This window comes from Procambarus clarkii, chromosome 36 (genome assembly GCF_040958095.1).
Source record: "Procambarus clarkii isolate CNS0578487 chromosome 36, FALCON_Pclarkii_2.0, whole genome shotgun sequence".
NCBI classification, from domain to species: Eukaryota; Metazoa; Arthropoda; class Malacostraca; order Decapoda; family Cambaridae; genus Procambarus; species Procambarus clarkii.
In genome coordinates this window covers 43,000,330-43,072,418 of record NC_091185.1, presented here as the reverse complement: position 1 = coordinate 43,072,418, position 72,089 = coordinate 43,000,330, and the positions used below count along the sequence as shown (strand labels likewise).

At 41.1% G+C, this 72,089-nt stretch overlaps 1 protein-coding gene across 1 annotated transcript; it reads right to left on the bottom strand.

Moving 5' to 3' along the window:
• Nucleotides 1–31,389: 31,389 nt before the first annotated feature.
• Nucleotides 31,390–32,460, bottom strand: LOC138371798 (uncharacterized). Its single transcript, XM_069336823.1, has 2 exons — nucleotides 32,080–32,460; nucleotides 31,390–31,806 (listed from the first exon to the last, which is right to left on the bottom strand). The coding sequence occupies exons 1-2, from the start codon at nucleotides 32,458–32,460 to the stop codon at nucleotides 31,390–31,392; spliced, it is 798 nt and encodes a 265-aa protein (XP_069192924.1).
• Nucleotides 32,461–72,089: the final 39,629 nt, after the last annotated feature.

The window sequence follows — 72,089 nt, the reverse complement described above, 5'->3', positions numbered from 1 at the left end:
TAGTTTCCTCAGAATACTTTCTGGCATGTCAAGAGGAGTACAGGCTGGATCACGATACACTCTGTCGGCTATCATTCCGATTGTCTCGTCCACAGGTACGTTGGTAAACAGCGATTCTACGTCCAACGAGGCTCTTATCCCTGTGGCCCGTGCGCCCCGCAGTAAGTCCACAAATTCCTTTGGAGACTTCAGGCTGAAGGCGCAAGGAACATAAGGAGTCAGCAGGCCGTTGAGTCGCTTCGCCAATCTGTACGTGGGTGTGGGTATCTGGCTAATGATTGGCCGAAGTGGTTTCCAGGCTTGTGCGTCTTGACATTTCCATACGCATATCCAGGTTTATATTCCCCAATGATCTTTGGCAGGTGGAGTCCGGATTTCTTGGCGTTCACAGTTTCGATCAGTTTGTTGACCTTTGCTTTTAATTCGGCTGTAGTGTCCTTCGTTACCCTTTGGAACTTAGTTTGGTCAGAGAGTATGATGTTCATTTTCGCCAGATATTCGTCTTTTTAAGAATGACATATATTGGCGACTTGTCACCTCTCCTGACAACTATCTCCTTGTTCTCACGAAGGCTTTTAGCTGCCGCTCTAAGCTCGGGGGACAGTATGGTGCTTCTGTAGTTGCCTCGATTCTTTCCTCCTTCTGCAATAAGTTCTGCTTGTAAGGTATCTTTGGTAGTGACCTTCTTTTGTGTCTCGAGGTCGAATATGTCGTCCAACAGAATTTCCAACTCCACTTTCCGGGCCATTTCACTCGGTCTGGACATAACATGACAGTTTATGCCCAGATTTAGGAGAGTGACTTGGTCCTCAGTGAGGTTAATTCCTGCAAGGTTCAGGAAGCCATCTCTTGGTCGTGGAATTGCCATAGGTCCTCCATATAATGTTGTTAGTTTCTTGATAATCCTTGTTTCAGTGCTGAGGTGATGTTGGTCTGTGAGGATGTCGAGGTGTTGTTCAATGCGGGTACGGATACTATGGTCGATGTTGCTATTTCTCCACTCGTTTGTAGCATGAAGTAGTTGCGTTTTGTTGTCTTTGATTTCATTCTCTGCCTTGTATATCTGATCACGAATCAGATCCTGGCGATATTTTATCGTGAAGGCTTGATTCCTTGCTGCTGGGTCGTGCACTTTAACATTAGTATATTTTGGTAGCAGTCTTTCCTGTAGACATATATTATTAAATATGACCGAAAAAGTAAGATTAATAATTCTAACACGAATTTTCTCAATCTTTCGTACATTATGCTTCACTGTTGGAGGTAAATCAAAAATCACTTCTCCAAAATTCATTTTTATTTCTAGTCTGACGCGACACGGGCGCGTTTCGTAAAACTTATTACATTTTCAAAGACTTCACAAATACACAACTGATTAGAACTTGCGTTTCCCTGATTTTATATCTACATTTGAGTGAGGTGGGAAGGGTGATGTGGCATTACATTTGAGTGAGGTGGGAAGGATGATGTGGCATTAACACAAGACAGAACACTAGAGGATATTAATAGGGTATTAAAAGTGTCAACACAAGACAGAACAGAAACAATGGGTATTGAATAGAAGTGTTTGTAGAAAGCCTATTGGTCCATATTTCTTGATGCTTCTATATTGGAGCGGAGTCTTGAGGTGGGTAGAATATAGTTGTGCAATAATTGGCTGTTGATTGCTGGTGTTGACTTCTTGATGTGTAGTGCCTCGCAAACGTCAAGCCGCCTGCTATCGCTGTATCTATCGATGATTTCTGTGTTGTTTACTAGGATTTCTCTGGCGATGGTTTGGTTATGGGAAGAGATTATATGTTCCTTAATGGAGCCCTGTTGTTTATGCATCGTTAAACGCCTAGAAAGAGATGTTGTTGTCTTGCCTATATACTGGGTTTTTTGGAGCTTACAGTCCCCAAGTGGGCATTTGAAGGCATAGACGACGTTAGTCTCTTTTAAAGCGTTCTGTTTCGTGTCTGGAGAGTTTCTCATGAGTAGGCTGGCCGTTTTTCTGGTTTTATAGTAAATCGTCAGTTGTATCCTCTGATTTTTGTCTGTAGGGATAACGTTTCTATTAACAATATCTTTCAGGACCCTTTCCTCTGTTTTATGAGCTGTGGAAAAGAAGTTCCTGTAAAATAGTCTAATAGGGGGTATAGGTGTTGTGTTAGTTGTCTCTTCGGAGGTTGCATGGCTTTTCACTTTCCTTCTTATGATGTCTTCGATGAAACCATTGGAGAAGCCGTTATTGACTAGAACCTGCCTTACCCTACAGAGTTCTTCGTCGACTTGCTTCCATTCTGAGCTGTGGCTGAGAGCACGGTCGACGTATGCGTTAACAACACTCCTCTTGTACCTGTCAGGGCAGTCGCTGTTGGCATTTAGGCACATTCCTATGTTTGTTTCCTTTGTGTAGACTGCAGTGTGGAAACCTCCGCCCTTTTCCATGACTGTTACATCTAGAAAAGGCAGCTTCCCATCCTTTTCCGTCTCGTAAGTGAAACGCAGCACGGAACTCTGCTCAAATGCCTCCTTCAGCTCCTGCAGATGTCTGACATCAGGTACCTGTGTAAAAATGTCGTCAACATACCTGCAGTATATGGCCGGTTTCAAGTTCATGTCGACTAAGACTTTTTGCTCGATGGTACCCATGTAGAAGTTTGCAAACAGGACACCTAGGGGAGAACCCATGGCGACCCCATCTACTTGCTTATACATGTGCCCATCCGGGCTCAAGAAGGGTGCCTCTTTAGTACAAGCTTGGAGTAGTTTCCTCAGAATACTTTCTGGCATGTCAAGAGGAGTACAGGCTGGATCACGATACACTCTGTCGGCTATCATTCCGATTGTCTCGTCCACAGGTACGATGGTAAACAGCGATTCTACGTCCAACGAGGCTCTTATCCCTGTGGCCCGTGCGCCCCGCAGTAAGTCCACAAATTCCTTTGGAGACTTCAGGCTGAAGGCGCAAGGAACATAAGGAGTCAGCAGGCCGTTGAGTCGCTTCGCCAATCTGTACGTGGGTGTGGGTATCTGGCTAATGATTGGCCGAAGTGGGTTTCCAGGCTTGTGCGTCTTGACATTTCCATACGCATATCCAGGTTTATATTCCCCAATGATCTTTGGCAGGTGGAGTCCGGATTTCTTGGCGTTCACAGTTTCGATCAGTTTGTTGACCTTTGCTTTTAATTCGGCTGTAGTGTCCTTCGTTACCCTTTGGAACTTAGTTTGGTCAGAGAGTATGATGTTCATTTTCGCCAGATATTCGTCTTTTTTAAGAATGACATATATTGGCGACTTGTCACCTCTCCTGACAACTGTCTCCTTGTTCTCACGAAGGCTTTTAGCTGCCGCTCTAAGCTCGGGGGACAGTATGGTGCTTCTGTAGTTGCCTCGATTCTTTCCTCCTTCTGCAATAAGTTCTGCTTGTAAGGTATCTTTGGTAGTGACCTTCTTTTGTGTCTCGAGATCGAATATGTCGTCCAACAGAATTTCCAACTCCACTTTCCGGGCCATTTCACTCGGTCTGGACATAACATGACAGTTTATGCCCAGATTTAGGAGAGTGACTTGGTCCTCAGTGAGGTTAATTCCTGCAAGGTTCAGGAAGCCATCTCTTGGTCGTGGAATTGCCATAGGTCCTCCATATAATGTTGTTAGTTTCTTGATAATCCTTGTTTCAGTGCTGAGGTGATGTTGGTCTGTGAGGATGTCGAGGTGTTGTTCAATGCGGGTACGGATACTATGGTCGATGTTGCTATTTCTCCACTCGTTTGTAGCATGAAGTAGTTGCGTTTTGTTGTCTTTGATTTCATTCTCTGCCTTGTATATCTGATCACGAATCAGATCCTGGCGATATTTTATCGTGAAGGCTTGATTCCTTGCTGCTGGGTCGTGCACTTTAACATTAGTATATTTTGGTAGCAGTCTTTCCTGTAGACATATATTATTAAATATGACCGAAAAAGTAAGATTAATAATTCTAACACGAATTTTCTCAATCTTTCGTACATTATGCTTCACTGTTGGAGGTAAATCAAAATCACTTCTCCAAAATTCATTTTTATTTCTAGTCTGACGCGACACGGGCGCGTTTCGTAAAACTTATTACATTTTCAAAGACTTCACAAATACACAACTGATTAGAACTTGCGTTTCCCTGATTTTATATCTACATTTGAGTGAGGTGGGAAGGGTGATGTGGCATTACATTTGAGTGAGGTGGGAAGGATGATGTGGCATTAACACAAGACAGAACACTAGAGGATATTAATAGGGTATTAAAAGTATCAACACAAGACAGAACAGAAACAATGGGTATTGAATAGAAGTGTTTGTAGAAAGCCTATTGGTCCATATTTCTTGATGCTTCTATATTGGAGCGGAGTCTTGAGGTGGGTAGAATATAGTTGTGCAATAATTGGCTGTTGATTGCTGGTGTTGACTTCTTGATGTGTAGTGCCTCGCAAACGTCAAGCCGCCTGCTATCGCTGTATCTATCGATGATTTCTGTGTTGTTTACTAGGATTTCTCTGGCGATGGTTTGGTTATGGGAAGAGATTATATGTTCCTTAATGGAGCCCTGTTGTTTATGCATCGTTAAACGCCTAGAAAGAGATGTTGTTGTCTTGCCTATATACTGGGTTTTTTGGAGCTTACAGTCCCCAAGTGGGCATTTGAAGGCATAGACGACGTTAGTCTCTTTTAAAGCGTTCTGTTTCGTGTCTGGAGAGTTTCTCATGAGTAGGCTGGCCGTTTTTCTGGTTTTATAGTAAATCGTCAGTTGTATCCTCTGATTTTTGTCTGTAGGGATAACGTTTCTATTAACAATATCTTTCAGGACCCTTTCCTCTGTTTTATGAGCTGTGGAAAAGAAGTTCCTGTAAAATAGTCTAATAGGGGGTATAGGTGTTGTGTTAGTTGTCTCTTCGGAGGTTGCATAGCTTTTCACTTTCCTTCTTATGATGTCTTCGATGAAACCATTGGAGAAGCCGTTATTGACTAGAACCTGCCTTACCCTACAGAGTTCTTCGTCGACTTGCTTCCATTCTGAGCTGTGGCTGAGAGCACGGTCGACGTATGCGTTAACAACACTCCTCTTGTACCTGTCAGGGCAGTCGCTGTTGGCATTTAGGCACATTCCTATGTTTGTTTCCTTTGTGTAGACTGCAGTGTGGAAACCTCCGCCCTTTTCCATGACTGTTACATCTAGAAAAGGCAGCTTCCCATCCTTTTCCGCCACACACACAGGGATAAGAGGGATAAGGGGCCACAGGGATAAGAGCCTCGTTGGACGTAGAATCGCTGTTTACCAACGTACCTGTGGACGAGACAATCGGAATGATAGCCGACAGAGTGTATCGTGATCCAGCCTGTACTCCTCTTGACATGCCAGAAAGTATTCTGAGGAAACTACTCCAAGCTTGTACTAAAGAGGCACCCTTCTTGAGCCCGGATGGGCACAGGTATAAGCAAGTAGATGGGGTCGCCATGGGTTCTCCCCTAGGTGTCCTGTTTGCAAACTTCTACATGGGTACCATCGAGCAAAAAGTCTTAGTCGACATGAACTTGAAACCGGCCATATACTGCAGGTATGTTGACGACATTTTTACACAGGTACCTGATGTCAGACATCTGCAGGAGCTGAAGGAGGCATTTGAGCAGAGTTCCGTGCTGCGTTTCACTTACGAGACGGAAAAGGATGGGAAGCTGCCTTTTCTAGATGTAACAGTCATGGAAAAGGGCGGAGGTTTCCACACTGCAGTCTACACAAAGGAAACAAACATAGGAATGTGCCTAAATGCCAACAGCGACTGCCCTGACAGGTACAAGAGGAGTGTTGTTAACGCATACGTCGACCGTGCTCTCAGCCACAGCTCAGAATGGAAGCAAGTCGACGAAGAACTCTGTAGGGTAAGGCAGGTTCTAGTCAATAACGGCTTCTCCAATGGTTTCATCGAAGACATCATAAGAAGGAAAGTGAAAAGCCATGCAACCTCCGAAGAGACAACTAACACAACACCTATACCCCCTATTAGACTATTTTACAGGAACTTCTTTTCCACAGCTCATAAAACAGAGGAAAGGGTCCTGAAAGATATTGTTAATAGAAACGTTATCCCTACAGACAAAAATCAGAGGATACAACTGACGATTTACTATAAAACCAGAAAAACGGCCAGCCTACTCATGAGAAACTCTCCAGACACGAAACAGAACGCTTTAAAAGAGACTAACGTCGTCTATGCCTTCAAATGCCCACTTGGGGACTGTAAGCTCCAAAAAACCCAGTATATAGGCAAGACAACAACATCTCTTTCTAGGCGTTTAACGATGCATAAACAACAGGGCTCCATTAAGGAACATATAATCTCTTCCCATAACCAAACCATCGCCAGAGAAATCCTAGTAAACAACACAGAAATCATCGATAGATACAGCGATAGCAGGCGGCTTGACGTTTGCGAGGCACTACACATCAAGAAGTCAACACCAGCAATCAACAGCCAATTATTGCACAACTATATTCTACCCACCTCAAGACTCCGCTCCAATATAGAAGCATCAAGAAATATGGACCAATAGGCTTTCTACAAACATTTCTATTCAATACCCATTGTTTCTGTTCTGTCTTGTGTTGATACTTTTAATACCCTATTAATATCCTCTAGTGTTCTGTCTTGTGTTAATGCCACATCATCCTTCCCACCTCACTCAAATGTAATGCCACATCACCCTTCCCACCTCACTCAAATGTAGATATAAAATCAGGGAAACGCAAGTTCTAATCAGTTGTGTATTTGTGAAGTCTTTGAAAATGTAATAAGTTTTACGAAACGCGCCCGTGTCGCGTCAGACTAGAAATAAAAATGAATTTTGGAGAAGTGATTTTTGATTTACCTCCAACAGTGAAGCATAATGTACGAAAGATTGAGAAAATTCGTGTTAGAATTATTAATCTTACTTTTTCGGTCATATTTAATAATATATGTCTACAGGAAAGACTGCTACCAAAATATACTAATATATATATATATATATATATATATATATATATATATATATATATATATATATGTCGTACCTAGTAGCCAGAACGCACTTCTTAGCCTACTATGCAAGGCCCGATTTGCCTAATTGGCCAAGTTTTCCTGAATTAATATATTTTTTCTAATTTTTTTCTTATGAAATGATAAAGCTACCCATTTCATTATGCATGAGGTCAATTTTTATTTATTGGAGTTAAAATTAACGTAGATATATGACCTCACCTGACCAACCCTAACCTAACCTATCTTAATACGTTAGGTTTGGTTAGGTAGCCGAAAAAGTTAGGTTAGGTTAGGTTAGGTAGGTTAGGAAGTCGAAAAATAATTAATTCATGAAAACTTTGCTTATTAGGCAAATCGGGCCTTGCATAGTAGGCTGAGAAGTGCGTTCTGGCTACTAGGTACGACATATATATATATATATATATATATATATATATATATATATATATATATATATATATATATATATATATATATGTCGTACCTAGTAGCCAGAACGCACTTCTTAGCCTACTATGCAAGGCCCGATTTGCGTAATAAGCCAAATTTTCCTGAATTAATATATTTTCTCTAATTTTTTTCTTATGAAATGATAAAGCTACCTATTTCATTATGTATGAGGTCAATTTTTTTATTTTAGTTAAAATTATCGTAGATATATGACCGAACCTAACCAACCCTACCTAACCTAGCTAACCTATCTTTATAGGTTAGGTTAGGTTAGGTAACAGAAAAAGTTAGGTTAGGTTAGGTTAGGTAGGTTAGGTAGTCGAAAAACAATTAATTCATGAAAACTTGGCTTATTAGGCAAATCGGGCCTTGCATAGTATGCTGAGAAGTGCGTTCTGGCTACTAGGTATGACATATATATATATATATATATATATATATATATATATATATATATATATATATATATATATATATATATATATATATATATGTCGTACCTAGTAGCCAGAACTCACTTCTCAGCCTACTATTCAAGGCCCGATTTGCCTAATAAGCCAAGTTTTCCTGAATTAATATATTTACTATAATTTTTTTCTTATGAAATGATAAAGCAACCCTTTTCTCTATGTATGAGGTCAATTTTTTTTTACTGGAGTTAAAATTAACGTAGATATATGACCGAACCTAACCAACCCTACCTAACCTAACCTAACCTATCTTTATAGGTTAGGTTAGGTTAGGTAGCCGAAAAAGTTAGGTTTGGTTAGGTTAGGTAGGTTAGGTAGTCAAAAGACAATTAATTCATGAAAACTTAGCTTACTAGGCAAATTTGGCCTTGCATAGTAGGCTGAGAAGTGAGTTCTGGCTACTAGGTACGACATATATATATATATATATGTCGTACCTAGTAGCCAAAACTCACTTTTTGGCCTACTATTCAAGGCCCGATTTGCCTAATAAGCCAAGTTTTCCTGAATTAATATATTTTCTCTAATTTTTTCTTATGAAATGATAAAGCTACCCATTTCATTATGCATGAGGTCAATTTTTATTTATTGGAGTTAAAATTAACGTAGATATATGACCTCACCTGACCAACCCTAACCTAACCTATCTTAATAGGTTAGGTTTGGTTAGGTAGCCGAAAAAGTTAGGTTAGGTTAGGTTAGGTAGGTTAGGAAGTCGAAAAATAATTAATTCATGAAAACTTTGCTTATTAGGCAAATCGGGCCTTGCATAGTAGGCTGAGAAGTGCGTTCTGGCTACTAGGTACGACATATATATATATATATATATATATATATATATATATATATATATATATATATATATATATATATATATATATATATATATATGTCGTACCTAGTAGCCAGAACGCACTTCTTAGCCTACTATGCAAGGCCCGATTTGCGTAATAAGCCAAATTTTCCTGAATTAATATATTTTCTCTAATTTTTTTCTTATGAAATGATAAAGCTACCTATTTCATTATGTATGAGGTCAATTTTTTTATTTTAGTTAAAATTATCGTAGATATATGACCGAACCTAACCAACCCTACCTAACCTAGCTAACCTATCTTTATAGGTTAGGTTAGGTTAGGTAACAGAAAAAGTTAGGTTAGGTTAGGTTAGGTAGGTTAGGTAGTCGAAAAACAATTAATTCATGAAAACTTGGCTTATTAGGCAAATCGGGCCTTGCATAGTATGCTGAGAAGTGCGTTCTGGCTACTAGGTATGACATATATATATATATATATATATATATATATATATATATATATATATATATATATATATATATATATATATATATATATATATATATATATATATATATATATATATATATATATGTCGTACCTAGTAGCCAGAACTCACTTCTATTCAAGGCCCGATTTGCCTAATAAGCCAAGTTTTCCTGAATTAATATATTTACTATAATTTTTTTCTTATGAAATGATAAAGCAACCCTTTTCTCTATGTATGAGGTCAATTTTTTTTTACTGGAGTTAAAATTAACGTAGATATATGACCGAACCTAACCAACCCTACCGAACCTAACCTAACCTATATTTATAGGTAAGGTTAGCTTAGGTAGCCAAAAAAAGCTAGGTTAGGTTAGGTTAGGTAGGTTAGGTAGACGAAAAAACATTATTTCATGAAAACTTGGCTTATTAGGCAAATCGGGCCTTGAATAGTAGGCTGAGAAGTGCGTTCTGGCTATTAGGTACGACATATATATATATATATATATATATATATATATATATATATATATATATATATATATGTATATGTCGTACCTAATAGCCAGAACGCACTTCTCAGCCTACTATTCAGGGCCCGATTTGCCTAATAAGCCAAGTTTTCATGAATTAATGTTTTTTCGTCTACCTAACCTACCTAACCTAACCTAACCTAGCTTTTTTTGGCTACCTAACCTAACCTTACCTATAAATATAGGTTAGGTTAGGTTAGGTAGGGTTGGTTAGGTTCGGTCATATATCTACATTAATTTTAACTCTAATAAAAAAAAATTGACCTCATACATAGAGAAAAGGGTTGCTTTATCATTTCATAAGAAAAAAATTATAGTAAATATATTAATTCAGGAAAACTTGGCTTATTAGGCAAATCGGGCCTTGAATAGTAGGCTGAGAAGTGAGTTCTGGCTACTAGGTACGACATATATATATATATATATATATATATATATATATATATATATATATATATATATATATGGCGTACCTAGAAGACAGAACGCGCTTCTAGGCCTAATATGCAAGGCCCGATTTGCCTAATAAGCCAAGTTTTCATGAATTAATTGTTTTTCGACTACCTAACCTACCTAACCAAACCTAACCTAACTTGTTATGCTACCTAACCTAACCTAACCTACAAAGATAGGTTAGGTTAGGTTATGGAGGGTTGGTTACGTTGGGTCATATATCTACGTTAATTTTAACTCCAATAAAAAAAATTGATCTCATATATAATGAAATGGGTAGCTTTATCATTTCATAAGAAAAAAATTAGATAAAATATATTAATTCAGGAAAACTTGGCATATTAGGCAAATCGGGCCTTGCATAGTAGGCTGAGAAGTGCGTTCTGGCTACTAGGTACGACATATATATATATATATTATATATATATATATATATATATATATATATATATATATATATATATATATATATATATATATATATTTATATATATTAAATATAAATATATATATATTTAATATATATATATATATATATATATATATATATATATATATATATATATATATATATATATATATATATATATATATATATATATATATATATGTCGTACCTAGTAGCCAGAACGCACTTCTCAGCCTACTATGCAAGGCCAAATTTGCCTAATAAGCCAAGTTTTCATGAATTAATTGTTTTTCGACTACCTAACCTACCTAACCTAACCTAACCTAACTTTTTCGGCTACCTAACCTAACCTAACCTATAAAGATAGGTTAGGTTAGGTTAGGTAGGGTTGGTTAGGTTCGGTCATATATCTATGTTAATTTTAACTCCAATAAAAAAGAATTGACCTCATACATAATGAAATGGGAAGCTTTATCATTTCATAAGAAAAAAATTAGAGAAAATATATTAATTCAGGAAAACTTGGCTTATTAGGCAAATTTGGTCTTGCATAGTAGGCTGAGAAGTGCGTTCTGGCTACTAGGTACGACATATATATATATATATATATATATATATATATATATATATATATATATATATATATATATATATATATATATATATATATATATATATATATATATACATATATATATATATATATATATATATATATATATATATATATATATATATATAACTGTAGAACACTTTCCCACCAGGAGACTCGAACCCTAGCCAGCACAAAAGCCTTCCAGCAACTGGCATAACAGGTACGCCTTAACCCTCTCCACCACCTGCTCAGACCCTTAAAAGAGATGGTAATTTCGGAGTATTTAAATACACCAAAGATCACCACCTACCATGAGCACTAGAGCAAGTGAGGGGTCATTTAGACGTTAATTTCATCAAGTCCCTGTTAATATGGGAAGACACAGTGTCTATGCTTAAGGCACAACTCTCCTAAACACGAGAGTGAAGTATACAACTTTAGAACACTTTCCCACCAGGAGACTCGAACCCTAGCCAGCACAGAAGCCTTCCAGCAACTGGCATAACAGGTACGCCTTAACCCTCTCCACCACCTGCTCAGACCCTTAAAAGAGATGGTAATTTCGGAGTATTTAAATACACCAAAGATCACCACCTCCCAAGAGCACTAGAGCAAGTGAGGGGTCATTTAGACGTTAATTTCATCAAGTCCCTGTTAATATGGGAAGACACAGTGTCTATGCTTAAGGCACAACTCTCCTAAACACGAGAGTGAAGTATACAACTTTAGAACACTTTCCCACCAGGAGACTCGAACCCTAGCCAGCACAGAAGCCTTCCAGCAACTGGCATAACAGGTACGCCTTAACCCTCTCCACCACCTGCTCAGACCCTTAAAAGAGATGGTAATTTCGGAGTATTTAAATACACCAAAGATCACCACCTCCCAAGAGCACTAGAGCAAGTGAGGGGTCATTTAGACGTTAATTTCATCAAGTCCCTGTTAATATGGGAAGACACAGTGTCTATGCTTAAGGCACAACTCTCCTAAACACGAGAGTGAAGTATACAACTTTAGAACACTTTCCCACCAGGAGACTCGAACCCTAGCCAGCACAGAAGCCTTCCAGCAACTGGCATAACAGGTACGCCTTAACCCTCTCCACCACCTGCTCAGACCCTTAAAAGAGATGGTAATTTCGGAGTATTTAAATACACCAAAGATCACCACCTCCCAAGAGCACTAAAGCAAGTGAGGGGTCATTTAGACGTTAATTTCATCAAGTCCCTGTTAATATGGGAAGACACAGTGTCTATGCTTAAGGCAGAACTCTCCTAAACACGAGAGTGAAGTATACAACTTTAGAACACTTTCCCACCAGGAGACTCGAACCCTAGCCAGCACAGAAGCCTTCCAGCAACTGGCATAACAGGTACGCCTTAACCCTCTCCACCACCTGCTCAGACCCTTAAAAGAGATGGCAATTTCGGAGTATTTAAATACACCAAAGATCACCACCTCCCAAGAGCACTAGAGCAAGTGAGGGGTCATTTAGACGTTAATTTCATCAAGTCCCTGTTAATATGGGAAGACACAGTGTCAATGCTTAAGGCACAACTCTCCTAAACACGAGAGTGAAGTATACAACTTTAGAACACTTTCCCACCAGGAGACTCGAACCCTAGCCAGCACAGAAGCCTTCCAGCAACTTGCATAACAGGTACACCTTAACCCTCTCCACCACCTGCTCAGACCCTTAAAAGAGATGGTAATTTCGGAGTATTTAAATACACCAAAGATCACCACCTCCCAAGAGCACTAGAGCAAGTGAGGGGTCATTTAGACATTAATTTCATCAAGTCCCTGTTAATATGGGAAGACACAGTGTCTATGCTTAAGGCACAACTCTCCTCAACACGAGAGTGAAGTATACAACTTTAGAACACTTTCCCACCAGGAGACTCGAACCCTAGCCAGCACAGAAGCCTTCCAGCAACTGGCATAACAGGTACGCCTTAACCCTCTCCACCACCTGCTCAGACCCTTAAAAAAGATGGTAATTTCGGAGTATTTAAATACACCAAAGATCACCACCTCCCAAGAGCACTAGAGCAAGTGAGGGGTCATTTAGACGTTAATTTCATCAAGTCCCTGTTAATATGGGAAGACACAGTGTCTATGCTTAAGGCACAACTCTCCTAAACACGAGAGTGAAGTATACAACTTTAGAACACTTTCCCACCAGGAGACTCGAACCCTAGCCAGCACAGAAGCCTTCCAGCAACTGGCATAACAGGTACGCCTTAACCCTCTCCACCATCTGCTCAGACCCTTAAAAGAGATGGTAATTTCGGAGTATTTAAATACACCAAAGATCACCACCTCCCAAGAGCACTAGAGCAAGTGAGGGGTCATTTAGACGTTAATTTCATCAAGTCCCTGTTAATATGGGAAGACACAGTGTCTATGCTTAAGGCACAACTCTCCTAAACACGAGAGTGAAGTATACAACTTTAGAACACTTTCCCACCAGGAGACTCGAACCCAAAAAAAATTGACCTCAAACATAACGAAATGGGAAGCTTTATTATTTCATAAGAAAAAAATTAGAGAAAATATATTAATTCAGTAAAACTTGGCTTATTAGGCAAAATGGGCCTTGCATAGTAGGCTGAGAAGTGAGTTCTGGCTACTAGGTACGACATATATATATATATATATATATATATATATATATATATATATATATATATATATATATATATATATATATATATATATATATATATATATATATATATATATATATATATGTGTGTGTGTGTATATCACGAAAATAAACACGTGATTAAAAATGTGACAATGTCAGACCACGGAGGAAAAATTAAACAGGAATTTCCTTAAGTACTTTCGTATATTAATACATCTTCAGAAGGACTCCTTCTGAAGATGTATTAATATACGAAAGTACTTAAGGAAATTCCTGTTTCATTTTTCCTCCGTGGTCTGACATTGTCATATATATATATATATATATATATATATATATATATATATATATATGTCGTACCTAGTAGCCAGAACTCACTTCTCAGTCTACTATGCATGGCCCGATTTGCCTAATAAGCCAAGTTTTCCTGAATTAATTGTTTTTCGACTACCTAACCTACCTAACCTAACCTAACCTAACTTTTTCGGCTACCTAGCCTAACCTAACCTATAAAGATCGGTTAGGTTAGGTTAGGTAGGGTTGGTTAGGTTCGGTCATATATCTACGTTAATTTTAACTCCAATAAAAAAAAATTGACCTCATACATAATGAAATGGGTAGCTTTATCATTTCATAAGAAAAAAAATAGAGAAAATATATTAATTCATGAAAACTTGGCTTATTATGAAAATCGGGCCTTGCATAGTTGGCAGAGAAGTGCATTCTGGCTACTAGGTACGACATATATATATATATATATATATATATATATATATATATATATATATGTCGTACCTAGTAGCCAGAACGCACTTTTCAGCCTACTATGCAAAGCCCAATTTGCCTAATAAGCCAAGTTTTCCTGAAATAATATATTTTCTCTAATTTTTTCTCATGAAATGATAAACCTACCCATTTCATTATGTATGAGGTCAATTTTTTTTATTGGAGTTAAAATTAACGTAGATATATGACCGAACCTAACCAACCCTACCTAACCTAACCTAACCTATCTTTATAGGCTAGGTTCGGTTAGGTAGCCGAAAAAGTTAGGTTAGGTTAGGTTAGGTAGGTTAGGTAGTCGAAAAAACATTAATTCATGAAAACTTGGCTTATTAGGCAAATCGGGCCTTGCATATTAGGCTGAGAAGTGAGTTCTGGCTACTAGGTACGACATATATATATATATATATATATATATGTCGTACCTAGTAGCCAGAACGCACTTCTCAGCCTACTATGCAAGGCCCGATTTGCCTAATAAGCCAAGTTTTCATGAATTAATTGTTTTTCGACTACCTAACCTACCTAACCTAACCTAACCTAACTTTTTCGGCTACCTAACCTAACCTAACCTATAAAGATAGGTTAGGTTAGGTTAGGTAGGGTTGGGTAGGTTCGGTCATATATCTACGTTAATTTTAACTCCAATAAAAAAAAAAGACCTCATACATAATGAAATGGGTAGCTTTATCATTTCATAAGAAAAAAACTTGAAAAACTATATAAATTCAGGAAAACTTGGCTTATTAGGCAAATCGCGCCTTGCATAGTAGGCCGAGAAGTGCGTTCTGGCTACTAGGTACGACATATATATATATATATATATATATATATATATATATATATATTATATATATTAGTATATTTTGGTAGCAGTCTTTCCTGTAGACATATATTATTAAATATGAACGAAAAAGTAAGATTAATAATTCTAACACGAATTTTCTCAATCTTTCGTACATTTCTTTTCACTGTTGAAGGTAAATCAAAAATCAATTCTCCAAAATTCATTTTTATTTCTAGTCTGAAGCGACACGAGCGCGTTTTGTAAAACTTATTACATTTTCAAAGACTTTTAGTTCACAAATACACAACTGAATAGAACTTACACATCTCCTGGTTTCGTTTATATCTACATTTGAGTGAGGTGGATGGGGTGAGGTGGCATAAATAGGGTATTAATTTCATCAACACAAGACAGAACAAGAGGTGGCATTAATAGGGTATTAATTTCATCAACACAAGACAGAACACGAAACAATGGGTATTGAAATGGAAGTGATTGTAGAAAGCCTATTGGTCCATATTTCTTGATGCTTGTATATTGGAGCGGAGTCTTGAGGTGGGTAGAATGTAGTTGTGCATTAATTGGCTGTTGATTGCTGGTGTTGACTTCTTAATGTGTAGTGCCTCGCAAACGTGAAGCCGCCTGCTATCGCTGTATCTATCGATGATTTCTGTGTTGTTTACTAGGATTTCTCTGGCGATGGTTTGGTTGTGGGAAGAGATTATATGTTCCTTAATGGAGCCCTGTTGTTTATGCATCGCTAAACGCCTAGAAAGAGATGTTGTTGTCTTGCCTATATACTGGGTTTTTTGGAGCTTACAGTCCCCAAGTGGGCATTTGAAAGCATAGACGACGTTGGTCTCTTTTAAAGCGTTCTGCTTTGTGTCTGGAGAGTTTCTCATGAGTAGGCTGGCCGTTTTTCTGGTTTTATAGTAAATCGTCAGTTGTATCCTCTGATTTTTGTCTGTAGGGATAACGTTTCTATTAACAATATCTTTCAGGACCCTTTCCTCTATTTTATGAGCTGTGGAAAAGAAGTTCTTGTAAAATAGTCTAATAGGGGGTATAGGTGTTGTGTTAGTTGTCTCTTCAGAGGTTGCATGGCGTTTCACTTTCCTTCTTATGATGTCTTCGATGAAACCATTGGAGAAGCCGTTGTTGACTAGGACCTGCCTTACACTACAGAGTTCTTCGTCGACTTCCTTCCATTCTGAGCTGTGTCTTAGAGCACGGTCGACATATGCGTTAACAACACTCCTCTTGTACCTGTCTGGGCAGTCGCTGTTGGCATTTAGGCACATTCCTATGTTCGTTTCCTTAGTGTAGACTGCAGTGTGGAAACCTCCGCTCTTTTCCATGACTGTTACATCTAGAAAGGGCAGCTTCCCATTCTTTTCCATCTCGTAAGTGAAACGCAGCACGGAACTCTGCTCAAATGCCTCATTCAGCTCCTGCAAATGTTTGACATCATGTACCTGTGTAAAAATGTCGTCAACATACCTGCAGTATATGGCCGGTTTCAAATTCATGTCGACTAAGACTTTTTGCTCGATGGTACCCATGTAGAAGTTTGCAAACAGGACACCTAGGGGAGAACCCATGGCGACCCCATCTACTTGCTTATACATGTGCCCATCCGGGCTCAAGAAGGGTGCCTCTTTAGTACAAGCTTGGAGTAGTTTCCTTAGGATATTTTCGGGTATGTCAAGAGGAGTACAGGCTGGATCACGATACATTGAAAGCAAAGGTCAACAAACTGATCGAAACTGTGAACGCCAAGAAATCCGGACCCCACCTGCCAAAGATCATTGGGGAATATAAACCTGGATATGTGTATGGAAATGTCAAGACACACAAGCCTGGAAACCCACTTCGGCCAATCCATTAGCCAGATACCCACAGAGATGCCGCAACAGCTCAAGCCCTAAGGGAGAAACACCAACCCAGGACTCCGCGTGAGGACGATATTGTACAAGTGGGGTCTACCAGAACAGAACCTCTCTGGGTGGCTGAATCTGTGTGTCCATAAAGCAGCCTTGTCCTTCCCAACAGGATCAGCTGGTGGGTTCACAGGACTAAAACCCAACCACCTCAATCAAATGCTCAACCCTGCACTGGGTGACATTGCAAAGAACCTCTTGGTGGAACTAACCAGATTCACCAACACATGTCTAGCTGGTAACATACCAGAGACCATGAGACCTATCATTTTTGGAGCATCTCTCTGTGCTCTAAAGAAAAAGGATGGAGGGATCAGGCCAATAGCTGTGGGCAATTCTCTCCGGAGTCTCGTCGCAAAGGCAGCTGCAAGAACAGTTAGTGATGCAGCGGCCAACATGCTGAAGCCAAAATAGCTAGGGTTCGGCATTCCACAAGGGTGTGAGGCGGCAGCCCATGCAGCTCGAGCCTTCATCGCCAACATCACAGACGAAAAGGCCCTTATCAAGCTAGATTTCAAAAATGCCTTCAATTTGGTGCGGAGGGATGCTGTACTCCGTGCGGTTCATAGTCATTTCCCTTCCCTCTACCCTTTTGTACATTCATGCTACAGTATGGATCTAAAGGTACTTTTTGGCGAACATGAAATTGACTCGCGAGCAGGCGTCCAACAGGGTGACCCCCTTGCTCCTCTTCTTTTCTGCTTAGTCATCAAACAAGTCACAGAGGTCCTGTCCAACGAGCTTAACATCTGGTTCTTGGATGATGGTACCCTAGCTGGTTCCCAGGACTCCCTCCTGGAGGACATCAGAAAAATCCCGGAGCAAGGTGCAGTTTTAGGCCTCACCCTGAACCCTTCTAAATGTGAAATAATATGTTCCAACCAGGGCATCGTAGAGAGAATAGAGGGTCTTCTGCCAAATATCCATAAAACTAAACCTGAAGACAGCACACTCCTAGAAGCTCCCTTGGGGTTGAAAGCCATCGATGAGGTCCTTGACAAGAAAATCGCCGACCTTAAGAGGATAGATGGGAGGATTGAGGATATTGATGCTCATGATGCACTCTACCTCATCACCAGATGTCTGTCCCTCCCCAGGTTAACCTACTTTCTGAGGTGTTCATCATCCAACAGTAGCCAAAAACTAGGTGAGTATGACCGGTTACTGAAATCACTGCTAGAAAAAGCCCTTAACCTCTCTCTTGATGACCTACAGTGAAAAAAAACCTCTCTTCCCATAAGACTTGGGGGCCTCGGAGTTCGAACAGCAACGCAAATAGCTGTTCCAGCCTTCCTGTCCTCCTCATCGGCATCCGACGACCTTGTGAAGGAAATTCTACCTGCCCACTTACATCAGCTGGCAGGTGTACATGATCCCAATTTGACATGCTGTGCCACAGAGTGGGCCTCTCGTGCAGGCCCGTCACCTCAACCACCATCCCCAAAAGCCCACAAGCAATCCAGCTGGGATGGCCTCAATGTAGACCAAGTTGCTGCAGAGTGCCTGGGTGCTACAACAACACAACACGACATTTCTCGCCTCACAGCAGTAGCAGCCTCACATGCAGGGGATTTCCTGTTAGCAACCCCAATGTTGGCAACTGGCACGCGTCTCACACCACACGCCCTCTGAATTGCTGTGGCCCTCCACCTTGCTGCCCCATTCCACACCAGATATAGGTGTATTTGCGGCGAGGTGGTGGCTGACAGGTACGGCCACCATGGCCTACTCTGCCAAAGCACAGGGGGATGGCACTCGAGGCACAGTGAAGTTAACGACATCATCAAGGGGAGCCTCACCACAGCTGGATACCCAGCTGAAAGAGAGCCCCGTTACCTAACACCCCGTAACACTGATACTCTTATTGGTCGCCCGGATGGTATCCCAGTGTACCCCTGGAAGAATGGCAAGCAGTTGGAATGGGACTATACGTGCGTATCAACACTGGCTAACACCTACATTAACCTCAGTGTTGCACAACCAGGTGGCGCTGCCACCCACAGGGAAGCAGCCAAATCCCGTAAGTACAGAGAACTGGATCACCACTACAATTTTGTCCCCATTGCTTCTGAGACACACGGCGCCTGGGGTAAAAGTGCTACCAGTTTTTTGAAGGAACTGGGTTCTAGGCTCATTGAAACATTAAGGGACCCTAGAGATGCCAGCTTTCTTTTCCAGTGCCTCAGCGTGGCGATACAGAGGGGAAATGCGCACTGCATTCAGGGTTCCTGCCCGTCATCTGAGGAGCTGGAGGAACTCGACAACCTATGATAACCATCTTTGTAACCTATATGTAACTCCTTTTTTCTAACAAAGTTCAAATAAAACAAATATATATGTGCACATACAAAAGAATGGGGGGTGTTAGGAGAAGATAATACTAGTGTTCAATGAGAAACCACAAGGTCTCCTCTGAATACTTTTTATTTTCTTCTCCGAGGCTATGGGTCCCCACATTGGCACCAGAGGTGGCACCAACATATATATATATATATATATATATATATATATATATATATATATATATATATATATATATATATATATATATATATATATATATATATATATATATATATATATATATATATATATATATATATATACATATATACCTAGTAGCCAGAACGCACTTCTCATCCTACTATGCAAGGCCCGATTTGCCTAATAAGCCAAGTTTTCCTTAATTAATATATTTTCTCTAATTTTTTTCTTATGAAATGATAAAGCTACCCATTTCATTATGTTTGAGGACAATTTTTTTTTATTGGAGTTAAAATTAACGTAGATATATGACCGAACCTATCCAACCCTACCTAACCTAACCTAATCTATCTTTATAGGTTAGGTTAGGTTAGGTAGCCGAAAAAGTTAGGTTAGGTTAGGTAGGTTAGATAGTCGAAAAACAATTAATTCATGAAAACTTGGCTTATTAGGCAAATCGGGCCTTGCATAGTAGGCCGAGAAGTGCGTTCTGGCTACTAGGTACGACATATATATATATATATATATATATATATATATATATATATATATATATATATATATATATATATATATATATATATATTATAATATATATATTATATATATTATATTACAAAGACATATTATATATATGACTTTGCTAGAAGCTGCGACAACACCACATGACACTGCCCGACTTAGAGCTGTAGCAGCTCCCCATGCAGGTGATTTCCTATTAGCAACCCCAATGTCAGCAACCGGCACCCGTCTCACACCGCAGGCCCTCCGAATTGCCGTGGGTCTCCGCCTCGCTGCCCCAATCCACACCGAATACAGGTGTATTTGCGGCGAGGCAGAGGCCGACAGATACGGACGGCATGGCCTTCTCTGCCAAAGGACAGGAGGATGGCATGCAAGACACGGCGAGGTCAATGACATTATTAAGAGAAGCCTTACCACAGCCGGTTGTCCAGCAGAGAGAGAGCCCCGTTACCTAATGTCCCGCAACTCTGATGAGCCTGTCGGTCGCCCAGACGGAATCACGGTGAACCCCTGGAAGAATGGTAGACAGTTGGTGTGGGACTACACATGCGTTTCAACTTTAGCCAATACCTATGTTGACTTCAGTGCTTCACAAGCAGGAGGACCTGCCAATCACCGGGAAGCGGCCAAGTCACGTAAATACAGAGACCTTGAGAACCACTACAATTTTGTCCCCATTGCCTCAGAGACACTTGGTGCCTGGGGTAAAAGTGCTGCTAGCTTTTTGAAGGAGTTGGGGTCTAAGCTAATCGAAACAACTAGAGACCCTAGAGCTGCCAGTTTTCTTTTTCAGCGCCTTAGTGTGGCAATCCAGAGAGGAAATGCTCACTGCATCCATGGTTCCTGCCCGCCATCTGAGGAGCTGGAAGAGCTGTACAACTTGTGACAAGCAGCCTTGTACCCTGCATGTAATCATTATTGTAACTTTTTTTTGTGTAATGACATTTTCAAATAAAGTTAGATAAATATACACACATACCAAAAGAATAGGGGTGGTAGGAGAAGAAAATATCAAAGTGTTCAGTGAGGATCCACAAGGTCTTCTCTGAGTACTGTTTATTTTCTTCTCCGAGGCTATGGGTCCCTACACTTGCACCAGAGGTGGTACCCCTTCTAGGTTTAAAAAAAATATATATATATATATTAATAATATTATTATTATTATCTTTTTATTATAATAATATTTGTGTTAAGGCTTGCATAATGTATGCAGCTATTTCGCAGCTAATTTTATATTTTAAAAATTATGTGGGAAATTAGCATCATATTAGACTAGCAGACTGCCGTCGAGTAGTCTAGGAAGATGCCCTCCAACAATCCCTACAATACCCGCGTCGGATTGTTGACACACAATCAAAACAATGGCGATTAGTTTTCCCAGACACCATTTTTCTCCCGAAATGAGTTGGCTCTCTGTTGCAAATTAGTTTGTCTGATGATAAATTACTGTTTTTTATGAATATTATCTCTAATATCTTTGAGATAATGACTGTTCGTAACACTGTTAGTTCTTGGAGACCGGGATTATATTAGAATTAATTATAATATACAATAATTTACGTGTCTCAAATATGCAGGTGAATTAGGTCAGGTGTTTGTTCAGTGTGTATGACGGTGAATATCGGCCTTGATTATCTTTCTTTAGGCATATTAGGTCTGTACTCTTATATTAAAGTAGGAATTTTCTTGATAAACTCTTTCATCACCAATATCTTATTATCGTTCAGGAAACCTCAAACCTTCTGAAGGCTGTCACCACGTACATTTATGGTGTCATTCGTCTTAATGTTTGGGAGTGAGTGTATTTACTATTTGTGCTTACAGACTCGAGCTATTGGCCCTTGGACCCCGCCTTACTAACCAATGTATTGAACTTCTTTTAAGTCTACTACATATATTTCAAATACACGCACACACACATTTCCAGGAAGAAACCCGTAGCGACCGTCTAACTCCCAGGAACCTATTTCCTGCTAAATGAACAGATGCATCATGGGGAAAGAAACTCTACCTGTTTATTTCTGCCTCGGCCGGGAATCGATCTCGGGCCTTTAGAATCCGAACCCCGTGAGCTGTCCACTCAGCTTCATTGCCCTGTAGTTGAGTGTGTGTATGTGTGTGTGTGTGTGTGTGTGTGTGTGTGTGTGTGTGTGTGTGTGTGTGTGTGTGTGTGTGTGTGTGTGTATACACCTAGTTGTGCTTGCGGGAGTTGAGCTCTGGCTCTTTGGTCTCGATTCTTAACTGTCAATCAACTGATGTTCAGGTTCCTGAGCCTACTGGGCTCTATGATATCTACATTTGAAACTGTGTATGGAGTCAGCCTCCACCACATCACTGCCTAATGCATTCTAATTGTTACCTACTCTGATACTAAAGCAAAAAAAAATCCAATGTCTCTGTGGCTCAAGTGGGCTACTCATTTGGACTCATTTGGATGTCAAAGTAGTTAATAAACTGAATGCATTAGGAAGTGATGTTTTGGAGGCAGACTCCATACACAGATTTAAGTGTAGACATGACAGAGCCCAGTAGGCTCAGGAACCCGTACACCTGTTGATTGACAGTTGAGAGGCGAGAACAATGAGCCGAAGCTCAACCCTCGCAAGCAGAACTAGCTGAGTACACACGGGTATGCCACCAGACTAGTCTCCGAACTGAGAAGAAAGAGCAATCAAGAAAGATTACTGGAACTAAACCTTTAAAAACTGGAAAATAGAAGAGTTTGGGGGAAACATACTCACCACATACAAAGTTCTCAGAGGAATGGACGGTGTAGATATAGACAGATTATTTAACACGGTTGGTAACTGCCTAATGGGACCAAGTGAAAGTTGAGTTCCGCTGATGAGCCACAGAGACATTAAAAAGAACGTTTTTAGTGTCGAATAGTTAACAGGTGGAATGCATTAGGCAGTGATGTGGTGGAGGCTGATTCCGTACACTGTTTCAAATATAGATACGATAGAGCCCAGTAGGCTCAGGAATCAGTACACCAGTTGATTGACTGTTGAGAGGCGGGACCAAAGAGCTCAAGCATAACCTCCATAATCACAATTAGGTGAGTACACACTCAAGAAATGCAGCCAAGAAATGCATGCGTGTGCACGCGCGAGTGTGTTCACCTAGTTGTGTTTTGCAGGGGGTTGAGCTTTGCTCTTTCCGCCCGCCTCTGAACTGTTTACTAACTACTTTTTTTTGTCTTCACCACACACACACTCCAGGAAACAGCCCGTGACAGCTGACTAACTCCTAGGTACCTATTTACTGCTAGGTAACAGGGGCATTCATGGTGAAAGAAACTTTTTTTCGGGCTTGGTGCGGGAATCGAAGCTGCGTCAAAGAATTACTAGTACTGCGCGCTATCCACCAGGCTATCAGGCCCCCTGTGTGTGCGTGCCCGCATGTTTGCGTGTATTGAACAAGCCGTGTATAATCCAGGCGGCCGGTGATACCCTACAGTGAGGAACACCGTCCACGTCTCCTGACGTACAGTTATTATCCGCCACCTGAGCCCCCTCTGAGGGCCGGGATACAACACAACTCTATGAGTTCCTGTTTCCTCTTTCATTCTGAACTTCCCCCTTTCCCCCCTTCCTCCCTCCAAAAATCTAACATTTGAAATTGCAAATGTTAATGATTTTTGGTCCACCATTTTAGTTCTTAATACATTAGTACAAACAGATTTTTATTAGATTCTCGTCTGTGGATGCTGGCATGTACATCATCTTCGTTCCTTGGAGACCACTTCAAATCCAATATTATTTCTACAATATAGTGTCGTTTATCTTACCCTTTCACTCACTCACTCATTCATAGATTCACTCACCCACTCATTTATTCACTCATTTATTCACTCACTCACTCATTTATTGACTCACTCACTCATTCACTAACTCACTTACTCACTCACTCACTCGTTCACTAACTCACTCACTCGCTCACTCACGCACTGACTCATTCACTCACTCATTTACTAACTCACTCACACACTAACTCTCTCACTCGATAACTCATGTATTCACTCACTCATTCACTAACTCACTCACTCATTTATTCACTCACTCATTCACTAATTCACACTCTCACTCACTCGCTCACTCACTCTCTCCCTTCCCTCGTGTCCACTCACCTCTCTTCCCTCCTTCATCCATCTTTACAATCTCTCCCCTCGTCTGACCACACTCCATCGCCACTTTATGTCTCCCCTTTGCTTTAGTCTCCCCTCTCGTATTTCCTTTTATTATTTCCGTTCTCTCTGTCTGTTTTTTCTCTCTCTCTCTCTCTCTCTCTCTCTCTCTCTCTCTCTCTCTCTCTCTCTCTCTCTCTCTCTCTCTCTCTCTCTCTCTCTCTCTCTCTTTCTCTCTCTCTCTCTCTCTCTCTCTCTCTCTCTCTCTCTCTCACTCTCTCTCTCTCTCTCTCTCTCTCTCTCTCACTCTCTCTCTCTCTCTCTCTCTCTCTCATATTCTCACCTTCTCCGTCCCTTGCAATGGGTTTAATGTCTTTCACCCAACTTCCAATAACTTTTTCCTTCCTCTCTTTCTCTCACATTTCAACTCTCCCTCCCCGCTCTACGGTCCGAATATATTCCAATATTCCCTACCATCACGTACAGGGAAAACATTGTCGCTGTTTACCAATAAACAAAATCCCGGGACCTAAGTGAAGCAGATATTCCGCTTCCCCCGCGAGACCTGTCAATGGAGAATACGTTGTACACGTGATTTCACAGAATGTTATCTATACCTCAGAAAACTTCGTTGCAGCTAGATTTTAGCGCCGGGGACCTCTCTCCTTGCCTGTGGCGTTTGAATGGTCACAGGCACTAGAGAAGCCGACTAACATTCTAAGACGACCTGTTTTCTTCATGTCTGTCACATCTTACAGCAGGAATGCCATCAATCAGCGGTTTGAAGCGTCTTACCATACAGAGTTATATATATGTATATACATATGCGGAAAATCCACAGAGAAATATGAAATGAGGTGAACGTTTCGGCTTTGTTAAAGCCTTTGTCAACACCAGACTGACTGATATAAATTTGATCTGATTTGAGTCAGTCTGGTGTTGACAAAGGCTTTAACAAAGCCGAAACGTTCACCTCATTTCATATTTCTCTGTGGATTTTCCGCATAAAATGATCAGTGTTTTGTGATCGTCAATTGCATGTATATACATATATATATATATATGCGAACAAGCCTGAATGGTCCCCAGGACAATATGCAACTGAAAACTCACACCCCAGAAGTGACTCGAACACATACTCCCAGGAGCAACACAACTGGTATGTACAAGATGCCTTAATCCACTTGACCATCACGACCGGACATAATGAGGTGATAGCCGAGGCTATTTGAACCACCCCACCGCCGGCACTCGGATAGTAATCTTGGGCATAGCATTTTACCAAATCACCTCATTCTTTAGGGCACACGTGCCTGAATGGTCCCCAGGACAATATGCAACTGAAAACACGTGTGCCCCAAAGAATGAGGTGATTTGGTAAAATGCTATGCCCAAGATTACTATCCGAGTGCCGGCGGTGGGGTGGTTCAAATAGCCTCGGCTATCACCTCATTATGTCCGGTCGTGATGGTCAAGTGGATTAAGGCGTCTTGTACATACCAGTTGCGTTGCTCCTGGGAGTATGGGTTCGAGTCACTTCTGGGGTGTGAGTTTTCAGTTATATATATATATATATATATATATATATATATATATATATATATATATATATATATATATATATATGACTTGCAAAAAATATATATATATATATATATATATATATATATATATATATATATATATATATATATATATATATATATATATATATATATATATATATATATATATATATGACTTGCAAAAAAAAATATATATATATATATATATATATATATATACATATATATATATATATATATATATATATATATATATATATATATATTATTAAATATAACCGAAAAAGTAAGATTAATGATTCTCACACGAATTTTCTCGATCTTTCGTATGTTTCTTTTCACTTTTGGTGGTAATTCAAAAATCAATTCTCCAAAATTTATTTTTCTTTCTAGTCTGACGCGACACTTGAGCGCGTTTCGTAAAACTTATTACATTTTCAAAGACTTTAGTTTACACATACACAACTGAATAGAACTTACACATCTCCGATTTGTTTATATCTACATTTGAGTGAGGTGGATGGGGTGAGGTGGTATTAATAGGGTATTAATTTCATCAACACAAGACAGAACACGAAACAATGGGTATTGAATGGAAGTGATTGTAGAAAGCCTATTGGTCCATATTTCTTGATGCTTCTATATTGGAGCGGAGTCTTGAGGTGGGTAGAATATAGTTGTGCATTAATTGGCTGTTGATTGCTGGTGTTGACTTTTTAATGTGTAGTGCCTCGCAAACGTCAAGCCGCCTGCTATCGCTGTATCTATCGATGATTTCTGTGTTGTTTACTAGGATTTCTCTGGCGATGGTTTGGTTGTGGGAAGAGATTATATGTTCCTTAATGGAGCCCTGTTGCTTATGCATCGTTAAACGCCTAGAAAGAGATGTTGTTGTTTTGCCTATATACTGGGTTTTTTGGAGCTTACAGTCCCCAAGAGGGCATTTGAAGGCATAGACGACGTTGGTCTCTTTTAAAGCGTTCTGCTTTGTGTCTGGAGAGTTTCTCATGAGTAGGCTGGCCGTTTTTCTGGTTTTAAATAAAATAAAATAAAATAAAAATCAATAATCCAGGAAAACGGCCAGCCTACTCATGAGAAACTCTCCAGACACAAAACAGAACGCTTTAAAAGAGACTAACGTCGTCTATGCCTTCAAATGCCCACTTGGGGACTGTAAGCTCCAAAAAACCCAGTATATAGGCAAGACAACAACATCTCTTTCTAGGTGTTTAACGATGCATAAGCAACAGGGCTCCATTAAGGAACATATAATCTCTTCCCACAACCAAACCATCGCCAGAGAAATCCTACTAAACAACACAGAAATCATCGATAGATACAGCGATATCAGGCGGCTTGACGTTTGCGAGGCACTACACATTAAAAAGTCAACACCAGCAATCAACAGCCAATTATTGCACAACTATATTCTACCCACCTCAAGACTCCGCTCCAATATAGAAGCATCAAGAAATATGGACCAATAGGCTTTCTACAATCACTTCCATTCAATACCCATTGTTTCGTGTTCTGTCTTGTGTTGATGAAATTAATACCCTATTAATACCACCTCACCCCATCCACCTCACTCAAATGTAGATATAAACAAATCGGAGATGTGTAAGTTCTATTCAGTTGTGTATGTGTAAACTAAAGTGTTTGAAAATGTAATAAGTTTTACGAAACGAGCTCAAGTGTCGCGTCAGACTAGAAATAAAAATGAATTTTGGAGAATTGATTTTTGAATTACCACCAACAGTGAAAAGAAATGTACGAAAGATCGAGAAAATTCGTGTTAGAATCATTAATCTTACTTTTTCGGTCATATTTAATAATATATGTCTACAGGAAAGACTGCTACCAAAATATACTAATATATATATATATATATATATATATATATATATATATATATATATATATATATATATATATATATATATATATATATATATATATATATATATATATATATATATATATATATATATATATATATATATATATATATATATATATATATATATATATATAGCCCTAGTGAATGGAGGCTCACTTAAACTCATTAGTTAGTTTAAAAGTTTACTGAAGCAAAAGCGTATATATACACTTATAAATTGTATAAAGAAATGTCAAAAGGTGGATATCGTCCACTGGTGGCAATACTTCTCAATGACACGTCTCTGGCAACACGATCAGCTGACTGGGTCCACTCCTCGAGCGCGGGCACACACCACACGCCTCTGGCAGCACGATCAGCTGACATCTCCAGCTGTCAGAAACGTCGTGACTTTCCCACGCCTCTAGCAATGCGATCAGCTGGGCGTTTCAGAGTTCGTTGCTGGCTCTTTGCACACTAGCTACCACCTCCAGGATCACTAACATCACCACCATAATGCTCACACACACTAACTCATGCCTTAATGAGCTCTTGACTCCTAGCCTAATATTCTGTCACTTAGACAATAAAATGATGAGTTGAAATGCTCACAACATATAAAATATTCTAGCTCGCCTTGATCAAAAGGGATAAAGGGAGGGACAATTATATACCTTATTTCACTCCAACCACGAAGCTGACTCGTCCTCTGTTGAGGGATGTTGAGGTTCCTGGTCCTGGTTTCTAGTCTCTTGATGAACAGTTCCCACACACTCAGGTTCCTCCGTCGTCCTCGTGATATCGCGTCCTCGCGATATCGTGTCCTCGCCGTACTGACTCTCAACAGGTACTGCCTTCCTCCGCCTCTTGTACGGGGTACTGGAGACAGGTACCTCCGTCGTCATCCTCCATTCTCACTGGCACTGCCGACATCTCGCAGTCCAGCACAGCTTCCCCTCGTCTCACTGCCAGTAGATTTGGCCCGGCTGTAGCTTTTCGCTTGATGTGAAATATGTTGTCCTCTGGGCGCCCCAGACGTCACCAGCCCAACGTTCCCTCTGCTGTAGACTCTTGATAGAGCTCTTGGCTCTCTAATGCGGCCTGTCCTTGCTTCTGGGCACTCCACGGAAGTTGGATGGCTTCTCAGACTGTCTGCAGAATCGAAGCGAAGCTTAAATCTATTGGTAAGGGCTCTCTAGATCCGGAGCTCAACCGGACGCATCTTTCCTCTATGACAGCTTGTGACGTACTCCTCCCGCCCAGGCGCCAGCCGCCTAGAGAGCCCTCCGCCTCGTGACGTCACACTGCCCGAGGGCTCTCATCATTGGTCGCTTCCGGCATGTGACCTCACCTGGCCAATCAGATGCTGGGAAGCGTCATGACATCTTGGCGGGAAACAGGATGGCTCGGCACCATCTTGTGCCCCCAAAAGGCTTAAGCCCCCTTGCATTATCAAACTTATCTAGCCATTTTACAGCCAACTTAATCACGCTCCACGCTTTCCCACACATGAAAATGTTCCCTGGACATCAGAGAATACTTAGGCTACGGAGATATGACTCTTCTAAGCTGGGAAGGAAGAAATATAGGGGTGGGACACCGTCACATACCCCTCCCCTTAAAATAATATCTAATCAGTGCACACGAGAGAGGGCATCTGCCACTACATTCTCTTTTCCCCTAATGTGCCTTATCTTATTGCAGAAGTAACACCCATCTCGTTAACCTCTGGTTTGAATTCTTCATTTTGTATAGGAAGGTCAATGGGTTGTGGTCAGTGAATATCAATACAGGTCGCGCAACTCCTCCCACGTACACATTGAAAAGATTTAAGGTAATGACCAGAGCTAGGGTCCTTTCTCAACGGTACTGTAGGCGCGCTGGTACTTTACAAACTTCTTTAAGTAGAAGGCCACTGGTCTGGAAACATCGTCTCTTTCTTGGGCCAACATGGCTCCTATTCCCACGTCCCTGGCGTCGACATATATAATGAATCTCGCCAAGAAGTCCGGAGATATCAGAATAGGGGCCTCTATCAACAGGCTCTTCGTCTTTTCAAAAGATTCCTGGCTGGCCTCCCCCCACTTCCATCTCTTATTCTTGGACAACAACTCCGTCAGACGGTGGGCTACGGCTGAGAAATTCTCACAGAACCCCCTGTAGTAGCCTATCATTCCCAGATACCGAAGAAATTCCTTCCTTCTTCGGGGCACGGGGTACTCCTTGATTGCGGTCACCTTGTGATCAACTGGGCTCACTTCTCCTTGTCCTATAATGAACCCTAAGTACTCCAAATGAGCTTTCCCAAGCCTGCTTTTCGCTAGATTCACCGTCAAGTTCGCTTCTTCAAGCCTTCAGAATAATTCCTTGAGTCGAATTAAATGTGTCTCCCAACTGTCAGCGTACACTACGATGTCATCTATGTACCCCGTACATCCTTCGGCCCCCTGAAACACCTCATTCATCATTCTTTGGAAGCAACTGCCGCTGTTTTTCAATCCGAACGGCAGCATCTTGAACTAGTATAGCCCGTCCGGCGTGACGAAAGCAGAAATCTTCCTTGCCTCCAGGACCAATGATATCTGGTAATACCCTTTCAGGAGATCGACCTTCGACACGTACCTGGCGTTGCCTACCTGGTCGATACAATCACACACTCGGGGCATAGGATGAGAATCCGACACGGTGATGGCGTTTACCTTCCGATAACCCGAACAAAAATGGTACGTCCCATCGCTCTTCTATACCAACAAACAAAGCGAACTCCACTCACTGTTATTGGGTTCCGCTAGGTCGTTCGCCAGAAGATATTCCACTTCCTTCCTCATTAGTTCCCTCTTGTTTGGGCTGACCCGATAAGCACTCTGCTTAATCGGCCAACCACCTCTCATTTCTATTTCGTGCATCACACTCCTGTGGTGTAGGGGCACGTCCGTGAAACTAGACTCATTCTCCCTCAAAATAGTCATCATTTCGGCCCTCTGCTTCCCTTTCAGATGTTGTAACTTCCCTCCGCCGCTTCCTAGACTCTCGGTGTTGGAGACATGAGTGCCATCAGCACGGGCCCATTTTCCCTCTTCCTCCAGTAATTCTTAGTTCAGTCTCATACACATAACTGTTCTCCCCTCTCCTTCTGGTCGCATCGTCCCGTTCCGAACGGTGGCCTTTCCTTCTTCCTGGAAATACGGCTTCAGACGATCTATATGACAAGACCTGCGTCTTTTGGGGTCGGTTCGGCTTGCTAATTTCATAGTTCACCTGGCCTATCCACTTTACAACCCTGTATGGTCCTTCGAAACGCGGTTCAGTCACCTTGCTCTTTCCGAGTAGCAGCACCATCACCTGGGTTCCAACCTGGAACTCCCTTGGGACGGCCTTCCGATTATACCACTCGGACATCTTCCTCTGGGCCTTCCTCAGATGCTAGGCCGCGAACTTCTTCGCACTTCCAAGTTGTTCCCTGAATTTATACACATACTCGTTGACTGATTTCATGGCCACTCCCGACGTCAGCTGTTCCTTCAGCATCAATAGGAGACTACGCACTTCATGCCCATACACGACTTGAAACAGTGAGAATCCCAGAGACTCCACCACTGCATCCCGTATCGCAAATAACGCTGGATACACGGCCTCATCCCATTCCTCTCCATGTTCGACGCAGAACACTCTTAACATGGTTTTCAAGGTCGAGTGGAACCTTTCGATCGCTCTTTGCGACTGCGGTCTGTAGGGCGAAGACCGAATCTGGGTTATCCCCCAGTTTGCAATAGTTTGTCTGAACCATCTCGACCGGAACACGCTCCCACAATCAGTCTGAATCTCTCTGGGTATCCCCACCTAAGAGAAAAACCGATGGAGCTGCCCCATAATACTCTTTGATGTTAGCCGTCGCACCGGGACCGCTTCCGGAAACCTCGTTGACGCACACATAATCGTCAGCAAGTAGTTGTTCCCTCTCTTCGTTCGGGGCAAAGGTCCGACACCGTCTATCAATAGACGCTCAAACGCCTGTCCGAAAGCAGGGACAGGAACCAGAGGGGCCCTCGGTATTGTCAGCACGTTCTTTCCCGTCCTGTGACAAGAAAGACACGTTTTACAATGATGTCTCACGTCGGCGTCCATTCCTGGCCAATAGAAGTGTTCCCTGATCCGGCTCAGCGTCTTGGTTACTCCTAGATGTCCTGCAGGGTCCACTGAATGCTCCAACTCCAGCACTGCTCCTCTGCATTGAGTCGGTAACACTACTTGGTGCTTCACTCCCAATGCCTCCATATCAGCCTCCATCCTCACTGGCCTCCACTGCCTCATCAGCATCCTCTCTTCTAAGTAGAAATGAGTAGCAGTCTCGGGTCCAGCGCGACCTCCCTCGGCCTCTCGTATCAACTCGGGAAATTCTTCCCGTTGCAGCTCGCCCAGTCGAGTGCGATCCAACTCGAAAGGACTGGTGAGAGTTGTCTGGACTCCGTCATCCTGATTCCCACTACACTCCATCTGTCCTCTGGGTTCCTCAAAGAGTCGATCGATTCCTAGGCTGTCAGGCACATCCTATATAGCCTGACCAGATCCACTTGTTTCGCCTTTGACACTCTGTCTCGGGAATACTGCACACACTGGGAACGCTCCCTCAGCGATCTTCCTTGCGTTTCCCCAGGTATCCGACGCACTGCCTCCCTTTCTATAGTGTTCCAAACACTCCTCGCCCTTAATGAGGTTTGGGAGTACGCATCCCTCACATGAGTCATTTCCCAGAATGACGTGGGCGTCCATCTTAGGCATCGAGGCACAGACCCCCACCACTAGGGTCTTGCAGCCGTAGTCAGAGTCCAAAATCACCTCGCGAAGGGGCATTCTCACTGGGCCACCCACAGTGGTCACCATGGGCACCCCCACACTGGTATCCTCATATCCCTCAGGGAATAGGGTCTCACTCACCAGGGTAAATTCTGCTCCAGTATCTCTCAACATCTTCACTGGAATGGGGTCGGCCCCTTTTATCTTCACAGTACCTTCACAAATAAAAGGATGTATCTTTTCCTCCCTTTCTAGTGGAGATCCGCTTAAAACATCCCTGGCTCCTTGGTCGTCCATTGTGACAAGTGCCACATTTCCGCGTTGCCTGGAGCGACCACACTCACGTGCGAAGTGTCCGCGCCTGCCACAATTAAAACATCTGACTCTCCTGGGAGGTGACTCTCCACCTGATTTAATGGCAATGGGCAATGCTCCCAGAAACTGCTGTGTCCTGGGTCCTCCTCGCGCCCCCGGTCGTTGTCTCCCTGGCCACATTCCTCGCTCCAGCACCAGTCCCGGTGTTTCCCCCTTGGGGGTCTCCTCACCGGTTCCCCTGAACTATTGGACCGACTCACCTCACTGTGTACACTATCCTTGGGAGGGTCTCCACCCTTCCTCGCCTCTCCTGAACTCTTGACGTTCCCCCCAAACCTTGGGTGAGGCGACTGCCTAGGCGGTCCCTCCTTCCCGAGATGTAGTGTCTCTTCCAGTAGGTCGGCTCTGTCTACAGCAGCCTTAAGTTCTCTAATACCTGCCTCCTTGATCCTGACCCTTAGTTCTGGACGGAACATTGACATGAATCTTTCCATCACCATCAACTGCTTTAGCTCCTCCATCGTCTCCACCTCTTCAGCCTTCAGCCTCCGCAGGAACCTGCATTCCATGTCCCGAGCAGTCTCAGCATACGACCTTCCGGAAGCTCGTGTGCGCTCACGGAAGCGTTTCCTGTAAACCTCCGGGATTAGTTGATACGATTGGAGCACAGCTTTCTTGATCATGTCGTAAATGGCGCATTCCACAAGGTCCAACATGGTATAAGCTTCCCTGGCCTCGCCAGTCAACCTACTCTGCACTAACGCAGCCCAATCCTCTTCCGGCCATTCCTTCGATGTGACTATACTCTAAAAATGGTCGAAGAAAGCTTCGGCCTCTAGAGGGTCGAAGGTTGGTATGTCGCGGGATGACCATGGGGTCATCTCGCCGAGCAGACACCGAGGGCAGCCCGCACTCCACCCGATGCATATCAACCTCCTTCTTCGCTTTTATTTCTTCCCCTCGCAGTTGTCTTTCTCCTTCCTCTCGTTGCAGTTGGGCTTTGTGCTCCTCACGCTTCAGCTGAACCTCGCGCTCATCCCACTTCAGCTGAGCTTCGCGCTCCTCCTGCTTTAGCTCGGCTTCGCGCTCAAGCTCCTCTCGCTCTAGTTGGGCTTCACGCTCCTCTCGCTTTAGCTGAGCTTCGCGCTCCTCCTGCTTCAGCTGAGCTTCAAGCTGTATTTTCATTATCTCTAGCTTCATGCTTCTCCTGCTACTACCACTGGATCCCCTACTGCTACCTTCATTGCTCTGGTTCCCACCAACACTGGCAGGTATTTGGGGCGGTCCTTCCCTGGAAGCCTTCTCTCGGGCTTTGAGCTGAGCCATGATCTCAATCTGACGCTCCGCCACCTTGGAGGACCTCAATCTCAACCCAAAATGGTCCGCCACTAGCTGCAGCTGAACCTTGGTGCACTCTTCCAACTCCTGCTCGTCCCTCGACTCAATAAACGTCATTACTCTGTCATCCTCCATCTCTAGGCTATTGAGTAACCGTATACAGGGAAAATACTAGCGAGCAGTGTAAACCGAGACCAATATCGACCTTAATATACTTGCCCTGCACTTGCAATCCTTTATCAACTGTTGTTCGATGTATCCTGGCGAGGTTGCCACTGTCAGGGTTCACCCTCTTCCTACCTGTGGTTTGGATCGTCCCACGGGTCTCAGCCCCTCAGTACCAGTCGCCACTGCTCGCCCTTGGGCTTCCCCAGTCGGACAAGGGCTGGCCTTATAGCGAGTGGGGAGGTTCAAGCCACCTATGACTCACTCACCTGAACCTGCCCGTCCTGACACTGGAACGCTCTCTTGGATATCTGGTCTACTCAGGTCGCCAGCTAGGTGTTTATACTCATGTCCCAGCAACACGTCAGTGGTCTTAATGGTTATCTTATTCAAGGATGCAATATCACGTGCAGGGCAAGGTGTCACTAATGGTCTCATTACTTTATATATATATATATATATATATATATATATATATATATATATATATATATATATATATATATATATATATATATATATATATATATATATATATGTATATATATATATATATATATATATATATATATATATATATATATATATATTAGTATATTTTGGTAGCAGTCTTTCCTGTAGACATATATTATTAAATATGACCGAAAAAGTAAGATTAATAATTCAAACACGAATTTTCTCAATCTTTCGTACATTACGCTTCACTGTTGGAGGTAAATCAAAAATCAATTCTCCAAAATTCATTTTTATTTCTAGTCTGACGCGACACGGGCGCGTTTCGTAAAACTTATTACATTTTCAAAGACTTTAGTTCACAAAAACACAACTGATTAGAACTTACGTATCTCTGATTTTATATCTACATTTGAGTGAGGTGGGAGGGGTGATGTGGCATTAACACAAGACAGAACAAGAAGGGATATTAATAGGGTATTAAAAGTATCAACACAAGACAGAACACAAACAATGGGTATTGAATAGAAGTGTTTGTAGAAAGCCTATTGGTCCATATTTCTTGATGCTTCTATATTGGAGCGGAGTCTTGAGGTGGGTAGAATATAGTTGTGCAATAATTGGCTGTTGATTGCTGGTGTTGACTTCTTGATGTGTAGTGCCTCGCAAACGTCAAGCCGCCTGCTATCGCTGTATCTATCGATGATTTCTGTGTTGTTTACTAGGATTTCTCTGGCGATGGTTTGGTTATGGGAAGAGATTATATGTTCCTTAATGGAGCCCTGTTGCTTATGCATCATTAAACGCCTAGAAAGAGATGTTGTTGTCTTGCCTATATACTGGGTTTTTTGGAGCTTACAGTCCCCAAGTGGGCATTTGAAGGCATAGACGACGTTAGTCTCTTTTAAAGCGTTCTGTTTTGTGTCTGGAGAGTTTCTCATGAGAAGGCTGGCCGTTTTTCTGGTTTTATAGTAAATCGTCAGTTGTATCCTCTGATTTTTGTCTGTAGGGATAACGTTTCTATTAACAATATCTTTCAGGACCCTTTCCTCCGTTTTATGAGCTGTGGAAAAGAAGTTGCTGTAAAATAGTCTAATAGGGGGTAAAGGTGTTGTGTTAGTTGTCTCTTCAGAGGTTGCATGGCTTTTCACTTTCCTTCTTATGATGTCTTCGATGAAACCATTGGAGAAGCCGTTATTGACTAGGACCTGCCTTACCCTACAGAGTTCTTCGTCGACTTGCTTCCATTCTGAGCTGTGGCTGAGAGCACGGTCGACATATGCGTTAACAACACTCCTCTTGTACCTGTCGGGGCAGTCGCTGTTGGCATTTAGGCACATTCCTATGTTTGTTTCCTTAGTGTAGACTGCAGTGTGGAAACCTCCGCCCTTTTCCATGACTGTTACATCTAGAAAGGGCAGCTTCCCATCCTTTTTCATCTCGTAAGTGAAACGCAGCACGGAACTCTGCTCAAATGCCTCCTTCAGCTCCTGCAGATGTCTGACATCAGGTACCTGTGTAAAAATGTCGTCAACATACCTGCAGTATATGGCCGGTTTCAAGTTCATGTCGACTAAGACTTTTTTCTCGATGGTACCCATGTAGAAGTTTGCAAACAGGACACCTAGGGGAGAACCTATGGCGACCCCATCTACTTGCTTATACATGTGCCCATCCGGGCTCAAAAAAGGGTGCCTCTTTAGTACAAGCTTGGAGTAGTTTCCTCAGAATATTTTCTGGCATGTCAAGAGGAGTACAGGCTGGATCACGATACACTCTGTCGGCTATCATTCCGATTGTCTCGTCCACAGGTACGTTGGTAAACAGCGATTCTACGTCCAACGAGGCTCTTATCCCTGTGGCCCGTGTGCCCCGCAGTAAGTCAACAAATTCCTTTGGAGACTTCAGGCTGAAGGCGCAAGGAACATAAGGAGTCAGCAGGCCGTTGAGTCGCTTCGCCAGTCTGTACGTGGGTGTGGGTATCTGGCTAATGATTGGCCGAAGTGGGTTTCCAGGCTTGTGCGTCTTGACATTTCCATACGCATATCCAGGTTTATATTCCCCAATGATCTTTGGCAGGTGGAGTCCGGATTTCTTGGCGTTCACAGTTTCGATCAGTTTGTTGACCTTTGCTTTTAATTCGGCTGTAGTGTCCTTCGTTACCCTTTGGAACTTAGTTTGGTCAGAGAGTATGATGTTCATTTTCGCCAGATATTCGTCTTTTTTAAGAATGACATATATTGGCGACTTGTCACCTCTCCTGACAACTATCTCCTTGTTCTCACGAAGGCTTTTAGCTGCCGCTTTAAGCTCGGGGGACAGTATGGTGCTTCTGTAGTTGCCTCGATTCTTTCCTCCTTCTGCAAAAAGTTCTGCTTGTAAGGTATCTTTGGTAGTGACCTTCTTTTGTGTCTCGAGGTCGAATATGTCGTCCAACAGAATTTCCAACTCTACTTTCCGGGCCATCTCACTCGGTCTGGACATAACATGACAGTTTATGCCCAGATTTAGGAGAGTGACTTGGTCCTCAGTGAGGTTAATTCCTGCAAGGTTCAGGAAGCCATCTCTTGGTCGTGGAATTGCCATAGGTCCTCCATATAATGTTGTTAGTTTCAACATTAATGTTGTTAGTTGTCGACCGTGCTCTCAGCCACAGCTCAGAATGGAAGCAAGTCGACGAAGAACTCTGTAGGGTAAGGCAGGTCCTAGTCAATAACGGCTTCTCCAATGGTTTCATCGAAGACATCGTAAGAAGGAAAGTGAAAAGCCATGCAACCTCTGAAGAGACAACTAACGCAACACCTATACCCCCTATTAGACTATTTTACAGGAACTTCTTTTCCACAGCTCATAAAACGGAGGAAAGGGTCCTGAAAGATATTGTTAATAGAAACGTTATCCCTACAGACAAAAATCAGAGGATACAACTGACGATTTACTATAAAACCAGAAAAACGGCCAGCCTTCTCATGAGAAACTCTCCAGGCACAAAACAGAACGCTTTAAAAGAGACTAACGTCGTCTATGCCTTCAAATGCCCTCTTGGGGACTCTAAGCTCCAAAAAACCCAGTATATAGGCAAGACAACAACATCTCTTTCTAGGCGTTTAACGATGCATAAGCAACAGGGCTCCATTAAGGAACATATAATCTCTTCCCACAACCAAACCATCGCCAGAGAAATCCTAGTAAACAACACAGAAATCATCGATAGATACAGCGATAGCAGGCGGCTTGACGTTTGCGAGGCACTACACATCAAGAAGTCAACACCAGCAATCAACAGCCAATTATTGCACAACTATATTCTACCCACCTCAAGACTCCGCTCCAATATAGAAGCATCAAGAAATATGGACCAATAGGCTTTCTACAAACACTTCTATTCAATACCCATTGTTTGTGTTCTGTCTTGTGTTGATACTTTTAATACCCTATTAATATCCCTTCTTGTTCTGTCTTGTGTTAATGCCACATCACCCCTCCCACCTCACTCAAATGTAGATATAAAATCAGAGATACGTAAGTTCTAATCAGTTGTGTTTTTGTGAACTAAAGTCTTTGAAAATGTAATAAGTTTTACGAAACGCGCCCGTGTCGCGTCAGACTAGAAATAAAAATGAATTTTGGAGAATTGATTTTTGATTTACCTCCAACAGTGAAGCGTAATGTACGAAAGATTGAGAAAATTCGTGTTAGAATTATTAATCTTAATTTTTCGGTCATATTTAATAATATATATATATATATATATATATATATATATATATATATATATATATATATATATATATATATATATATATATATATATATATAAATATATATATATATATATATATATATATATATATATATATATATATATATATACATATATATATATATATATATATATATATATATATATATATATATATATATATATATATATATATATATAATCTTTGGCAGGTGGAGTCCTGATTTCTTGGCGTTCACAGTTTCGATTAGTTTGTTGACCTTTGCTTTCAATTCGGCTGCTTTCAATACAAACTAATCGAAACTGTGAACGCCAAGAAATCAGGACTCCACCTGCCAAAGATTATTGGGGAATATAAACCTGGATATGCGTATGGAAATGTCAAGACACACAAGCCTGGAAACCCACTTCGGCAAATCATTAGCCAGATACCCACACCCACGTACAGACTAGCGAAGCGACTCAACGGCCTGCTGACTCCTTATGTCCCTTGCGCCTTCAGCCTGAAGTCGCCAAAGGAATTTGTTGACTTACTGCGGGGCACACGGGCCACAGGAATAAGAGCCTCGATGGACGTAGAATCGCTGTTCACCAACGTACCAGTGGACGAGACAATCGGGATGATAGCCGACAGAGTGTATCGTGATCCAGCCTGTACTCCTCTTGACATACCAGAAAATATCCTAAGGAAACTACTCCAAGCTTGTACTAAAGAGGCACCCTTCTTGAGCCCGGATGGGCACATGTATAAGCAAGTAGATGGGGTCGCCATGGGTTCTCCCCTAGGTGTTCTGTTTGCAAACTTCTACATGGGCACCATCGAGCAAAAAGTCTTAGTCGACATGAACTTGAAACCGGCCATATACTGCAGGTATGTTGACGACATTTTTACACAGGTACCTGATGTCAGACATCGGCAGGAGCTGAAGGAGGCATATGAGCGGAGTTCCTTGCTGCGTTTCACTTACGAGATGGAAAAGGATGGGAAGCTGCCCGTTCTAGATGTAACAGTCATGGAAAAGAGCGGAGGTTTCCACACTGCAGTCTAATCTAAGGAAACGAACATAGGAATGTGCGTAAATGCCAAAAGCGACTGCCCAGATAGGTACATGAGGAGTGTTGATAACGCATATATCGACCCTGCTCAAAACCACAGCTCAGAATGGAAGCAAGTCGACGAAGAACTCTGTAGGGTAAGGCAGGTCCTAGTCAACAACGGCTTCTCCAATGGTTTCGTCGAAGACATCATAAGAAGGAAAGTGAAACGCCATGCAACCTCTGAAGAGACAACCAACACAACACCTATACCCCCTATTAGACTATTTTACAGGAACTTCTTTTCCACAGCTCATAAAACGGAGGAAAGGGTCCTGAAAGATATTGTTAATAGAAACGTTATCCCTACAGACAAAAATCAAAGGATACAACTGACGATTTACTATAAAACCAGAAAAACGGCCAGCCTACTCATGAGAAACTCTCCAGACACAAAGCAGAACGCTTTAAAAGAGACCAACGTCGTCTATGCCTTCAAATGCCCACTTGGGGACTGTAAGCTCCAAATAACCCAGTATATAGGCAAGACAACAACATCTCTTTCTAGGCGTTTAACGATGCATAAGCAACAGGGCTCCATTAAGGAACATATAATCTCTTCCCACAACCAAACCATCGCCAGAGAAATCCTAGTAAACAACACAGAAATCATCGATAGATACAGCGATTGCAGACGGCTTGACGTTTGCGAGGCAGTGCACATTAAGAAGTCAATACCAGCAATCAACAGCCAATTAATGCACAACTATATTCTACCTACCTCAAGACTCCGCTCCAATATAGAAGCATCAAGAAATATGGACCAATAGGCTTTCTACAATCACTTCCATTTCAATACTCATTGTTTCGTGTTCTGTCTTGTGTTGATGAAATTAATACCCTATTAAATACCACCTCACCCCATCTACCTCACTCAAATGTAGATATAAACAAATCGGAGATATGTAAGTTCTATTCAGTTGTGTATGTGTAAAGTCTTTGAAAATGTAATAAGTTTTACGAAACGCGCTCAAGTGTCGCGTCAGACTAGAAATAAAAATGAATTTTGGAGAATTGATTTTTGAATTACCTCCAACAGTGAAAAGAAATGTACGAAAGATCGAGAAAATTCGTGTTAGAATTATTAATCTTACTTTTTCGGTCATATTTAATATATATATATATATATATATATATAAATATATATATATATATATATATATATATATATATATATATATATATATATATATATATATATATATATATATATATATATATGTTTCATTGAATATGACCGCATATTCTGTATTTATTATTTTCTGGTTTAGGGCTTCTATCCCTCTAACTATTTTCTTAGCATCAGGGCTTAATTGAAATAGGAGTTCTCCAAAACTCATTTTCGTACTTTTAAGGTGAAGAAAAGAAGTGATTTACTATAGAGTGTATTACACTTATTTGTATAATTTGCACGACGTTTCGAACCTCCATGGTTCATTCTCAAGTGAACAGATCTTACAATACTAGTTGATTTTATACCCGCATTAGGTCTCAGCCTACTATGCAAGGCCCGATTTGCCTAATAAGCCAAGTTTTCATGAATTAATTGTTTTTCGACTACCTAACCTACCTAACCTAACCTAACCTAACCTAACTTTTTCGGCTACCTAACCTAACCTAACCTATAAAGATAGGTTAGGTTAGGTTAGGTAGAGTTAGTTAGGTTCGGTCATATATCTACGTTAATTTTAACTCCAATAGAAAAAAAATTACCTCATACATAATGAAATGGGTAGCTTTATCATTTCATAAGAAAAAAATTATAGAAAATATAATAATTCATGAAAACTTGGCTTATTAGGCAAATCGGCCTTGCATAGTAGGCTGAGAAGTGCGTTCTGGCTACTAGGTACGACATATATATATATATATATATATATATATATATATATATATATATATATATATATATATATATATATATATATATATATATATATATATCTATATACTCGATTACCTCTACAGCACATACTCATACATATTCATCTACTACTATTGCTCACTTGTTCAACACACCACTTCCTATACTTACCCTACATGACCCACATACCACTGCCCCATTCCAACATGATTCTACCGAGTGTCAAGTGTCACGTGGTCGGACGGCATTTGCGCACACCCCGGGGAACCCGCAGAACCCTGTGTGACTACATACCTGTGCACCACCTAAGCAGGGGGGCCTAATGGGCTCACCTGCTCAGATGCTGCGCATGGTCGTAGTCAGACTTTACACTGCTTTCTCACTCCCGTAAGCTTGTTTCTATTCCAGCACACTCCTGTAGCCTTCCTGAAACGAAACTCTAGCTTGTACTATAGTGTCGGGATCCTGTAGCTTCAGAACACTGCTTGTATTCCTATATTGTTGTCGCTTATGATTATTATTTTTTTTCACTTCGCCCTGAATGTTTAGTCATTCATTAAATGACTGAATGAGTAGGTATATATAGACTTTGCCTCCCTCTAAGTAAATGTTATATCCAGTTGACCTCTTACCTCACAATAACCACCAAATTAATGTCAGAAAACATGTCTCCAACACATCAGCACTCCCAATATTGTTATCATCACAAAGGACTTTAACATTCACACAGGTTAATATTCCGTGTCTCAAAATTGGGTCCCGGACCAAACATATAAGTGTGAGATCTCTATACACATTATGTATTATTTAATTTCTGATTTGGGATTAAAATGACAAAATTTTGATTTATAAATAACTGTTTAAATAATGGTTTTACCAACGGAAATTACGGAACGAACAACTAAACAATATCCCTGACGAATGTTTATTGAATGTTTTCAAGCGCAGGTTAGACGGTGTATGAATGAGTTTGATTTCGTATAAATAGGAGTTGCCACGAATTGGTCAATTAGTCTACAGCGTTTTTAACAATTCTCGTGCTCTTCTGTTCTCTTTTCGAGGAAATGGGCTCCTGATTGCTACAGTCGCTTCCTCACGCACTGTCCAAAAAGAACATAAAACTATTTATTTAAATTGTATAAGTTTATATTAAAGAAAGACCTGGATAATTACTGGTTTAGAAACAATGTTGTTGAACCATGAAACAATTTACTAGGTAACATAATAGACTTAAGATCGATTGATTGTTTCAGTTGTAAATTAGAGTTTGGTAGATATATGAGGAAACTGCCTCGTTGGATTCAATAAGCATAATTCAGTTTCTATAATACTTAAGTTCTAAGGTCCAGTGTCTTCACAATCATACAGAAGTTACCGTTGCAGCCTCCAAAGACATCAATTACATACCACATTAACTAGACGATCAAAGACAAAATTTAGTACACCTCCTGGCGTTTCTGCGCCAAGAAGTGTAACCTAATGGTTAAGAGGAAGTATTAGGAAGTGGTTAAGTATTAAGTGTTACTTAATACTTGACCTCAGTAATTCATTTCACTGTACTCTTGAGAGAAGAGCGCCTACTTACCCACTCGCAAGCCAAGCAGCTTAAATGGAATTATATTGCGCTTCCATGACTTTCATATTTAATAGACGATTAGAGTCGAGCACAATACCGGAATCGTAGAGACTTGCAAATGTTGCGTCCATCTTTAAGACGAGAGAAAGGTCACGTGCGTAGCACTATCAACCAGTTTTGCTCTCTGAAGTGGCTAAATTCTATGAATTGATTATTCAACTCTGAGATGTTGTCCCCTCTCGAGTATGCCTCAGTCTTCTGTCCACTTCTTGCTGCCTCCTGTAAGCATTTTCCTCGTGAATATCCGATTTTACTTACTGTAATCATCTGTTTTCTTCCTTAACACCTCCAGTCTCCTCCTCTACACATCTACTCTCTTGTCCTAAATGCATCTAATCTCTTCCTGTACACCTCTACTGTACGCCTCTACTCTCCTCCTCTACGACTACGATTCAAAGATTTTCCTCAGATATGTCAAGTTATTTCAATTGTGTATCAGAGCATTTCTAATGACTTCAACCTGTATAGTATATCCATTTTCAAAACTCCCCTCCGTCCTCTTAATGTGGTTTGTATGATTCTTTGGGAGTCAAGTTGACGTATTGCCACTACTGGTGATATTTATGGGCCGAGCAGCCAACGCCACGCGGAAAAACGTGTTTACAATCTGTTGCACAAGTTGCAAACACGTCCCTGGCTAATATTGCCGGCGCTCAGGGGCCGTCCTGGAGTCTAAAGACGAAGATAAACGACTCGAAAAACACGGAAGACTTATTTATCATCTATAGAGGCAGAGACCTTTGAGAACGGTGAAAGTTCTAAGGTCAGGTATTTTTAATTCAAATAAAATTGAGTTAAATTTAATTCAAATTGAATTAAATTTAATTTAAATTTAATTAAATTTATTTAAATTAAAAATTTATCCATTTGTTTTACTTCTCGGAGAAGTATTTTCTTTGATTGTGACTTTACACTTGTTTGTTATTGCAAAGTAATTTCAGTACGTCGGTTGTCGTGTGTGTGTCGGTGGAATTGATTTAAAAAAAGAAGATGTTTATTACTGAAGAGTTGAATTCAAAGCATATTTTGTTTCAGATTGGCTTTTGTGGGATATTGACGCTTCAAAAATGCAAAAAGACTAAAATAATACACACACATACACACACACATACACACACACAAACTGGTACACACACATCTCTACACACACGCACACATAGTGGTACACGCACATAACCGCACATACACACAGACACACAGACACACACACACACACACACACACAAACAAACGAACAGAGAGACAAACAGAGAGAAAGATCTAGGAGTTGATATCACACCAGTAGTAGGGATGGCAACGCACAGAACATTTTTTTTGGGGGGGGGAAAATGTTCTGTGCGGGCCAGGGTTTTCAGGTCCAAAATGTTCTGTGCGGGCCAGGGTTTTCAGGTAAATTTAGAAAATGTTCTGTGCGGGCCAGGGTTTTCAGGTAAATTTAGAAAATCACCTGTGCGGGCCAGGGTTTTTCAGGCGAATTTGGGGAGTCACAGATTTGGAAGTAAGGAGTTCTTATGAGAAAAATAATTTCCGAGATCTTAGAAGTTTGTTAAAGCTCTTATAATGAAAATAAGTATGAAAATCTTAAAGAAAATTTTTAGAAAATATCGTGTTTGTGTCACAGCATTTCCAGGTGAACTCTACGGACATATTTTGCCTGTTTTCAACTTCTGAAAAAGTTACCTGTGTGAGCCATGGTTTTCAGGTCCAAAGGGAAAAAATCCCCTGTGAGGGCCAGGGTTTTCAGGTAAATTTAGAATATCTTTATGACCAAATTTTGTAAAAAAAAGACCATTTTCAGAGAATATAGTCTTAGATGTTTTGTTAAGGAAAACAGACAACTTAGCCATAACATTTAGTTTTATAACCATTTACAGCTATTTCACCTGTAAAGACCAAAATTGAACAGAGCCCAGTTATAGACAGAATTTCGTCAGAGACCATTTTATACCTAAAAATGAATAGAGTCCACTTTGTGAGCAAAATTAGTCAGAGACAGTTTTTAGCTCATATTTCATCAGAGTCCAATTATCAACAAAAATTCGCCAGAGTCTACTTTGAGAGCAAAATTAGTCAGAGACAGTTTTAAGCTCAAATTTCATCAGTGTCCTGTAATCTGTGAAAATTCATCAGAGTCCAGTTCTTTATCGAAATTCATCAGAGTCCAGTTCTTGATCGAAATTCATCAGAGTCCAGTTTTCTAGCAAAATTCATCAGAGTCCAGTTCGTGATCGAAATTCATCAGAGTCTAATTAAAGACCCAAATTTGACAGAGACCACATTTTCGCTACTAGCAGTCCAATCCCCCTGAAATTTTAAACAGTCATATTTCAGACGTAGTAAATAAGATCAAGTCAGTTACTGAGCTCCAGCTCTTCTCCCCCTGTATTTGCATATTTTCTCTATATTCAGCTGTGTTCTTCACATTTTTCCATGTTTTCTGTGTTCATTCCATGTTCTACAAATGTTCACAGCATGCTCAGTTCAAATTCTTTCTGCCGTTTTCCCCGTATATTCACTATGTTCTTTGTCATGTTTTTCATGTACATCATATGTTCTCTGTATAACTTTTATACTCAATATTCATGTTCTCAATGTTCTTAGCTTGTTCTTCACATGTTCAGTGTTCATTCTTTGTATTCCCTATGTTCCTTATCATGTCTTCATATTCTCTATAAGTTCTTATTCCCTGCATGATCACTCTATTCATTAACTTTTTCTTACATGTTTTCTGTGTTCACCGTATGTTCACTATGTTCTTTGTCATGTTTTTCATGTACATCATATGTTCTCTGTATAACTTTTATACTCAATATTCATGTTCTCAATGTTCTTAGCTTGTTCTTCACATGTTCAGTGTTCATTCTTTGTATTCCCTATGTTCCTTATCATGTCTTCATATTCTCTATAAGTTCATATTCTCTGCATGTTCACTCTATTCATCAACTTTTTCTTACGTGTTTTCTGTGTTCACCGTATGTTCACTGTGTTCATTCCCCTACTTAACCTCAATTTTTTTATGTTCTTTGTTTCTTTAAACCAATTTGTTTCTTCCATTCACTAACTAGTTCTTTGTCAAATAATATTATACTGCAATACAGTTCCCTCAACAATGTTAGTCACCCAGTTTTATTTGCAAAACTATGTCAAAGTAATTCTCGTAGTCAACTTAATAGTTCTACCAACCCCGTTCTTAAACAAATCTACACTTTATTCAGTTCCAAATTTACAAAGACAAACCTTTCTTGTAACTTCTTAACTAAAAATCTTTCGCCAATCAACTAAACCATAGTCACTTTCGTCATTTCTCAACTAAACTTATTATCCAATCAACCAAAAAAATAGTCAGGAATAATCTCATTCAACACCGTTCTTAACTAAAACAACCTTTCTCTTAGCTAAAAATTGTCAAAGGAATCTTTCCAGCACTGTTCATAACTAAACTTATTCCCTAGTCATCAGAAAATAACCGTGTTCTTCATGTTTCATTGTCATTTCATAACTAAAATTATCCATCAATCAACAGAAAAAGTCATATTCATCATTGTTCCTAACTAAAATTATGTTTTCGTCAAGTAAGAAAATATAGTCAAAGATATCTATCATCGTCGTTCTTAACTGACATTTATACTTTGTGGAGCACTAAAATAGTCACTGTCGTCATATTTTTTTCTTTGTCTTTCCTCAACTAAAATAGTCAAATGTAACTTTTTCAACACTTTCGTAACTAAAATTATATGCCGCTAAGTAAGAAAAATAGTCAAATGTAACTTTTTCAGCACTTTCGTAAAAATTATATGTCGTTAAGTAAGAAAAATAGTCAAAGGTGCTCTCCGTAACACCAAAGTTACTCTTCGAGATACCAAAAGACACTCTCAAACACTCAAAAATTTACTCGCATCCTCAAAGTTATTCTCAGAGTCATCAAAAAGTTAATCTCAGTCATCAAAGTGCTATTCTCTAAGTAGCCTTTTAATTCATCCGAGAAACTTTCTAAGACATCTTCGTTCATTAAAGTTAATCTCAGAGGCATAAAAGTTATTCTCAGAGTCATCAAAAAGTTAATATCAGTCATCAAAATGCTATTCTCTAAGTAACCTTTCGTTCATCAGAGAATCTTTCTAAGACATCTTCGTTCATTAAAGTTAATCTCAAAGGCATAAAAGTTTTTCTCAGAGCTATCAAACTTATTCTCGATGCCATCAAAAAGTATTTTCTCGTTCATCAAAGTTAATCTCAGAGTTAACAAAGGTAATCTCTAACTCACTTTCGTTCAACATATTAATTCTCTAAGTCCTCAAAGTTATTCTCTAAGACAACAAAGGTATTCTCTAAGACAACAAAGTCTTTCTCAGAGCTATCAAACTTGTTCTCAAAGTCATCAAAGTTATTCCAAGAGACGTCAAAGTTAATCCAAGACATCATCTTTCATCAAAGATATTCTCTCTAAGCCATCAATGTTCTTCTCTAAGACATAAAAGTTATTCTCTATGTCATCAAAAAGTTATTCTCTGAGCTAACAAAATACTACTCATGTTCTCAAAGACATTCTCAAAGTCATCAAAGTTATTCTACGAGCTATCAAACTTGTTCTCAAAGTCATCAAAGTTATTCGGTAACTCACTTTTGTTCATTAAAGTTAATTTCTATGTTATAAAAGTTATTCTCAGAGACATCTAAAGTTAATCTTGCTCATCAAAGTTGTTCTCTAAGACATAAAAGTTATTCTCAGAGTCATCAAAAGTTGTTCTCTAAGACATCAATGTTGCTATCTAAGACATCAAAGATGTTCTCTAAATCATAAAAGTTAATCGTTAAGTCACCTTCGTTCATTAGAGAAACTTTCCAATCCATATTCGTTGACCAAAGTTATTCTCAGAGTCATCAAAGTGATCTCTAATTCACCTTCGTTCTCCAAAAGTTGTTCTCTAAGACACCTTCGTTCATCAAAGAAACTCTCCTTCTTCCATCATGTTATTCTTTAAGACATCTTCAGTCATAAAATTTCTCTCCAAAATGTAACTAGTTCAGCTTTTCATACCAAACCTGCACTTCTGTTAAAACATATTTTCTTAGTTGCTTTACCCTAAAACTGTTCTCTGAACTACACTGTTCAAACCTACGTAACCTATCCTCTCCACCCAATGTTACTTAGTTAACGTAACATTCCTAAACCTAACTTTACCTATCCTAACATAACCTACCTTACCTTACCTATCTTACCTAACTTTACCTATCCTAACATAACTTAACCTTCATAACCTAACTTTACCTATCCTAACATAACCTACCTTACCTTAACTATCTTACCTAACTTTACCTATCCTAACATAACTTACCTTACCTATCATACCTAACTTACCTAACCTAACTTACCTACATTTACCTAACTTACCTACATTACCTAACTTTACCTATCCTAACTTAACTTGCCTAACTTATCCTGCTTAACCTAACTTACCTACATTTACCTAACTTAACCTGCTTAACCTAACTTTACCTATCCTAACTTAACTTAATAACTAAATAACTTAATAATAAAAGAGAATAACTTTTATGTCTTAGAGAAGAACATTGATGGCTTAGAGAGAATATCTTTGATGAAAGATGATGTCTTGGATTAACTTTGACGTCTCTTGGAATAACTTTGATGACTTTGGGAACAAGTTTGATAGCTCTGAGAAAGACTTTGTTGTCTTAGAGAATACCTTTGTTGTCTTAGAGAATAACTTTGAGGACTTAGAGAATTAATATGTTGAACGAAAGTGAGTTAGAGATTACCTTTGTTAACTCTGAGATTAACTTTGATGAACGCATACTCCAATCCTGGAGTATGCAAGCCCAGCATGGAGCTCGTACCATGTCGAGCGCAAGACGAAGCTGGAAAAAGTTCAGAGGTATGCCACTAGACTATTCCCAGAACTAAGAGGCAAGAGTTACGATGAAAGGCTGCAGGAAAGGCACCTTACGACATTGGAAGACATAAGAGTAAGAGGAGACATAATCACTACCTACAAAATCCTCAGGGGAATTGACAGGGTAGGCAAGAATAAACTATTCAACACTGGTGGTACGCGAACAAGGGGACACAGGTGGAAACTGAGTACCAAAATGAGCCACAGGGACGTTAGAAGGAACTTTTTGAGTGTCAGAGTACTAAACAGATGGAATGCACTAGGAAGTGATGTGGTGGAGGCTGACTCTATACACAATTTCAAATGTAGATATGATAGAGCCCAGTAGGCTCAGGGATCTGTACACCAGTTGATTGACAGTTGAGAGGTGGGCCCAAAGAGCCAAAGCTCAACCCCCGCAAACACAACTAGGTGAGTACAAAATACCTTAACCAACCTCACAAAACATACCTCACTCTGGTCTATCATGGACCTTCATCATGGAGGCCTTGTCGGGGACCGGGCCGCGGGGACGTTGAGCCCGAAATCATCGCAAAGTAACCGCAAGATATAATAAACCTGACCAATACCAACACACACCATAACACACTCTGTTACCAATGTTATCAATGTTACAATGATACCAATGTTACCAATGATACCAGTTACACCAACATAATCAGTATGATGAATATGTATTTACAACTTATGGAACAAGTGGACGACATTACTCCTGAATTGATTGTAATTTCAGAACAAAAGTTAAATTACAAAGGAATTCTACGGTGAAGGGTGTAAGGAAGAAGAGAGAGAGAACAGAAAGAGAAAGAGAATAACAGGTGGGTACAATAACCAAAGACAACCACCAGGAAATGGAGACATTAGCTTTGGAAAGGACTTGAGGGTTGTGAGGACCTGTTGAGGACCTCCAGTACACCAGTTGAGGACCTCCAGTACACCAGTTGAGGACCTCCAGTACACCAGTTGAGGACCACCAGTACACCAGTTGAGGACCTCCAGTACACCAGTTGAGGACCACCAGTACAACAGTCGAGGACCTCCAGTACACCATATGAGGACCTCCAGTACACTAGTTGAGGACCTCCAGCACAACAGTTGAGGACCTCCAGTACACCAGTTGAGGACCACCAGTACACCAGTTGAGAACGTCCAGTACACCAGTTGAAGACCACCAGTACACCAGTTGAGGACCTCCAGTACAACAGTTGAGGACCTCCAGTACAACAGTTGAGGACGTCCAGTACACCAGTTGAGGACCTCCAGTACACCAGTTGAGGACCTCCAGTACACCAGTTGAGGACGTCCAGTACAACAGTTGAGGACGTCCAGTACAACAGTTGAGGACCTCCAGTACACCAGTTGAGGACCTCCAGTACAACAGTTGAGGACCTCCAGTACACCAGTTGAGGACCTCCAGTACACCAGTTGAGGACGTCCAGTACACCAGTTGAGGACCACCAGTACACCAGTTGAGGACCTCCAGTACAACAGTTGAGGACCTCCAGTACAACAGTTGAGGACCTCCAGTACACCAGTTGAGGACGTCCAGTACACCAGTTGAGGACCACCAGTACACCAGTTGATGACCTCCAGTACAACAGTTGAGGACCTCCAGTACAACAGTTGAGGACCTCCAGTACAACAGTTGAGGACCTCCAGTACACCAGTTGAGGACCTCCAGTACACCAGTTGAGGACCTCCAGTACACCAGTTGAGGACCTCCAGTACACCAGTTGAGGACCTCCAGTACAACAGTTGAGGACCTCCAGTACACCAGTTGAGGACCTCCAGTACACCAGTTGAGGACCTCCAGTACACCAGTTGAGGACCTCCAGTACACCAGTTGAGGACCTCCAGTACACCAGTTGAGGACGTCCAGGACAACAGTTGAGGACCTCCAGTACAACAGTTGAGGACCTCCAGTACAACAGTTGAGGACCTCCAGTATACCAGTTGAGGACCTCCAGTACACCAGTTGAGGACCTCCAGTACAACAGTTGAGGACCTCCAGTACACCAGTTGAGGACCACCAGTACACCAGTTGAGGACCTCCAGTACAACAGTTGAGGACCTCCAGTATACCAGTTGAGGACCACCAGTACACCAGTTGAGGACCTCCAGTACAACAGTTGAGGACCTCCAGTACACCAGTTGAGGACGTCCAGGACAACAGTTGAGGACGTCCAGGACAACAGTTGAGGACCTCCAGTACAACAGTTGAGGACCTCCAGTACACCAGTTGAGGACCTCCAGTTCACCAGTTGAGGACCTCCAGTATACCAGTTGAGGACCTCCAGTACACCAGTTGAGGACCTCCAGTACAACAGTTGAGGACCTCCAGTACAACAGTTGAGGACCTTCAGTACACCAGTTGAGGACCTCCAGTACACCAGTTGAGGACCTCCAGTACAACAGTTGAGGACCTTCAGTACACCAGTTGAGGACCTCCAGTATACCAGTTGAGGACCTCCAGTACACCAGTTGAGGACCTCCAGTACAACAGTTGAGGACCTCCAGTACACCAGTTGAGGACCTCCAGTATACCAGTTGAGGACCTCCAGTACACCAGTTGAGGACCTCCAGTACAACAGTTGAGGACCTCCAGTACACCAGTTGAGGACCTCCAGTATACCAGTTGAGGACCACCAGTACACCAGTTGAGGACCTCCAGTACAACAGTTGAGGACCTCCAGTACACCAGTTGAGGACCACCAGTACAACAGTTGAGGACGTCCAGGACAACAGTTGAGGACCTCCAGTACAACAGTTGAGGACCTCCAGTACACCAGTTGAGGACCTCCAGTTCACCAGTTGAGGACCTCCAGTATACCAGTTGAGGACCTCCAGTACACCAGTTGAGGACCTCCAGTACAACAGTTGAGGACCTCCAGTACAACAGTTGAGGACCTTCAGTACACCAGTTGAGGACCTCCAGTACACCAGTTGAGGACCTCCAGTACAACAGTTGAGGACCTCCAGTACAACAGTTGAGGACGTCCAGTACAACAGATGAGGACCTCCAGTACACCAGTTGAGGACCTCCAGTACACCAGTTGAGGACCTCCAGTACACCAGTTGAGGACCTCCAATACAACAGTTGAAGACCACCATTACACCAGTTGAGGACCTCCAGTACAACAGTTGAGGACCACCAGTACACCAGTTGAGGACGTCCAGTACAACAGTTGAGGACCTCCAGTACAACAGTTGAGGACCTCCAGTACACCAGTTGAGGACGTCCAGTACACCAGTTGAGGACCTCCAGTACACCAGTTGAGGACGTCCAGTACAACAGTTGAGGACCACCAGTACACCAGTTGAGGACCTCCAGTACAACAGTTGAGGACCTCCAGTACAACAGTTGAGGACCTCCAGTACAACTGTTGAGGACGTCCAGTACAACAGTTGAGGACCACCAGTACACCAGTTGAGGACCTCCAGTACAACAGTTGAGGACCTCCAGTACACCAGTTGAGGACGTCCAGTACAACAGTTGAGGACGTCCAGTACAACAGTTGAAGACCACCAGTACACCAGTTGAGGACGTCCAGTACACCAGTTGAGGACGTCCAGTACAACAGTTGAGGACGTCCAGTACAACAGTTGAGGACCACCAGTACACCAGTTGAGGACGTCCAGTACAACAGTTGAGGACCTCCAGTACAACAGTTGAGGACCTCCAGTACAACAGTTGAGGACCTCCAGTACAACAGTTGAGGACGTCCAGTACACCAGTTGAGGACGTCCAGTACAACAGTTGAGGACCTCCAGTACAACAGTTGAGGACCTCCAGTACAACTGTTGAGGACCTCCAGTACAACAGTTGAGGACCTCCAGTACAACTGTTGAGGACGTCCAGTACAACAGTTGAGGACCTCCAGTACAACAGTTGAGGACCTCCAGTACAACAGTTGAGGACGTCCAGTACACCAGTTGAGGACGTCCAGTACAACAGTTGAGGACCTCCAGTACAACTGTTGAGGACTTCCAGTACAACAGTTGAGGACCTCCAGTACAACAGTTGAGGACGTCCAGTACACCAGTTGAGGACGTCCAGTACACCAGTTGAGGACCTCCAGTACAACAGTTGAGGACCTCCAGTACAACAGTTGAGGACCTCCAGTACAACAGTTGAGGACCTCCAGTACAACTGTTGAGGACGTCCAGTACAACAGTTGAGGACCTCCAGTACAACAGTTGAGGACCTCCAGTACAACAGTTGAGGACGTCCAGTACACCAGTTGAGGACGTCCAGTACAACAGTTGAGGACCTCCAGTACAACTGTTGAGGACTTCCAGTACAACAGTTGAGGACCTCCAGTACAACAGTTGAGGACGTCCAGTACACCAGTTGAGGACGTCCAGTACAACAGTTGAGGACCTCCAGTACAACAGTTGAGGACGTCCAGTACACCAGTTGAGGACGTCCAGTACAACAGTTGAGGACCTCCAGTACAACAGTTGAGGACCTCCAGTACAACAGTTGAGGACCTCCAGTACAACAGTTGAGGACGTCCAGTACACCAGTTGAGGACGTCCAGTACAACAGTTGAGGACCTCCAGTACAACAGTTGAGGACCTCCAGTACAACAGTTGAGGACCTCCAGTACAACAGTTGAGGACCTCCAGTACAACTGTTGAGGACGTCCAGTACAACAGTTGAGGACCTCCAGTACAACAGTTGAGGACCTCCAGTACAACAGTTGAGGACCTCCAGTACAACAGTTGAGGACCTCCAGTACAACAGTTGAGGACCTCCAGTACAACTGTTGAGGACTTCCAGTACAACAGTTGAGGACCTCCAGTACAACAGTTGAGGACGTCCAGTACACCAGTTGAGGACGTCCAGTACAACAGTTGAGGACCTCCAGTACAACAGTTGAGGACCTCCAGTACACCAACTGGTTAGTTAGTGACTAAACTAGTCACTAACCGGTATCATTCAGTGTTACCTAAATCTTCTCCAAAGTCGACAAATATTTGTCTCTATATTGAACTCTGTTAAAAAAGTAAATTGTTACCCAAAATTATTAGTCAGTCATATGAACGTTAATAAATTATGTTTTGTCAAATGTTACCGTCTGAGTACTTTATTTAATTTTTCAGATACTTCAAATGACCTAGAGTCAGTAAAATTATAGGAAAGCATTCAAGGTGAACCAATGATGCTCGACAATTGAATGTTAAGGTTACGAATATCCTTCTCATTAATCCCAACATATTGCATTTTTTTTAATTTAAGATATATATAAAAGTGCTATTTTCGGTATCATGTTAAAATAATTTAATTTTGGATTTTAACGTCTTACATTTTGTTAAATACAGCATCAAATTTACCAGTTCCCTGTAATTTGATATTCGAGTCATTAAATCTTGAGATATATCAATCTGCAAATCAACACATCTAATGATGTATGCATTAACAACCCAAAAATTCTAAATATCCAAATCTCCTCCATATACTCAACAAATCATTGAAGTACAGAGCCTCAGCTAAACCAACGAGTCTTGTTGTAGAGATGTTTATCTTGTGTACACCACATTCACAATGTACACCACATTCACAATGTACACCACATTCACAATGTACACCACATTCACAATGTACACCACATTCACAATGTACACCACATTCCATCATCTTTTATTAAAAAGTGACGCTTGCCAACACAGGATTTTTCGTATGCCATATTTGAAACGTGATCCATACCGATTTATCCTGGGTTCGTATCCTTGGCGGGGGAGGATTTTCAAGGCGCAAAAATAAAATGAGTACCTGGTTATTAAACGATTTGGCTGGTCGTGTTCCGGGGAACATTGGATTAAGGACTTGCCTGAAACAATATGCGTGCTACTGGCTGTACAAGAATGTACCAACTCTTGTATATTTCAATAAATATATAAATAAATAAATAATAAATACATTCCACACACCAACTTCGCATACCACATTGGAAACGTGTTCCATATATTCCCCACCCCAGGTGTTCGGCAACAGGGAGTGAAAGTTAACTTTATCCATTCATTCAGGCGCTGATAAGATAAGATATGATAAGGAGCAACATATTAAACAACAATTGATTCAGGATGGAAGAGTCGCATTCACTCCCACTAAAACATGTAGGGAAGTACTGGTAGCCAAGCACGCACGCACACGCACGAGCACACACACCATTGACAAAGGGATGTAAATAAGCCAGAAAGCTCTGAAATTGCAAGTACAAATGCATGCAAATACTAAAAGTGGCACTGACCATCTCTCGACACACATTCCCATTTATCTTGAGATGATTTCGGAGCTTACCGTCCCTAGCGGCACAGTCTCCTTTTTGTTACACACCCCTCAGGAAGCAGCCCGTAGCAGCTGTCTAACTCTCAGGTACCTATTTACAGCTAGGTAACAGGGACTTTAGGGTGAAAGAAAAAATTTGCTCATTTGTTTACGCCTCGGGGATCGAAAGCAGAACCTCAGGACTACGAATCCGAAGCACTGTCCTCTCAGCTGCCAGGCGCCCATATACATATGTTTAACACTTATGTTCATACTCATACAAAAATACACATATGGAATAGCATCCAATTATATATATATATATATATATATATATATATATATATATATATATATATATATATATATATATATATATATATATATATATATATATATATATATAGGAAAAGCCAAGAAAAGTATGCCGATAAAGTCCCTTTGTTGTTATTGGAAGGCAAGCATCTCTGTCTGATCAAGGACTTTGATAAATTTGTTAAGAATATTAACCACCACTCTGAAAGGATTCCTAATGCTCATAAATTCTGCAAAATTTGCCTTTTGCATGCTCCCTTAGATGAAATTCAGGCTCACGAAGAGTCATGCACTGTATCCCAAGTATTTTCGTTCTATAATCCTAATGAGAAAATAATTTTTAAAAATTACGGTAGGACCTATAGCCCGACTCACACCGCCTATTACGACTTCGAGTGCCTTTTAGACCGCCAAAATCCTCGAGGCACGGTAGAATGTAAGCATAAAGCAATTGCTTATGCCTACATGATTTTTGACAGGGAATTCAATGTCGTAGAAACGTATTCATACGTAGGTCCAGACGCGGTTAATCATTTTATTACAAAGCTAAAAGCCTCATGGAAAGCTATTCATGCTCAGCTCCCCAACTTCCCTAAGAACTTGTCTAGAGAACAGGAAAGAATGTTTCAAAGACAAAATACGTGTCAATTGTGTCATCAAACTTTCAAGAATAAGAAAGATAAACATAGACATCATAATCATGCTATTCAGGAAAATAATTACCTAGGTGCTTATTGTGCTCGTTGCAATTTACAATGTAAAAATGCTCGTAGATACTTGACCACATTTTCCCATAATGCTGCCTATGATCTTGGAATTTTACTTAAAGAACTGCCCAAAAATCCTCGCCGCGTTGTAGAAATTCTAACCAAGGAAGGATTGAAGTTTATGCAAGTCATCATAGGCGAACTTAAATTCCTAGATAGCCTAGTTCTCCTTAATGGGTCATTAGGAACCTTAGCAAACGAGCACGTTGCCGGTAAGAAACCCACCAAGTATACTGAACACATATTAAATGGCGTATCCAATGAGGCTAAAGCTCTGTTAATTAAAGGTAAACAAAGCCTATGTTATGATTATATTTCTTCCATGGACGTGTTAGACGAACCTCAGCTCCCATCGCGAGATAAGTTTTACAATGTTTTACATAACGCTCCACTGTCTGAAGAAGATTATAACAATGCTCTTAAAGTATTTAATTTAGGGAACTGTAGAAACATCAAGGATTACCTCATGTTATATTTAAAAGTTGACGTAGGAATGCTAGTTGATATATTTACACTTTGGCGAACATCACTGAAAGAAATTTATGAACTAGATATTGTTTTCTATGTATCACTTCCTAGTTACGCTTGGGACGCGTTCTTATTTAAATAAAAAGTTGTACTTGACTATGTGTATGATCAGAATGTATATGATTTGAGAAGGAATCTTAGAGGGGGGTTCACATCTTCCATAAGACAATTTACACAGGCTGTTAACGAGCACACTACATCTAACCCTAGCTCTGATGACGATACTCACATTTTGTACCTCGACTTCAACAGCCTATATGCAGCGTGCATGGCTGAGGTACTTCCCCAGGGAGGGATTAGACAATTAACTGACATTGAGCGGGATACCTTATTAGGGCAAGGGTTACAACATATCCCCTCTGATCAAGACAAAGGCTATTGGATTTTATGCGATACAAAACATGTATCTCCCGAGGTAGCTAGGTATACAGATGATCTGCCCCTTGTACAGTCTCATACTAATATAACTGAGTAGTTTTTGTCAGAGTACAGTAAGAAAACCCTTAATGATGAAAAACGTAAGCTCCCACCTAAAAATACTAAATTAATTCCATCCCACTTGCCCCAAAACAACTACTTAGTGAGCCTTGATTTCCTGCAATTGCTATTAAAACTAGGACTAGAAGTTGAACGAGTAAAAACAATCTATGAATTTAAACAGGCTCCCTAATTAAAAGATTTTATTTCAACCAACATTCGAGAACGAGCCAATACTACCTGTAAGGTTAAAGGAAAAGCCTTTAAACTCATAAGTAATAGTCTGTACAGGAAATCAATGACCAGTATTTCTAGATATGCTAATACTCACCATCTAGTAACGACAAAACATTCATTCTTAACTCATGCAAGAAACCCTTTGTATAAACGAGCTATCTCTTTAGGTCCAGATAGGGTTCTCTGTACAATAATGAAAGACATCCTTAAAGTTACCACTCCTTCTTACATGAGATATCAGATCTTGCAGATAGCCAAGAGGCGTTTATACGAGTTCTGGTATAATGTAGTTAAAGCCCATTATGGGGAGAGAGCTAGACTAATTTATACGGATACAGACTCATTCATATTTACTCTGACCTGTAAAGATGCTTTCCAAGAAATGACAAAAGCTCCTCTAGTAGATTATATAGATTTCAGTAATTTCGACAAAGATCGTCCCATGTATTCTGCTACTCGCAAAGGTGAACTAGGACTCCTCAAGTCAGAAGTAAAGCAGAAAATTATAACTGAATTAATTGCACTCAAGCCTAAAACTTACTCCCTCCTAACCCTTGATAATGAACATTTATGTAAATGTAAATGGTATTCTTTATCACCAACAAAAGAAAATAACACATGCATCTTTTCAGAACACATTAGAGACAAATACAACTTTTAATTTTGTATCCCGATCCATTCGTAATGTTAACGGACAGATGTGCACGTGTAAAACAACTAAGCGCGGTCTGTCGGTTTTTGATGACAAGAGGTACCTCATTAGTCCCACAGAGTCATTAGCTTACGGTCACCCAGACATTCCTGAGCATGAGGTACAGGAAGAGGTGCAGGTAGAGGATCCAGTAATTGTAGACAATCCCCAACCAGGACGTCAATTGTTCCCCATTTTTAATCTTTGGGAAAAGCGGGATAGAGTCGCTCAGCAATTATTCCCTAACAACAACTAAGTCTATGTTACTGTATTGTCTATGTATTATCTATAACTATATTCAAATATCTATGTTATTTTGTTACTGTATTGGCTATGATTTGTTACTGTATTGGATATGAAAATGACTATGTTCAAATGTCTATGATATTTTGATATTGTATTGTCTATGACTATGATTTTGTTACTGTATTGGATATGAAAATGTCTATGATTTAATGTCTATGGCTATGTTCAAATGTCTATGATTTATTGGCTATGTTTAAAATAAAAACTCGAATGTACATTTCGTTTAAATACTCCTTTCATTATATATTTGTAGTTAGTCTATTGATTCCTAGCAACATGGAAGGGCAGAAAAAAGTTATTACTGAAACCCAGTTGAATATATTTAGTGAACCATCAAGAATTATTATTGCTGGATTTTCAAATGGTGGGAAGAGCTATTTATGTGCTAAAATGATAGAGAAATATCAGCAGAACTTTGCAAAAATAATTATCTGTGGAAGCGGGTATAAAGAGTTGAGAACTAATCCACTCATTAAACATAAGATATCTTTTTACTCTGAAATTGTAAACCCTTTAGACGATCGTGATCCAGAGGACACATCTCATATATTAGTTGTTTATGATGACTTGTATGTTGAATCTACAAACTCTAAAATAGTAAGTGATATATTTAGTAAGGGACGGCATGAGAACATCTCTGTTATTTTTATAACCCAAAATATATTTTTCAGTGGGAAATTTTCTAGATCTATAAGTTTAAATGCATCTCATTTTATTCTGCTTAAATCAAGAGACTTGTCCCAGATAGAAACATTAGGCAGACAAATATTCGGAAAACAAGATGGCAAGAAATTTTTAGATATATATAAGAAAGTGATTTCTCGACAGTATGGGTATTTACTTGTTGACTTGGGCGTTAAAACACCTGAATCCATAATATTTAGGGGAAATATTGTAAATGAACCCCCATATGAAATAGTGTATCAATGGTGAACATTACACAAACTCTTAATAAGATATACAATGACCCCAAGTCCATAGGTGGGTTTGGTGGCGTTTTAAAATTGTATAAGGCTGCAAAGAAAACAATCCCTGAATTAACTATAAAAGATGTGAAAGACTATTTAAAAACGTCTAATGCATATACCTTACATCTATTAACAAAACGTAAATTTAAACGAAGACGTATCTTAGCACCTAGGCCTAAAGCTTTCTTTACCAGTGACTTGGCTGATATGACATTGTTAGCTAAGCACAACAATGATATTAAATATTTATTAGTTTGTGTTGATATATTTTCAAGGTTTGCACATGTAGTTCCACTATCCACTAAATCAGGTCAGAGTGTAAGTGAAGCCATGAAAGCTATTCTGGATTTACCTTCATCAAAAGGTGTAAGGAAGCTTAACACTGATAAGGGCGGTGAATTCTATAATAAATATATGAAACGATTGTTAGACAGTAAAAACATTGAACTGTACAGTGTATTTTCTCAGGAAACTAAAGCCAGCATTGCAGAGAGATTTATAAGAACATTGAAAACTAAGATATATAAATATTTAACGGCTTATAATACCTTAACCTATATAAATGTCTTCCCTGATATGGTTAAAACGTATAATAGAACACCACATAGAGGATTAAAGGGGAAAATACCTATTGATGTACATGCTTTATCTTTGCCTCAAGATGTGACTAGGCAGTTTAAGCTCATGTATAAAGGAGAGCAGCAGACTAAGCCACGCATCAGTAATCATCTGTCTGTGGGAGATACAGTACGGCTTGCCTTATCTAATCGTATTTCAAAGTTCAAAAGAGGTTTTCATCAACAGAACACTAAGGAAATATTTACTATTGCTCAAATTGATACTAAACAACCTGTGCCTTTATATTACCTAAAGACTTAAATAATAGACTTATAGAAGGCGGATTTTATAGAGGAACTGACTCCCACCTACTTGTTAGATACATTTGAAATTGAGAGAATTATAAGTAAACGTAAAGTTGGTAATACTAGTTTATATAAAGTTAGATACGTCGGTTACGACAGTTCATTTGATCAGTGGGTGAATTCAGATGACGTGAAGAAACAGCCCTTAGCAAGTATCGTGGATTTATCTATAATTTTAATATCTATGATTTTTATAACTATTAGCTGAATTAGGTTATAATTCTAGGAAAAAGTTAATTAAGACTCTTAAAAAGGAACATATACTTTGCCTATCTGAAATATTTAATAATTTCTTAAAAATTAAATTGAAGTTGGGAAGCCTATTTTAAAGAGACTTTCTAAATATAGAGCTCTACACCATACATTAGCCTGTAAGAAGAATGCTATTTCACTCAAGAAAGACATATTAACGAGTAAAAGAGGAGGTAATTTATTGGGTATTTTACTTCCCATAGCTAGAAATTTTATTTCAAGGCTATTTAATAAGGAATAATGAAAGAATTCTATCATGTACCACGAAAAGCTATTGATCAGCAGAAGCCTACGGCAGTAAGTGTTGAGAAGCCTACGACGACAGTGAGAACAAATCCTGTTATACAACACTTGATAGACTTAAGATTAAAGCTTAAGGATTATGATTTTGCAGTCTCCCTGTTAAATTATTTTAATACAACTGGACTTGTAAAGTGGGATGAGGAAGGGAACATTACATCACCAGTTACTGGGATCAATATTGTTGATGATGTTAGAGGCAGGATGTGCACTCCGAAATTGTTATTCCCAGAAGATAAATTGCCCATAGCCAAGTTGTTTTTTTCTTTGACCTCTACACCTAAGAATTTATTTAAAAATGTAGATACGAAAAATCAAGTGTTTTCTCCTCCGAGTTTGAAGAGGAAGATCAAGGCTGGAGATGAAGGAGAGTCTACCTGGATACCATATTAAGGTGAGTTTCTGTTTATATTTATCATTTACTAATAGTCTACAGGATGGATAGTTACGTTATATATGCAGCGAGTAACTCTGATACTGATGTATTTAAAAACAATGTTTTTGAAAATAGATTACATAATCAGCTGCCTTTAGACCCGAATAAAGCTTATGAAGTGTGCCTGAAGAATATATTCCTGCCTCCATCTTATTTCCCTGTTATGAGGAATGACCCGGAAAGTCATATTTCAGTTCAACTTCTAGTGTCTAATAAAAATTTATCTGATTTGAGTACGGTGAATACATCTTTCACTTTAAAGTCAGATATTTTAGCCAGTGATAATTGAATAGAGCTAACGACTATTTTTAATAGAGAAATTTCAACTATATTTTCAAAGGTTCACTGAGTTTTATAGGACCTGTACTAATTATAATTTCCCAAACCATGAGGGCGTTTATGTGAAATATGATTCGAGTATTAATCGAATTAAGTTTAATGCAGCATTTAGTGAGAAGTTGTTAAAATTATTTATTACAAAGGATGGTAAATTGGTTGTTCGAATTTTTTTATCTTTCGGTCGAAATATATGTAAAGTTATTGGAGCTGAAGTAGGTAAAGCCTATGATATTTTTATTATGAATAAACTACCTAATAACAGGATAACTGTACAAGATACATGCTATTATCATCCTAGGCCAGGAGGCCGTATAGGTTTCTTGTGTGTATATTGTGATAAGGTGCAGCCCACCATGTTTGGTAATCAGATTGTAAATATCTTGGATGTTGTTTCGTTTCAAAGTAATGTAACACACAGGAAATTATATAAACCTTTAAATACGACTAATATTGATGGCATCAGTATTAAATAAACAGATGAAGATGGGGAGCCTGTATATTTTGAAAAGGAAGGATGTACGATTGCAGTATTACATATTAGACCCGTTGATATATAACGGTAAGAGTAGAGGGAGTTTATCATTCTCTCCTGGCACGTTAAAACATGAGGGTCGGGTTTGTACAGCTGTCTGTTGACGAGGTAGAGCGATTTATCGCACCTCGAGGGAAGAGAGGTGGAGCACTGGGCGATATTACTGTTTTTGATAGAAGACATTTAAGAGGAGGTGGAATATTAAGATTCTTAACAGGTCTATCTCGTAGAGCAACTCCTTTCCTATTAAAAACTATCATGCCAGCAGCATTGACAATGGAACAGAATGTTTTGCAGGATATAAATGCAAGCCAAGGTACTTTGAAAGATTCAATTAGAAAACGCGGTATGGAAACGTTGGAACGTATAGGTCCTAAATTGGTAGCAGGTGGTCGAATAACGAAAAGTCCTGCCTATATAAAGAAAATGGATAGATATAGAGACGTGTTTTCATAAAACAGTACTAGTTGTATGCTAGACGCAGACATGATGAGTGTAAATGCTCCTAGTGCAGCATTGCAAGTTCCTTTAGAAAATTATACAGCCGATATAAGCGTTGGCTTTCCTAAAGTTAGTCCCCATAGAATAGTTGAAAGTACGATATTTTCAAGACAGACACAAGATATTTTAACTGTGAATTCAAGTATTAACAATAAATTTAAAGATTCTTATATTGAATTTCGTATCCCAGGAGTTAAGGGTCAATTTATTGATCTTTCGAGCTTGACGCTAGAACTGATGGTTGAATTAACGGTACCTGACGGAATTACGGCTTTAGCGGGTATTAAAAATGCATCAATAGTTAATGGTTTGTCCCAGACAATGTTTAAAGCTGTAACTGTTTATTTAAATGAGCAAGTGGTGGAAACTAATTCACTGTTCTCATATTTATCATATGTAAAGCTAATGACAACGCTTTCTGAATGTAAAGCTGAAAGATTTAAAGAACTAACGTATTTCTATATTGATGTTTTTCCTGAAAAATATGATGCAGATTATTTTAAGAATGCCTCAGAAGACCTTAAATCTAGATTTGTAAAGTTAAAAACTGAGGGAGTAAATTGTTGCTTTAAACTGCTATTGGACATTACAACTTTGAGCGAATATCTTTTGGATGGAATTGATATTCATTTGAGATTAGAACTTAACAGTGATCCGTGGGTTATAAACAGTATTGAATCTGGATACAAGTTTAACATTAAACTAGCTAGAATGTGGATTGATCGGATAACTCCATTCGCATCTGGATTGGAGGCTATTAATAGAGCTCTGGCTGAACAAAATACGCCAGTTACATATACGTTTGATAAGACACTCCACAAGACGTTCATTCTTGGGAATGGGCAGCAGAGATTAAGTATTTACCAGCCATGGGGGAGCATTATCCCAGATAAATTATTTATTATGATGACGGATATGGAAGCAATATCGGAGCGTATACGCTTAATCCACTTTATTTCGATCACTGCGATTTATCTAATGTATATATTACACGCGATGGGACAAACTTATTTAATATAACTTGCAAGTTCCCATATAAATGTTCGAAACTGTACTACGAGACTCAAAATACAGTAGGCTTTAACGCTTGTAATACCTTGATATATAATTCATTTATAAAAGGAAGAACGTTACTGGCATTTAGACTAACGCCTGAGGAATTGAGAGATACCCTTCCTATAGAGGCTTCGGGCAACTTGAGAATCACCTTAGAATTTGTAGTTCCAGTGAAATCAAATAAGTTATTATTTTATTCGGAAATACAACGGGAGTATTGAGTATTTATTCTGATAGGCGAGTTATGTGCGATACAAGAGCATGAACTGCAAACAAATTAATACGGCATTGAACAATATAACGGATAGTAAAGCTGAATATATTGGATGCTATTTAGCGACGGATATATATAGAATAATGAAACAAATACGAGATAGTCCGATTATGTTTATAATAAATACCTTAGGAAGAGACTCTAAGGAAGTAATGGGCCACTGGATTGCTGTATATAAATCTAAACGGAAAATAGTTATACTAGATTCATATGGAATAAATGTGTATTCGCCCTACATTTCGGAGTTTTTAAATTATAATAAAGACTTTGATGTATACACGTTTACAGAGCGACTTCAGAATTTAAATACATACGTATGTGGGCTATATGCGATGTTTTTCTGCTACCATCTTTCAAACAAGGATCTAAAAACTGCATTAAAGCTATTTGAAACTAGTTTTACTTACGGAGATTATATGCAGAATGATAGGAACGTAATGAGGCTATTTTATGCTTTATTTAAAAATATGCCGAGCTGCTATGAAACGCTGTGTTACGAAAAGAGCGATATTTGTTGGAAAATGTGATTGGAGACGACTGGCTCAATGAGGCTATAACAAATTATCTAACGGAAAATGGTGAGTACATTTGTTTCGAGGTTTTATGTGTCTGATAAATATTGTAAATGTGTAAACGCTATCTAAACTGATATTCTTTATTTACAGAGATGAGGAGTGAATAGGACGGATATTATACAAGCGGATTGAGGAGTGAGCTTCTTAGAACTTCAGGATAAATGAGTCGTTTATTATAAATTGTGTAAACTAAAATTAGATGACTAAATAAATTATAAATAAATAAATATGTTTTATTAACGCCTAATGTGTATATATATATAAATTATTACGGTGGTGAACGCTGACAATGACTGGTAGATGACAGGGCAGGTAATCAGGTGATGATCGCCTCGGGACATGTGGCCGGTGCCAGCTTAGATAGGCTCGGAGGCAGCTTCAGTATTAAAGGTTACATTGAGATGCCTTGGTTGATTTGTGTAAAACTGACTGGTTAATGAAAAAGGAACAAACATTACGATGTCAGAAAATAAGGAAGGAAATAGGAAGGAAAATAGGAAGAGAGAACAATATGAAAGCAGAGAGGGTACTTTAACAGGCAGGGAGAGACGGTCCAGATATTGTGGAGAAGATAAGATTAAGGAGGTGACCTGAAGGCAGCGTCTGGCTGGCAGCATAAGGTAAACACAGGTGAGGCGAGAGATTGCGAGGTAAGGGAGAGCGATATATGAGCGGGAGATGCAGTGGGAGGGGATGGTGGGGAAATGATTCAGTTATATAGCAATTTACTAGTTTCTAAGTATGAATCCTACTTAAATGTATAAGGCCTAAATATCTGTTTATTATCGGTAAGAACTCTGAAAAATTCTCCCATAAGAACTTTAACAAACTCGTATGACATTATTTTCATCATAAGAACATTTAACAAACTTCTAAAATCTCGGAAATTATTTTCCTCATAAGAATTCCTTAATTCCACATCAGTGACTTGAATTTTGCCAATAAGAACTCTTAACAAACTCGTATGACATTATTTCATCATAAGAACTCCAAATCTGTGACTGACAAAATTCACCTGAAAAACCATGGCTCATAAATACGATTTTTAATTTCTCCCATAAGAACTTTAACAAATTCGTATGACATTATTTTCATCATAAGAACTTTTAACAAACTTCTAAGATCTTGGAAATTATTTTACTCATAAGAAACCTTTAACTCCAAATCGGCCCCTTTCGCCATGAATTTTCCCCAATAAGAAACCTGTAACTCGAAATCGGCCCCTTTCGCCATGTATTTTCCCCATAAGAAACCTTTAACTCCAAATCGGCCCCTTTTGCCTTGAATTTTCCCCATAAGAAACCTTTAACTCCAAATCGGCCTTTTTCGCCATGAATTTTCCCCATAAGAAACCTTTAACTCCAAATCGGCCCCTTTTTCCCCAGAAAAAAAAGGGGCCCATACGACCCTGGGTAATATCGGCCCCTTTTTCCCGAAAAAAGGGGCCCATACGCCGCCATCCCTACTACTCTTGAGGACCCAGAATTGTCACACAGCTGCCCCTGAGAGCCCCGTGTTTTCACACAGCTGCTCTTAGGGCCTCGAGTTGTCACACAGCTGCACCTGAGGGCCCCATGTTGTCACACAGCTTCCCCGAGTTACCCTGTGTTTTCACACAGCTGCTCTTAGGGCCCTTGTGTTGTCACACAGCTGCCCCTGAGGGCCCTTTGTTGTCACACAGCTGCCCCTGAGGGCCTCGTGTTGTCACACAGCTGCCCCTGAGGGCCCCTTTTTGTCACACAGCTGCCCCTGAGGGCCCCGCGTGGTTACACAGCTGCTGTGAGGGGCCTCGTGTTGTCACACAACTGCCCCTGAGGACCCCATGTTGTCACACTGACGGGCCAGAATATAAGATTATAACAGTGTGTTCACAGCAGAAAAGCGGCCATCAGATGATGACCCCTTTAACTCTGAGTGCCCTCGTGTACCTCACCCCGGGGAGACTCTCTGGTACACCACACCTCGGGGGAGACTCCCTCGTACACCACACCCCAGGGAAGACTCCCTCGTACACCACACCCCGGGGAGACTCTCTGGTACACCACACCTCGGGGGAGACTCCCTCGTACACCACACCCCGGGGGGAGACTCTCTCGAACACCTCACCCCGGGGGAGACTCTCTCGTACACCACACCCCGGGGGAGACTCCCTCGTACATCACACCCCAGGGGGAGACTCTCGAACACCACACCCCTGGGGAAACTCCCTCGTACTCCACACCCCGGGGGAGTCTCCCTCGTACTCTACACCCCAGGGGAGACTCCCTCGTACTCGACACCCCGGGGGAGTCTCCCTCGTATACCACACCCCGGGGGGAGACTCTCTCGAACACCTCACCCCGGTTGGAGACTCCCTCGTACCACACCCCGGGGGGAGACTCCCTCGTTCACCACACCCCGGGGGAGACTCCCTCGTACATAACACTCCGGGGGAGACTCTCTCGTACACCACACCCCGGGGAAGACTCTCTCGAACACCTCACCCTGGGGGAGGCTCTCTCGTACACCACACCCCGGGGGAGTCTCCCTCGTACACCTCACCCCGGGGGGTATGCCTCGTACACGTCACCCCTGGGAGACTCCCTCGTACACCTCACCCCGGGGGAGTCTCCCTCGTACACCTCACCCTGGGAGAGACTCCCTCGTACACCTCACCCTGGGAGAGACTCCCTTGTACACCACACCCCGGGGGAGACTCCCTCACAACACCTTACCCCGGGGGAGACTCCCTCACAGCACCTCACCCCGGGGGAGATTCCCTCGCAAGATCTGTGACAAAAATAATTTTGGTAGAGAGGCTTTTTAAATTGTAATTTGACAAGCCGTTATTGTTTGTGGATGATCCGAGAGACAATGAGGAAGATGTGAGTGTGGTGCACAAGGAACACCAGTGGCACGGCTGACTGACCTTCCCTCCTACAATTTCATTCTGGTTGAGAAAAAAGAAAAAACTTTGAAGTCATTAGGAGTTACATTGGTGTTACGGACCCGAGTCCAGCGTCCTAGCACGGAGCGGTGACGACAACGCCATCTGTGGGTCAGCTCCCAAAACCCCCTCCAAATGGACGATGCCATCAAGTGAGGACGGGATATACCGGCCACAGGGGCTGGATTCCCGTCTTAATCAGCTCGTAACATAGCCGCTGCTGACCTCTGGTGAGGTGGCGCTTAGACAGCAACGCCATCAAGGAGTGGATAGGTGGACGTTTGTGTCTAAGCCTGTAAGTGAGGTGCCCGAGAGTGTCCCTAGTACTGATGACGTGTCTGATTACAGAGTCGACCTGGGACTGCTGGATTGGACGGTGGGGCAGTCTACCCAAGGCAGCCATAGTCTCTCCACGTGTTTGCTGCAGAAGCTGTGAGTTGCTCCCGGACGAACACTGCTGAGAGTGTTAGCCTGCCTGTGACGTGGCAGAGTTTAGGAATCGTCGTACTCGGGGGTTGACTGGTGGAAGAGACTAGCCACTGTGGTGCTATAGAGAGGAGAGTGATCAGCAGAATCACACGAGGCTCCTGCCTAGGGCTCGCAACCCTAGTATCGGTCGTGGAGTGGCCTACGCAGCGGAGCTGATTGGAACCTGCCAGCTACAGGCTGGATTTGTGGTTGAAGGCCTCCACGACAGTGCACCCAGTGGGACTGTGATTTGGCTGGCCTGTGGCCAGGGTAGGTTCGCCTAGAGAATCAAAGGATTCATCGTGAGGCCACGAGAAGAGAACCAGGGCTACTCATCTTGAGCACCATAGAGCATCCTGTGTCTTCGGAGGAAGACAAGTTATTGTATATAAGTGTAGTTATAGTCCCAGCGAGTGACTGTGAGATATTTATTTATGGTGGTGGTTAATATATATATATTTATTAGTGTATTTGTATCCCTTCCCCTTTAATTTACTTGCGTTACGGAACACACCCCTTGAAAGCCACTACTAACTTGGGGCCGGATACCCTAACTCTAATAACATCAAAGAAGAACCCCAGTTGCGACCCAATAGGGCCGTAACAATTGGTAGATGTTTGTCTTTATATATTCTGAAGAACCCTGCATTACCCAGCCTGTGGTGACAGCAACGATGTACTGCCGCTGGTATCCTTCAATCTATTGTAAAATCTGCTTGCTTCTGTTGTGAGACTTTTATGAAGTGTTTTGTCCCCGACTTGTGATTTTGTAATCTAAAGCTGGTAACCACTTCCCACACGTCCCGACTGTGGTGTGTTGTGGGCAAGAATCAAAATTTATTCCTTCTGAAGTACCTGACTTACCAACATTCACACTGTATGTTGGTAAGTCAGTACAATAAGCCCCACAATAACAACCACCACCCCACAGTAACAACCACCACCCCACAATAACAACCAACACCCCACAATAACAACCACCACCCCACAACAACAACCACCACCCCACAATAACAACCACCACCCCACAATAACAACCACCACCCCACAATAACAACCACCACCCCACAATAACAACCACCACCCCACAATAACAACCACCACCCCACAATAACAACCACCACCCCACAATAACAACCACCACCCCACAATAACAACCACCACCCCACAATAACAACCACCACCCCACCATAACAACCACCACCCCACAATAACAACCACCACCCCACAATAACAACCACCACCCCACAATAACAACCACCAACCCACCAAAACAACCACCTCATCACCTTAACAACCACCACCTCACTACAACAACCACCACCCCACCATAACAACCACCACCCCACAAAAACAGCAACCACCCCACCATAACAACTACCACCCCACCATAACAACCACCACCCCACCATAACAACCACCACCCCACCATAGCAACCACCACCTCACCATAACAAACACCACCCCACCATAACAACCACCACCCCACCATAACAACCACCACCCCACCATATCAACCACCACCCCACCATAACAACCACCAATCCACCATAACAACCACCACCCAACCATAACAACCACCTCCCAAGCATAACAACCACCACCCCACAATAACAACCACCACCCCCACCATAACAACAACCACCCCACCCTAACAACCACCACCCCACCATAACAACCACCACCCCACCATAACAACCACCACCCCACTATATCAACCACCACCCCACCATAACAACCACCACCCCACCATAACAACCACCACCCCACCATAACAACCACCACCCCACCATAACAACCACCACCTTACCATAACAACAACCACCCCACCATACCAACCACCCCCTTACCATAACAACAACCACCCCACCATAACAACCACCACCTTACCATAACAACCACCACCCCACCATAACAACCACCACCCCACCATAACAACCACCACCCCACCATAACAACCACCACCCCACCATAACAACCACGTCCCCACCATAATAACCACCACCCCACTATAACAACCCACACCATAACAACTACCACCACCACCATCCACCACGCCAACCACAGCCACAAGTCATCTGACGGAGAAAATGTATCATTACAGTACAAGACAAATGGGTTCAGTTAGTCTCCCTCGCGCTAACAGCTTCAACACGACGCTCACGGACGGTGGGGGGAAATATCACCCATATTGGACAGCTTCCCGTGTGTGTGTCTCGCCCAGTGACTTGCTGCCCAGAGTCTCTGACCGGAGAATATTGCTCCACACAATTTTTGCTGCTGCGGTTTTTGAGGAGAGCGGAAGCTTTCCGAGACGAGCTCGGGGGTTGAGGAAATGTTTGGCTCTAGGATAATGACTAAGAAAATATTGTTTTCTTCCTGTTGGTCTGGCGTGATGACAGCTTGGAGTATGATTGTGCTGGGTACGGGGCTTCATTAGCCAGGTGGCGGTGAAGAGGGTTTTCTTGGGTATTCTTAGGGCCGCGGGTCGAAGATCTCGACCCGTGGCCTGGTCGAGGATCGGGCCGCGAGGACGTTGAGCCCTGAAATTATTGTAAGTAACCGCACAGTTGGGTAGGGAAGGGAAGGAGTGATCTTGGGGGTGTTTATGTGTTTTTTCACATATGTCTTGCAGGGTCGGGAATAAGCTCTTGGATCCCTCCGTTAAAGTCACCCGGGGGGGAGGGGGAGGGTTTCTAATATGTGTACTCACCTAGTCATGCTTGCACGGGTCAAGCTTCTTCCCTTAAGCCCCGCCTCTCGAATATCAATAGTTCAATGTATTTTGCCCGTTATTTTGTTTCGTATTTACATTTAAAATTGTGTATGAAATTAACTTCGACAACAGCCTCTTCTAGTCCGTTCCACAAGTGTGTAATTACTTAAGTGTAGTTACAGGATGAGAGCAACGCTTATAGTGTCCCGTCTTCCCAGTACTCTTTGTCGTATAAAGCTTTAAAACCAACTGTGTGTACTCACCTAGTTGTACTCGCCTAGCTGTACTTTCGAGGGTTCAGCTTGGCCTCTTTGGTCTCGCCTCTCAACAGTCACTCTATTGGTGTACAGATTCCTGAGTTTCTCGAGCTTTACATATGCGTGTGTACTCACCTATATATACTCACCTATTTGTGTCTGCAGAATCTAGCATTGACTCTTGGATCCCGCCTTTCGAGTCATCGGTTGTTTACAGCAATGACACCGGTCCCTATCATACCTAGTTTTAAAATTATGAATAGAATTTGCTTCCACAACCTGCTGCTTAAGTGCATTCCATTTTTCCACTACTCTCACGCTAAAAGAAAACTTCCTAACATCTCTGTGACTCATCTGAGTTTCAAGCTTCCATCCATGTCCCCTCGTTCTATTACTATTCCGTGTGAACATTTCGTCTATGTCCACTATATCAATCCCACTGAGTATTTTATACGTTCCTATCATATCCCGCCCTCTCCATTCATTTTTCTAGTGTCGTAAGGCATAGTTCCTTCAAGCGCTCTTCATACCCCATCCCTCGTAACACTGGGACGAGTCTCCTTGCAAATTCTGAACATTTTCCGGTTTCCTTATATGCTTCTTCAGATGGGGATCCATGATGAGGCGGCATACTCTAAGACTGGCCTCACGTAGGCAGTGTAAAGCGCCCTAAATGCCTCCTTACTTAGATTTC

Bases quoted from the DNA above. Each gene is read 5' to 3' on its own strand.
- LOC138371798 (XM_069336823.1), bottom strand. From the start codon at position 32,460: ATGGAGTGTAGTGGGAATCAGGATGACGGAGTCCAGACAACTCTCACC. The intron at 31,807-32,079 runs GTGAGACATCAT...TTTTTCTCTTAG, and splicing joins GGCCAGGAATGGACGCCGAC to GTGGGGATACCCAGAGAGAT.